Below are 72,089 nucleotides of genomic sequence, written 5' to 3' on the forward strand. Positions count from 1 at the left end.
ACAAGTCTCAGATGTCGCATTTGCGACACCTGGTTCGCAAATGTGATGGTCACAAATGCGACAAACTCATCGCAAATGTCAACCTGGGCTCCCACTGCCAAGGTCGCAAATGCGACCAAGGGGTCGCAAATACGAACAATGTCAATGTCGCAAAATGCGACCAAAGTGTCGCAAATGCGAACACTGCCCAGCTCAGGCTTCTTCGCAATTGCGAAGCCTTCCATGCAAATGTGAGGTTCGCAGATGCGAAGAAATTCTCGCATTTGCGAGACCTACAACAGCTGCCAAGAAACACCAGAAAAAATAAAGTTTTTCTCATCCTCCCGAACGTCCGAAACTCACCCGAGCCCTCGGGGCTCCACACCAAACACCCACAGAAGTCTAACAACATCATACAAACTCGCTCGAGCGATCAAAACACTGAAATAACATTAAAAACCATGAATCAGATGCCAAAACGCATGGATTAACTCATAAAATCAAAAACTTCTAAAAATACTTCCGCGCGTATCAAATCAACTAGGAATAATGTCATATTTTGCGTGCAAGTCTTACATGACATTACGAACCTATTCCAACTTTCGAAATCCGAACCCAATATCAAAAAGTCCACTTTCGGACGCGCCCCTAAGTTCAGAATCACCATACGGAGCTATTCCTAGGCTCGGAATCCCAAATGGACATCTATAATGTAAATATCCACTTCAACCCAAACTTATGAAATTCACCCAAAATGCCAACTTTCACTGTTAGGCGCCGAAATGCTCCAGGATCATCCAAAACCCGATATGAACATACGCTCAAGTTTGAAATCATCATACGAACCTATTGGAACCGTCAAATCCCGATTCCGAGGTTGTTTACTCAAAAATGTTGACCGAAGTTAAACTTAGCCTTTTAAGCCAACCTTAAGGAACCAAATGTTCCGATTTCAATCTAAACCCTGCCAAATCCCAAACTAATCATCCCCGCAAGTCGTAAAATAGTAAAAGCACGCACGAGAAGTCTTATTTAGGGGAACGGGGTTCTAAAAAGCAAAATAACTTTTCGGTTCGTTACATTCTCCACCTCTTAAACAGACATTCATCCTCGAACGGGTTTAGAATCATACCTGGAGTGCTGAATAAGTGTGGATATCTGATCCGCATGTTTTCCTCGGACTCCCAAGTTGCTTCCCCGACTGGTTGGCCCCTCCACTGGACTTTTACCGCAGAAATCTTCTTGGACCTCAACTGGCAAACCTGTCTATCAACAATGGCAATTGGTTCCTCTTCATAACCCAAGCTCTTATCTAGCTGAACTGTGTTGAAGTCTAACACATGTGACAAGTCGACATGATACCTTCGGAGCATAGACACGTGGAAAATCGGATGAACTCCCGATAGACTGGGAGGCAAGGCAAGCTCGTAAGAAACCTCCCCAACTCATCTCAACACCTTAAATGGGCCTATAAACCTTGAGCTCAACTTGCCCTTCTTCCCGAATCTCATGATTCCATTCATCAGCGAAACCTTCAAGAGAACTTTCTCACCCACCATAAATGAAAAATCACGCGCTTTCTGATCCTCGTAACTCTTCTATCTGGACTGTACGAAGTTGCTCCTGAATCAACTTTACCTTTTCTAAGGCATCCTTCACCAAATCAGTACCATATAACTTAGCCTCGTCGGGCTCAAACCATCCGATGGGCGAACGACATCACTGACCATACAAAGCCTCAAATGGAGCCATCTCGATGCTGGATTGGTAACTATTGTTATAAGCAAACTCGGCCAAAGGCAAGAAACGATCCCACTGACCTTCGAAGTCAATCGCACATGCCCTTAGCATATCCTCCAAAATCTGAACTGTCCACTCCGACTGCCCGTCGGTCTGTGGATGAAAGGCTGTGCTGAGCTCTACACGGGTCCTCAATTCACTCTGTACTGCTCTCCAGAAATGTGAAGTAAACTGAGGGCCTCTATCTGATATGATGGAAATTGGCACACCGTGCAACTGAACTATCTTCTGAATGTAAATCTGGGCCAACCTCTATGAAGTATACGTAGTCACAACCGGAATGAAGTGTGTCGACTTGGTCAATCTATCAACAATGACCCAAACTGCATCGAACTTATGCAAGGTCCGTGGAAACCCGACTACGAAGTCCATAGTAATTCGTTCCTATTTCCACTCTGGTATAGTCATCTGCTGGAGTAGCCGCCTGGCCTTTGGTGCTCATACTTAACCTGCTGGCAATTTAGGCATCTAGCTACATACTCAACTATGTCTTTCTTCATCCGCTGCCACCAATAATGCTACCTCAGGTCGCGATACATCTTCGTAGCACCTGGATGAATGGAATACCGAGAACTGTGTGCCTCCTCAAGAATCCTTTCCCTCAAGCCATCGATATTGGGAACACATAGACGATCCTTGAGTCGCAGAAGACCATCCTCGTCGATAGAAACCTCCTTGGCACCACCCTGTAGTACCGTCTCTCTGAGAGCCATCAAATGTGGATCATTAAACTGTCAAGCTTTAATTTGCTCCAATAGTGAAGACTTTGGCAACGACACATGCAAGAACTCGGCTGGGCTCTAACATATCCAACCTCACAAGTGTGTTAGCCAAAGATTGAATGTCCAAAGCCAATGGTCTCTCCTCTACTAAAATGAATACCAAGCTACCCATACTCTCTGCCTTTTTGCTCAAGGCATCCGCGACTACATTCGCCTTGCCCGGATGATAAAGAATGGTGATGTCATAATCCTTCAGTAACTCAAGCCATCTGCGTTGTCTCAAATTGAGATTCCTTTGTTTGAACAAATGCCGCAAGCTACGATGATCAGTGTAAACCTCACAGGACACCCCATAAAGATAATGCCTCCAAATCTTAAGAGCATGAACAATCGTGGCCAACTCCAAATCGTGCACAGGATAATTCTTCCCATGGGGCTTCAGCTGACGTGAAGCATATGCAATAACTCACCCCTCCTGCATTAATACACAAACCAAACCAACGAGTGAAGCATCGCAATACACAGTATACACCCCCAAATCGGAAAGCAACACTAGAACTGGTGCTGTAGTCAAAGCTGTCTTGAGCTTTTGATTGCTCGCCTCGCAATCGTCGGACCAATGAAACGGAGCACCCTTTTGGGTCAATCTAGTCAAAGGTGCTGCGATAGATGAGAATCCCTCCACAAACCAGCGATAATAACCTGCTAACCCCAAGAAGCTCCTGATCTCAGTCGCCGAAGTGGGATGAGGCCAACTCTAAACTGCCTCAATCTTCTGTGGATCCACCTTAATACCCTCGCCTGATACAACATGCCCCAATAATGCTATAGAATCTAGCCAAAACTCATACTTGGAGAACATAGCATATATCTTCTGTTCCCGCAAGGTCTGAAGCACCACTCTCAAATACTGCCTGTGCTCCTCCATGATACGCGAGTAGATCAAAATGTCATCAATGAAGACAATGACAAACAAATCAATATATGTCCTAACACCATGTTCATCAAATCTATAAACACCATTGGGGAGTTAATCAAGCCGAAGGACATCACTAGAAACTCATAATGGCCATATCTAGTACGGAAAGCAGTCTTCGAAACATTCGAGTCCCGAATCTTCAACTGATGGTACCCTAATATCAAGTCAATCTTAGAGAACACCCTAGCACCCTGCAACTGGTCAAACAAATCATCAATACGTGGCAACATGTACTTGTTCTTGATGGTGACCTTGTTCAACTGGCGGTAATCAATGCACATCCGCATAGTCCCATCTTTCTTCTTCACAAATAAAACTGGTGTACCCCAAGGAGATAAACTTGGTCTGATGAACCCCTTTGCTAGCAACTCCTTAAGATGTTCCTTCCACTTCTTCAACTCTTTCGGAGCCATACGGTACGGTGGGATAGATATAGGCTGGGTACTTGGAGCCAAGTCAATACAGAAATCGATATCACGATCTGGTGGCATGCACGGAAAATCAGAAGGAAACACATCGGAGAACTCCCGAACTACTGGCACCGAATCAATCGCTGGAGTCTCTGCGGTAGTATCCCGAACATAAGCTAGATAAGCCAAACAACCCTTCTCGGCCATATGTCGAGCCTTCAGAAAAGAGATAACCCGACTAAATGCACTGACAGACAAACCCTTCCACTCCAATTTCGGTAACTCTGGCATCGCCAAGGTAATAGTCTTGGCATGGCAATCAAGGTTGGCGTGATATGGGGATAGCCAGTCCATGCCCAGGATGACCTCAAAGTCGGTCATATCAAGGAACATAAGATCCGCTCTAGTTTCGTATCCATAGAATGTGACCACACAAGACCAATAGATCTGATCCACAACAACAAAATCGCCCACAAGAGTGGACACATAAACAGGAGTGCCCAGGAACTGACGAGGAATATCTAGGAAATGAGCAAACAGAGATAAAACATATGAATAGGTAGACCCTAGATCAAATAATACTGAAGCATCCGTACCGCAGACAGAAATAATACATGTGATCACGACATTTGAGGCCACTGCATCTGGTTTGGAAGGATAAGCATAGAACCTAGTTGGGGCGCCGACTGGCTGGCCCACACCTTTCTGGGCTACAGCTGGTTATTCTCCACCTGCCTGGCCTCCACCTTTAGGACGGCCCCTACCTGCCTGTCCTCTGCCTCTGGGCGACCGGACAGCTGGTGCTGTAATCATGGGCTGCTGGCCATGCTGCACTGCCTTTCCCCGAAGCCTGGGGCAAAATCTCCGCACATGACTAAAATTCCCGCACTCAAAACAGCCTCTTGGTATGGTGATCTACTGCCCTAAAGTCTGACCTTGATGGCCTAAATACCCACTAGAAGAACCCTGAATGGCCGGTGGGCAGTATGAACTCTCCGGCATGGGGCTAAAGTAGGCACGGGAAGAACCCTGATGGCTTGAGTACCCACTGGAAGAACCCTGAATAGCTGGTGGGAGGTAAGAACACTCTGGCATGGAACTCAAATAGGGTCTAGCCAGAGCACCCCGAGGAGGTGGTGGTGCTGGATATGTGGGCCTGCTAGGCTGACCCCTCCCAAACTGGCCTCGGCCCCCTACCGGGGTAATTATAAACTCCCAGAATAACGGACCCTCTTGTCCCTCTACATCTTCTCTCTACCTCTCCGACGGTAACCCTCAATCCTCAGAGCTATCTCCACTACTAGCTGATAAGAAGTCCCCATCTCAACCTCTCGGGCCATAGTAGCCTGAATACTTGAGTGCAACCCCACAATAAACCTCCGCACTCGCTCCACCTCAGAAGGAAGTATCATAAGTGCATGGCGAGACAACTCAGAGGATCTCGCCTCATAATCGGTCACTAGCATCTAACACTGCTAGAGCTACTCAAACTGAAACCGCAACTCTTCCCTCTGAGAGGGTGGAATATACTTGTCCAAGAATAGGCGTGTAAACTGGTCCTAAGTCATGGGAGAAGAACCTGCAAGCCTGCCAAGAATATAAGACTGCCACCACCTACAGGCCCTGCCCTCCAGCTGGAAAGTAGTGAAATCCACCCTGTGGGACTCCAATATCTTCATGTTGTGCAGTCTGTCCTTGCACTGATCAATGAAGTCCTGGGGATCCTCATGTCGCTCACCTCCGAAGACAGGGGGGTGTAGCCTAGACCATCTATCCAATAGCTTCTACGGCTCGCCGACCACAACTAGTCTAGGCTCAGGTGCAGCTGCTGCAACTGGCTGGGCTCCACCGATGGGTAATGCACCCGGGGTCTGATATATGACAGTTGTATGTCCCGGAGCTTGGGCAGTAGGGGTCTGTCCTCCCCCTTCCGCCTGAGATGTGGCTGGGTTTGCTGGATATAATCCAGCCTGGGTCATAATATCATGAACCGTAGCATACGACCCATAACCTCCTAAAAGCCCGGCGCTGACATGAAATCGACCGGGGCTGGCTCTACTGCGGGCACCTTGCACTGCTCCTCAATAATGGGATCCTTCACTAGATCCGCTGGTGGTGCAACTGGGGGCAACTCTGGGACGTCCTCGTCCCCTACCTCGGGCAGGTGCCCTCCCCCGACCTCTTCCTTGGCCTCTAGCAATAGGGGGAGCAGCCCCTCCCAGGTTTGGAACGTCCGCCGTGCGCGTGCTCACCATCTGTGAGAAAATAAGAGAAGAAACTTAGTACACCGTCAACTGCACGATATGAGATGAATGAAGAGTAGTTTCCTAACACCCTATAGCCTCTCGAAGATAAGTACAGACGTCTCCGAACCGATCCGCAAGACTTTATTAGGCTTGCCATAACTTGTGAGACCTACGTGAACCTAGTGCTCTGATAGCATGTTGTCACGACCCAATTTCATAATAGGCCGTGATGGTGCCTAACACCGCCGCTAGGCAAGCCAACTGTGAACTAGTCACGTGATTTCCTTTTTTTAACAAATTCTTTTCCAAGTAATTAAACTTTCCTTAAATTAAAAAGAATTTGAGAAATAACAGATCTAAAATAAATAACACGAAAGCAACTGTGTGCAATCATAATCATAGAATAAAATCAAAACCTCAAGTCTACTAGTGTGTGCCAAGACCTGATGTCATAAGTGTACGGGCATCTAGTAGAATATACAAAATCATAATAGTCTACTGTCTGAAGTGAAATAGACAGAAAACACAATCAAAAGAAAGACTCTGACTACTGCTTAATGGGCTCATATGGCAGCTCACCGTGAAGCCTCGAAGTGGTAATCAAGTGTGCGCGCCAGACGGATATCTAGATGCACCTGCCTCAGATCCTGCACATTTAAGTGCAGAAGCATAGCGTGAGTACATAAACAACATGTACCCAGTATGTATCCAGTCTAACCTCGAAGAAGTAGTGACGAGGGGTCGACTTTGATACTTAATATGGGCTAACAATAATATGTCAAAATTTTAAATAAGCAAGGATTACATGAAGAATACTGAAAACCCAATAACAGGATACAACAAATAATCCCTTCACCAATATTAAGTCCCAAATTTATTTTTCATCATTTAACAATTTATATCTCAAGCCATAGAAGCAATATCAATAATAATTGGTTCCAAAGATTTATCATGCGCAAATTATGTCGAGGTCGTACGGCCCGATCCAATATAATATTTAAACTGTGCACTGCCGAGGGTCGAACGCCACGAACCATAGATGCATCCATCTGCTACCAAGGCGTTCGGCCCTCCTTCCAAGAGCTTCAAAATCGCCCAAGAGATGAAAGAAAATGTGCTAAATGGCCTAAGTCCCACATTTAATAGAGCTGTGCACAAGTCTCAGATGTCGCATTTGCGACACCTGGTTCGCAAATGCAACAAACTCATCGCAAATGCGAACCTGGGCTCCCAATGCCAATGTCGCAAATGTGACCAAGGGGTCGCAAATACGAACACTGCCAAGATCGCAAATGCGACCAAAGTGTCACAAATGCGAACACTGCCCAGCTCAGGCTTCTTCACAATTGTGAAGCCTTCCTTGCAAATGCGAGGTTCGCAAATGCGAACAAATTCTTGCATTTGCGAGACCTGCAACAGATGCCAAGAAATACCAGAAAAACTGAAGTTTTTCTCATCCTCCCGAATGTCCGAAACTCACTCGAGCCCTCAGGGCTCCACACCAAACACCCACACAAGTCTAACAACATCATACAAACTTGCTCGAATGATTGAAACACTGAAACAACATAAAAAACTATGAATCAGACGCCAAAACGCATGGATTAACTCATGAACTCAAAAACTTCTAAAAATACTTCCGCGCGTCCGATTCTCATCACATCAACTTGGAATGACGCCAAATTTTGCGTGCAAGTCTTAAATGATATTACAGACCTACTCCAACTTCCGGAACCAGAATATGAACCCGATATCAAAATGTCCACCCTTGGTCAAACTTTCCAAAAACATCAAATTTCCATTTTTTGCCAAATGACCCTGAAACGACCTACGGACCTCCAAATCCACTTCTAGACGGGCCCATAAGTCCAGAATTACCATATGAAGCTATTCTTAGGCTTGGAATCCCAAATGAACGTCTATAATGTAAAGCTCCACTTCAACCCAAACTGATAAAATTCACCCAAAATGCCAACTTTCACTATTAGGCGCTGAAACGCTCTCGGGTCATCAAAAACTCGATCCGAACATACGCCAAAGTCCGAAATTATCATACGAACCTATTGGAACCGTCAAATCCCGATTCCGAGGTCTTTTACTCAAAAATATTGATCGAAGTCAAACTTAGCCTTTTAAGCCAACCTTAAGGAACCAAGTGTTCTGATTTCAATCCGAACCCTTCCAAATCTCGAACTAACCATCCCCGCAAGTCATAAAATAGTAAAAGAACGTACGTGAAGTCTTATTTAAGGTAACGGGGTTCGAAAAAGTAAAATGACATGTTAGGTCGTTACATATTGACTCTGTAAATTCTATTTCATACTGTTCAATTAAGGAAAATTATGACTTCAAAAATACTAAAATGAGTAATTAAATTGGTAAATCACTGATGGCTTGCCTGGCAGCAAGATTAGGCTTCATCACGACCTATAGTAGATTTTAGGTCCTGACATTTTATTTTCTTTCATTCTCAAGTGTGTAAATAAATTTTTGAGTTTTTGTAGTTAGTATCGAAGTTATTATTCCGAACAAATTGTTCTAATTAATGTTTTTACTATGCTTAATATTTTATTATTCTAACATTATATATGCTTAAATGATATTTTATTTTTTTAATTATAAATAAAATTTATGTATTATATATGTATGTCCATAATATAAATTAAAAAAAGAGAATAATTATAATATTAAAAAAATAAAAAAAGATAAAAGTTGATATTTGGCAATCAAAATTTTGAGAAATCTAGTTGAGTGATAGGCACATTTAAGTGACTTTGATGTTACAAACTAAAGAAAGATGACTATAGTAGGTAATTTCGGATAGTTGATTGACCATTTGAGTAATGGATTCCTAAATTTAGGAAGACAAGATCCCCAAATCAAGCTCTTCTTTAATATAAATAAAGACCCCTCTTGATAGTTGCATAACAATTGAGTATAAATGCAAAGATTCTTTATAACGGCCGCTCCTTGAATATTGCCTTCTTCAGCTAATACCTCACTTTCAAAATTTAGCCTCCGATTCCAATGACTTCCGATTCAATAAAGCTTAAATATTTTTAATGATTTGCTAAGTCTGGTAGAAAATGACCAGATAGTGTGTCTATAGGATTACACGTTTAGAAATCACCTATGTGAGTGTGAAGTGTAAGCCACTTCAAGGGGAATGAAAGTAAAGGCCCATTCTCTAAGCACTCATGAAACTAGACGGTGTTCATGGCTAAAACGATCACAACCATGAGAACCATAGATGGTTAAGGGTTGATTGTGTGACTTATGCTGTCTAGATATACAACAAAGCTCGACGGTTCAAAGATATCAAATCTACCGATTGATCGAGTATATCCGATATAAGTTTACTACAGAAAGTTCAAAGGGAAACCTACTTATCCAGATGCAATTAATCCTTGCATGTAAATCACACACTTATCCGTGAATTCCTTTATCTTATAGTCATTCCTCATTTATGTGGGGGATTGTTGGGATTAAAAGATTGGTGAATGAGAAATGGAGGGATGAAAGTGAAGGGAAAGTGAGCTCCCTTTTGCTTTGGAAAGAGCAAGTGTCCCTCATTGGTGGTGAAAAGAAATGTGAATGTGCTTATATTGAGAAAACACTTCCCTTGGTGTTAAATGGGTTGGAAAAAAAGTAAGCCTCGTGGCGTCATCGGCGTCGCTCGCTCGACTCGGATTCGGCTTCGGCTTCGAATTTGGATTTGGTCAAAGATTGATTGATTAATCTTTTTGGACAAAATTTCTTTTAATTATTTAATTTATTAATTTAATTAATTAACAAAAAGTCAAACAGAAAGGTGTTAATGCTCAACAACGTTCTTCATGTTCCTACTATTAGGAAAAAATTAGTTTCAACTTCTTTACTTGTTAAGAATGGATTCAAATGTGTATTTGTATCTGATAAAGTTGTTGTAAGCAAGAATGATATGTATGTTGGAAAGGGCTACCTCACAGAGGGATTTTTCAAACTCAATGTAATGGTTGTTGACAGTATTAATAAATTCCAACTTCTTCTTATTTATTAGAGTCTAATGATTTATGGCATATTCGTTTAGGACATGTCAATTACAAAACCTTGCGGAAGTTAATTAATTTCAAAGTATTGCCTAAATTCGAGTGTAATAAATCAAAATGTCAAATATGTGTTGAATCTAAGTTTGCAAAACATCCTTATAAGTCTGTTGAAAGGAATTCAAATCCTTTAGACTTAATTCATACTGGCATTTGTGATATAAAGTTAACACCATCTCGTGGTGGAAAAAAATATTTTATAACTTTTATTGACGATTGTACTCGATATTGTTATGTTGATTTGCTTAATAGTAAGGATGAATCAATTGAAGCATTTAAGAAATAAAAGAATAAAGTGAAGAATCAATTGAATAAAAAGATTAAAATGATTAGAAGTGATAGGGGTGGATAATACGAATCTTTGTTCGCAGAAATATATTCGGAATATGGAATTATCCATCAAACTACTGCCCCCTACACACTTCAATCCAATGGAATTACGGAAAGGAAAATCGGACATTAAAGGAAATGACGAATGCCTTATTAATAAGTTTTGGCTTAGCGCAGAATTTGTGGGGGAAAGTTATCCTTACAGCTAACCGAATACTCAACAGAGTACCCCAGAGCAAAACACAATTTATTCCATATGAAAAATAGAAAGGAAGAAAACCCAACTTGAAATATTTCAAAGTGTGGGGGTGTTTAGCAAAGGTAGAAGTACCTTTACCCAAAAAGGTAAAGATTGGACCAAAAACTGTGGATTGTGTTTTTATTGGATATGCTACAAACAGTAAAGCATATTGGTTTTTGGTTCATAAATCTAATAATCCCGAAATTTATGTTAATACAGTAATTGAATCAGATAATGCTGCATTTTTTGAAAGCATCTATCAGTATAAAATTGAATGCGAGTCGTTAAGTGAAAGAGCTAATCGACCCCAGAAAGAACCAAAGTAAAATACTCCAAGTGAAGAGGATCCAAGGCGTAACAAACGTCTAATAACATCTACTTTGTTTGAACCAGATTTTGTGACATTCTTGCTTGAAAGTGAGCCTAAAACTTTCAAAACAGCTATGTCATCTTCTGATTCAGCTTTTTGGAAAGAGGCAGTCAATAGTGAGGTTCAATCAATTTTGGATAACCATAATTGGTTGATCTTCCTCCAGGAAATAAGCCTTTAGGTTCGAAATGGATCTATAAACGGAAAATGAAAGCTGATGGCACTATTAACAAATATAAGGCAAGACTTGTTGTCAAAGTTTATAGACAAAAGGAAGGCTTTCATTACTTTGACACTTACTCGACAGTAATGAGGATAACATCTATTAGGGTGTTAGTGGCACTGCAGACGTGTATGGTCTAGAAATCTATCAAATGGATGTTAAAACAACTTTCTTAAATGGAGAATTTAAGGAAGAGATTTACATGAAATAACCTAAGGTTTTGTGGTTTCGGGTAAATAAAAGAAAGTGTGCAAACTAGTTAAGTCGCTTTATGGACTTAAACAAGCCCCCAAACAATGGCATGCCAAATTTGACCAAACAATATTGGCAATTGGGTTTAAAATCAACGAGTGTGACAAATGTGTTTACATTAAAAACACTCCAGGTCATGAAGTCATTATTTGTTTATCTGTTGATGACATGTTGATAATGAGCAAAGATATGATAGATATAAATGCTACTAAGCGCATGCTGGCTAGCAAATTCGACATGAAAGACTTACGCGTTGCTGATGTGATCTTAGGAATCAGAATTCACAAGACTCAACAAGGTATAGCATTATCACAGTCTCACTACATTGAAAAAGTACTAGACAAGTTCAAGTATTTGGATTTCAAGATTGCCAAGACTCCAATTGACGTGAGTTATGCACTTCAAAAGAATGAAGGTGAAAGTAACTCACAACTGGACTATGCAAGAGTATTGGAAAGTTTGATGTATATCATGAATTGTACGCGACCAGATATAGCATGTTCTATCAGTAAACTGAGTCGGTTTTACAAGTAATCCCAATTAAATACATTAGATGGCAATGAAACAAGTTTTGGGGTATCTGAAACATAACCAAGACTATGCTGTAAATTATAACAAATATCCCTCCGTGATTGAGGAATATAGTGATGCAAATTAGATCACCAGATCATCTAAAGTTAAATCCACGAGTAGATATGTTTTTACAATTAGGGGTGGAGCAGTGTCTTGGAAATCATCCAAATAAACGTACATCGCCCATTATACAATGGAATCTGAATTCATAGCTTTAGACAAGGCCGCTGAAGAAGTTTAATGGCTCCAGAATTTCTTGAAAGATATTCCATTTTGGCCCAAACCTTTGGCACCTATATGTATACATTGATAGTCAAGCGGCAATAGGCAGGGCAGGGAGCGTTATGTAGAACAGAAATATCGTCACATACGGCGGAGACACAATACCGTTAGACAACTACTCTCTAGTAGTATTATCACGATTGACTATGGTAAGTTAAGAGATAACGTGTCAGATCCACTTACAAAAGGCCTATCTAGAAAGGCAGTTGAAAGATCATCGAAGGGAATGGGATTAAGGCCTAGGACAAGTCATCATGGCGGTAACTCTACCTAGCAGACTAGATATCCTGAGAGCTAGACTCAAAGAGATCAAACAAAGTTATGAATGATGGTTCAACATTGTCAAATAACTTAACTCATTCTCGTGATGAAGACAATGTTCAGAAATCAAGGTAAAGCATTAAAGCTTTTTTGATAAGTCAATAAAGCTTAAAGCTTTTTAATGATTTGCTATGTGTGGCAGAAAATGACTAGATATTGTGTCTATAGGATTACACGTTTAGAAATCACCTATGTGAGTGTGAAATGTAAGCCGCTTCAAGGGGAATGAAAGTAAAGGCCCATTTTCTAAGCACTCATGAAACCAGGCGGTGTTCATGACTGAAACGAAGACAACCGTGAGAACCATAGATGGTTAAGGGTTGATTGTGTGACTTTTTGTCTAGGTATATAACAAATCTCGACGGTTTAAAGATATCAAATCTACCTATTGACTGAGTATATCCGATATAAATTTACTACGAAAAGTTCACAGAGAAACCTACTTATCCAGATGCAATTAACCTTTGCATGTAAATCACACACTCGTCTGTGTATTTCTTTGTCTTATAGACATTCCCCATTCATCTGGGGGATTGTTGGGATTAAAATATTGGTGAATGGGAAATACAGGGATGAAAGTGAAGGGAAAGTGAACTCCCTTTTTCTTTGAAAAGAGCAAGTCCCTCATTGGTGGTGGAAAAAAAAGTAAATATGCTTATATTGAGAAAATATCTCCCTTGGTGTTAAATGGGTTGGAAAGAAAGTAAGCCTCGCGCCGTCGTCGTCGCTCGCTCACTCGGTTTCAGATTCAGATTTGGTCAAAGATCGATTGATTGATTAATCTTTTTGGACAAAATTTCTTTTAGTTATTTAATTAATTAATGAAAAGTGAACCCGAAATAACCCAGGACCCACGACGCGACCTGTTCCGTTTCTTTCCCGGAATATTTTAAATGAGAATCGTTCCCACCTATTCCAACAGCTATGACTGTTTCTGAAAGGTTGTAAACTTTTCAGAAACAGTGCCAGAAAATGACTATTAATATGCCTTGATCCCAGACTCTTTCCTTACGAAATTTTCTGAAAGTCTTCTCCTTCTTCTGCACAATTAAATTCCAGCGTGGTTTTCAGCCTTCGAGTGGTCCGCTGTTTAACCGGCGTTTTTGGTACCAATACTCTGGTGAATTAAATCGTTATATCCTTGGAGGATAATATTCCAACACCTCGGGTACTTGGGGAAAATAATTTCTTTAAGGACACATTGTGCATTCAATGGGCTCGATTTTATTCCGAAATATATTTACTGATTCTGGTTTCTGATAATCCTCCAGTTTCTGCCTATTTCTGTCTTATTTCTGTTTTATGTTGCAGAAATTTACTGTTTCATAATATTATATTATACTATTACCGATTATTAACAGTATCTTCAATCTTTATCACTTTGCACTAGATTAAGCTCTAGCATTATGAATTTTAAAAATGTAACAACCGTTGGTTTCACTACAAGAAAAGTGCTAATTACATGGGGATTTTACCTGGAAATTTTATTTGCAGATAATACCTACTAATTTTCATGGGAACAATTAAAATTCCTATATTTAGAATATTTTACTTGCGAAAAATATTTTCCCAAGAATTTACGTAGGTAACTTTGGCGCCATAAAGCGCCAAAATATTTTCTAAGAAATTACTTGGGGAAACTAATCCGCAAGTACATTTTCGCATGAAGATTCGCAGGTAATTAAACAAAAAAAATGGAAAAAGATTCCTATGATAATCCGTAGGAAAATCCCCAGGTAGTGATACATGCGAATTTACTTGGGAATATACCTGGGGATTTTCTTATCTGGGAAATTACCTGGGGATATTGTTATTGCGGATTGAGCTAGAGATTTTTTTGGGGGGATTTACCTAGGGATTGTCTTAGCTGGGAAATTACATAGGGATGTTGTTGATGCAGATGTAGCTGAAAAATTTTCTTGGGGATTTACTTGGGAATTGTCTTACTTGAAAAATTACCTAGAGATGCTGTTGCTGTATATTTAGTTTTAAAAACAATTCTTGGGGATTTGCTTATTTGGAGAATTACATGGAAATTTTATTATTATAAAGTTTGCTAGAAACTTGTTCTTGGTGATATAGCTCAGAGTTTTCTTACCTAAAATTTATATGAAATTTTGATTGAGGATTTGTTCTTAATATTTAGATAGAAATGTTATTGTTGCTTCTTTAGTTGAATATATAATACTTGAAATTTTACCTGAGGATTTTATAGTAAGATATTTAAATTTGAATTTCTATAAATACTTAAAAAATATTATTTAAAATTGTAAGAAAATATTATCATTTTTAATTTTAAAAAAAATTCTTCTAAAAACTACAAAAACTTGATATGGAAAACACATCCTTAAGTGTTAATTTTATCTATTATATATTTTCTCGATTGTATAAGTAAAAATAGTTAAAATTGTGATGACTCAAAATGTCATCTTATGTTTTAGAACTCGAATTCACGCTTTTAAGCCTTAAAAATCTTATGTTTATCCTTCTCGATTTGTGTGCGCAGTCCGGGCATATTTTCGGAAAGCTTTTATATTGAAAACTAATGAAAATAAGAATTTATGCCTTAAAAATTAATTTGAGTTGATTTCGGTCAATATTATTGGCAAACAGGCCTGAATCTGTGTTTTAACGGTCCCGGTAGGTCCGTATCGAATTATGGAACCTGGACGTATGCCCAGAATTGAATTCGGAGGTCCCTAGCTCAAGTTATGAATTTTTGATGAAAATTAAAAGTGTGAAAATTAATTGTTTTTAAGAATTGATTGATTTTGGCATTGTTAGTGCCGGGTCCGTATTCTGGTTCCGGAGCCCGGTACAGATTTATTATGATATTTAAGACTTTTTTGTGAAATTTGGTGAGAAATGGAGTTGATTTGACGTGATTCGGACGTCCCGTTGAGAAAATAGTAACTTTAAAGTGTTCTTGAGAATTTCATTTGATTTGGTGCTAAATTTAGAGTTCTAGGTGTTATTTTGGAGATTTGATCGCGCGAACAAATTCGTATGATATTTTTAGACTTGTGTGCATGTTTGGTTTGGAGCCCCGAGGGCTCGGGTGAGTTTCGGATAGGCCACGGGATGTTTTGGACTTTGAAAATCTGATTTTTTTTTCTACAGAGTTTGGGTTTTGGCATGTCCTTCTTCGCATTCGCGAAGGTCCTCTCGCGAACGCGAAGAGTAAATTGATGAGGCAGGGATTTCTTCTTCGCGAACGCGAAGGGTTGGTCGCAAACGCGAAGCGATGGGGGTGTTACCCTTCGCGAACGTGACAAGCCCATCGCGAACGCGTAGTGTTAGGCATTGGGGAGGGGGAGTCAGCCGTTCCTTCATCGCGAACGCGAGCAATGCCTCGCGAATGTGAAGGCCAGGGGGAGTAACCATCGCGAACGCGAGCTGGGTCTCGCGAACGCGAAGTCTTGGTAGACAGTACCCTTCGCGAACGCGATAGTGCTCTCGCGAACGCGATGAACACTGTCGCCCAGAACTTAACAGAATCCAAAAAATGGGATTTTAGCCAAAAATTCATTTTTCTCAAAAATCAAATGGTGTGAGGTAATTTTTCAAGATTCATTTCTTCATCAAAGTGTTCGTAAGTGATTCTGAACCATTTTCTTTCAATTACCCATTACATTTCTTGAATTTTCAACCTAAAATCTAGAGTTTTCATGGTAGAATTAGAGGTTAGGGTAGAAACTAGAGATTTCGGGAATTTAGGGATTTAGACCTCAATTTGGGGTCGGATTCTAAAATTAATTATATATTTGGGCTCGGGGATGATTGGGTAAATGGATTTTGGTCCGAACCTCGGGTTTTGACCAAGCGGGCCCGGGGTCGATGTTTTGACTTTTTGCAGGAAAATTTGGAAAATTTAACTTATGCAATATAATTGATTCCTTTAGCAATATTTGATATTATTGAGTCATTTTTGAATAGATACGAGTGGTTTGGAGGTGAATTCCAAAGGAAAAGCTGTGATTGGGAATTAAGTGGCCTTCGGAGCGAGGTAAGTGTCGTGTCTAATTTTGGCTTAAGGGAATAGGTATTATGTGTTCATTTGCTACGTGTTTGGTTGTTAAATACGATGTATAGGTGAGGTGACGAGCATCTATGCGTCGTTGTCGAGTCATAGCATGCGAGTGAAATTTTATTCTTGTCTATTTTATAGCCTTAAATTCTACTATCCATACTTATCGGGTTATTTGAAATGATGGGTGACTCATATCTGGTTTCACTGAGATTCGGTAACTTTAGAATATTGATTCAAGGTTGAGATTACATTGTGCTATTGATTATGGGCAAAATACTGGTTTCTTTGTGATACTCTTATCTATCCGTTGTTATTGATTTTGTGATTGGTGAGGAAGAGTGTAAAGCACGAAGGGTGATGCCATGCATGCATTATTTATATTGTAAGGAGGAGTGTAAAGCACGAAGGGTGATTCCGTGCATGCATTATTTATATTGTGAGGAAGAGTGTAAATCACGAAGGGTGATGCCGTGTATGCATTATTTATATTGTGAGGAAGAGTATAAAGCACGAAGGGTGATGCCGTGCATGTATTATTTATATTGTGAGGAAGAGTGTAAAGCACGAAGGGTGATGCCGTGTATATTATGAGAGGTTTAATACACGAAGGGTGATGTCGTGCCGTTATATTTCTTTATTTGGTGAAGTTGAGAGTAAAAGCACGAAGGGTGATGTCGTGCAGTTTTCCTTGCTGTTTTAATTGCTTAATTCGTTTAAGGATTTTCGGTTTAATTCTGTCTTTTCATTATTCTCACTCTTATGTCGTATTCCCCCACTGTATATTTTCTTCCCATAATTTTTGCGTTATTTCTTTATTTAATGTTGTTGCCACTAGCATGATTATACTGTTCAGGTTATATGTGGGTGTTTTGTCCTAACCTCGTCATTACTTTCCCGAGGTTAGGCTCGACACTTATCAGTACATGGGGTCGGTTGTACTGATGCTGCACTCTGCACTTTCTGTGCAGACTTTGATACCGGCTCAGGTTGATCGAGATTTTGCTATTTGTCCGCTGTCCGGAGACTCAAAGTAGATCTGTCGGCGTTCACAGACCTTGAAGTCCCCGTCTACCTTTTATGTCACTGTTATTTTCTTTCATTCAGACAGTTGTATTTCTTTCAGACTATTACTTGTAGTAAATTCTAGAATGCTCGTGAATCGTGACTCCAGATCCGAGTGGTAGTAATTAATACAGTTTTATAAAATCCCGCACCTCTTATATTTCATCTTAGTTAATCATTGTTATTTACTGAATGGAAATATTGAATTGGTTTAACGATTTTCTAACGTTGGCTTTCCTAGCAAGTGAAATGTTAGGCGCCATCACTGTTCCGTCGGTAAAAAATTTCGGATCGTGACAAAAATACTGACTCTATATAAAAGTTAATGATATATACATGTTCGGATTGAATATTACAAGCCATTAATCATAATATAGTCGGTCATCACTTTTCTAACAACTTCAATAACAATATTATTAGCATAAATCCAATTATTTCAAGAAATAAAATTTTAATATGGTTGATATAAAAGGATATAACAAGACTAAGATACGGCCATGTCTCGCATATTTTAGTTAATATCATCATAAAATATACTAAATTATGCATAAGTGCATAATTTAAGTATAATTTTTAAACAGAGAAAAATTATATTGTACTTATAAAAAATGTAACTAACTTTTTATCTTATATATGTTATTTTTTCACATGTATTTAAAATGATAAAATTTAATCGTAGTATGTTAAAATGATATTAGTTTGTAAATGTTAGTATTGAAACTTAATTTCTAGTGACCATATGATTTTATTTTTTAACATCATCTCTTGATTAACTTCTAGCATATTAAAATAACTTGATCTTGTATAAATTGTTAGGATTAACAAAATAATTCTTACCAATTACGATGTACAAGAATTATTGTTAATTAATATAACATTTATATAAAAAGAAATTAGTGGTATTCAAGGAATATAAATGAAACTTTTGAAAAATAACTAAGAATATTATTAAACTAAAAGTATATAGTTATAATTTAATTCACTTGCTTTTACATCTAAAAAGAATTTTTTGCTTGATTTATCAAATCCTTAATTAATGCATCTGTTTTTCAAAATTAGAAAAAAAGAAATAATAAGAGGGAAACATTAAAATACTACTCCTACATTGTGAGAGAAATTGCAGTGGGGACATCTTGTCCCACATCCTGCCAAACGATGTGAATTTCTCCGGTTTATAACGTCTGCATGTTGGAAGGAGTGTAATTGCTACTAAGCCTCTTGGTGTATTAATGTAATAAACTTATTAATAACTATTATAAGAAAGACAATGTTGTGGTGATGTATATATGTGGGAAGCGTATATCCAAGTACAAAAATAATATATGTAGAGAATAATCTTTATAAATATAACTTTAATAATAGTATTAAAATATAATTTTAATAATAAAAATACTATGACAGTAATTTTCGGGGATTTACTTACAGAACTCCTAACTTTCGTACCAAAAAATTCATGTGAATTTTTAGAATTTTCTATGAAAATATTCGTAAGTAATTTACATACGAATTTAAAACCTCAGGTAATTTACATACGAATTCAAAAATTCCCTTAGTTTTCTGCGAATTTTTCTTCAAAAATTCTTGGAGTGTTTTTTCATAGATATTTTAGTTAACTTTATATCAGTTTTGTGTTTTTCAATTTTCATAATTACTTACATAATTAAAGTTAACCAAAGAGAGGTTGAGATGATATACGTCAGCAATATCAAAATGGAGCCACATATGGAGGGCGACAAAGAACGACACAATTTTCCTTCTTCGGAACTTAAAAGTTAATTACTCCGGATCACTTTAATTGATTTTTTGTCTTTTTTTTGTGGTTCATAATATTTGATTTTTTCAGATATCAAGAAGAAATTAATCACTTTATTTCAAAGTTGCCCTTGAAATAAAGAGTCTAGGAGTATTTGTTATATTCAATGAAAAAATTAAGATTAATATGATCAATTTTATTATTAATTAATGCTAAAAGGTAGATTCTGGACGGAAACAGCAAAAAAAAATAAATTAAAGGAAGTACATTGCTTAAATCTGCCGGGAGAAGTACATACTTTATTATTCAAGAGAACATAGTCCAAGCACAAATAATACATTTGAGAGCTAGGCTCTAAGAAACCTTTAAGAAAGACACAACATCTATGACAACAGTGACAACCACAAAGACAAAGAAAGATGATACGAGGAGTTGGCCCAGAACATCTCCGAACTTCATAGTAATAATCACTTGATTAACTCCAACTAAGAAGCCAACGAGATTCAACACCGAAAATGTTATCAATGGCACGGCCAGAATCCCTATACCTTGGAAATCAAATTTTCCCTTCTCATATTTCTTTAGTTTTTTCTCATCAATTGCTTTGTCTGACAAATATAATTTCTCTCCTTGAGTTCCAATAATCTTTTCAATTATAGCTTTGCATCCTCCTAACCATATTGCACTAACTCCCATCATCATTAATGCCCTGTATTCCATCCACCATGTTTTTACTGATCCGCCTTCTGGGATTGACTCCGACATATTTTCCAAAATAGTTGATATGAACGCGATTACGTATACTGCAAACCAAGGATCATAGACCTAAAACAATACGGAGAAAAGTTGTCAAGCTTTCCAAAAATAGATCATAGCAGAGTTGGCAACTAAAATGTACGATCATCTCATTTAAAAGTTTAAGTTGTTTGATGACATGGACACATATTTCAACATGATATCAGAGTAGATTAGAAATCCTTGGTTCAAATCTCATTGGTATACGAAAAGCAAAAACATATTTACATGTGTTTGCCCATGAAAAAATAGGTGCACACACGAGGGGGCATATTTAGATATAAATTATACTCCTTCCGTTTCAAATTAGATGAGTTACTTTCCTTTTTAGTATGTTCCAAAATAAATGACACATTTCTAAATTTGAAAATAATTCAACTTTAAACTCTTTATTTTACCCTTAATGAGAAACTTTTATAACCACACAAATGTCACGGCCACACAAAGCTAAAGTTTTAAGACCACAAGTTTCAAAAGTCTTTCTTTTTTTTCTTAAACTTTCTGCGTAGTCAAAGTACATCATCTAAATTGAAATACAAAGAGTAACAACTATGCCTCGGTCTCAAATAAATTAGGTCCATTGTACAAATCCTCATGTTTACTTTTAAACTCAACTCATGTTATCATAATACACCATAAATGGCGTACCGAGACATAATATAATTAATAATCAAGATTTGCTCTCTCTAAGGGGTCATTATATTCAAAACCATATTATCCTCCCACCAATATTTTAACCAGGATAGATAATCTCCCACCTTATAAATAATTCCATGATTTTCGTTAAAATTTATCCTGGTTTTAGCTGATACTCACAACCAAATACCGGACAAACTTAATTCAAAATTTTATACTGGGATAACACTCTAATCCTTGAAACCAAATGGCCATCAACGGTATAAATTTTTAAATGAGATAACCAAACATTTTCGCAAAGATAGAGAGAAAAAATAGTTTGATTTTACCTCGGGGTAAACTTGAATGCCAAGCAAAAGGCCTGTAGAAGGGACACTGGCATGCAAAACCATACCCCAAGAATATAGAGAGAAATACATTAAATAGGCATAGCACAAACATTGAACAGTTCTCATTCTGCTTTTCATGCCGTAAGTGAGAGGATTGAGATGTGATAAACCAGCTTGTGTGAGTGCAGCAACCCATTTTATAAGTTGTGAGGAGAAACCTTGCATATCAACTGGGGCACAGCCCAAGAAAGATGGTCTTTCTGGGTACAAATATGTCGAAGTCCAACCTTTGCAGTGCAAAAGATAACCAGTGAAAGTGCTCTCCAAATGACAATTGTAAGAATAGCCGATCTGCGGATTGTGTTCCAAGAAAAAGAAAATATCAATCGACGATAAATAATTTTTGCACTATCAGTGTCATTTAATCTATTATAGTAGACCTCTAATTGTTTTGCTGGTTTGGATGACACAAAACACACGATTCTTGAAATGACAAGGATTTAACATATGTCAAACCACAAGGAGGTAATTTGCTAATTGAAAAACTTATGGGGTAATATGCATTGTTTCTTTTACTTCCTACGACTAAATTCTTTTTTTTTTAGCAAGGTGCCAATAATGAGCTCAGAAATAATTATGAAGACAAAATTGGTTTGGCAATTATTAATGTTACTAGAAGACAAGAATTCAGGTTGGATCTATATATATATATATATATATATATATATTTATTTATTTTTTTTTGTTTTGTTTTTAAGATTTGGATTCTGTCAGCTATGAGACCATCCCATGCCTGCGGAAACAGAGCTGATTTAATGCACGTTGGACCATGACATAAATAGTTATGAACTAGGATTCTGGAACGGTAAAAAAGAACCCGGAATAATATATTCTTTCTTTTTTATTTTCTGGGGCACAAAGGTGCTGACATAAATAATATAGTCGTCAAAGGTGACCTTTTTTTCATATAGGTAATCTTTCAACTTTAAACATAAAATATTTTACCTTACTTTTATATCCGTAAAGATATCTTTAACATTAGCATTTTTAAAGATAATTATGAATTTATGATATGTGTCCATTTTTTTTCTTTTTAAATACTGTCTAGTCAAACATCTCAATATAAAATGAAAAGAGAACCATATAACTTGCCTCTTCACCCCATTGTGTGCCATCCTCATATGCGCAAGTAGCCAGTGTCCTAGCCTCCTCTATGGTTGCTTCTGAAATGACTTCTTCTTGTTTAGTATAACCATTATTCTCCTCTAATGAAGCTATAAACTTTCTACTCAATCCGAAATGCTTCTCCGGCGAACGAAGAAATTCATCTGCGAAGTTAAATTGGATTAGAGCATTCTTTTCTTTTAACAAATAATGAACGAAATTTATTACGATAATAACAAATCCAGTATATTCCCATAAGTGGGGCATGAGGAGGATTAGTTAGTACGCAGCCTTACCCCTACATTATGCAGGTAGAGACACTGTTTCCGATATAGACCCTCACCTCAAGACAAATATGCATAATCACAATAGTGTATAGAAAGAAATACAGTAGTGTAAAAGTAAGAGAAACATTAACAACAACGAGATAGTAGAATTAAGTTTGACAAAATGACGAACCCTTTAGACCTGGACTTGTGTATAATGCTTTCCTCTTCAAAAAATAACCAGTCCCTGACAATACTGGACCTTGAATACCATCCATTCCGTGCCATATTGTCTACAAGTATATTACCATATATATGATCAATTTTTCTTTTATTTTCTACAAAAATGTAACTATTAAGGAAAAAGGAAAGAGCAAAAAAAAAAAACCTTGTAAGCCTGTCTAATTTTGACATCATAAATATCTGACTTGCTAACATTGTAGAACACTTGAGGGAACTGGACATAAGCTAAGGAAGGTGATAGATTTGGATCAAGATGGAAACACATTGCTTTCCGAGCTGATGTTGGATCATGACAGAAAAAATCACAATCTAAAACTAGTAAATATGGGGCATTACTGATTATCCCTGAAACTCGAAGCTGCAAAGAAAATTAATTAAATGTTAGCTAAATAGTAGTAAATGAGAAGAATTACTCTCTCTATCCCAATTTATGTGATGTACTTTAGATGCGATTTTTTCATACGCATTTTCAAATTATTTGATTTGTTAATTATTGTAACTTATTTTTTATGTTGTTTCCAAATATGTAAATTTTATTTACAAAAATAAAGATTCTATCTCCGAACTCGTGGTAAAAGATTAAGAAGTTTGTCTCTCGAAATCCGAACTACATCATATAAATTGCGACAGAGGGAACAAAAAATAGAGATGATTATTCGGACATAGAATCTTTAAGTTTTTTTAAATAAAATGTACTATTTGAAAACTATAAAAAAGTTTTATAAGTTACAATAATTAACAATTTAAAGAAATTAAATAAAAAATACTATAAGTCATAATAATTAATAATTTTAAATATTTAAAAGCATACGAAAAATCGCGATCAACGAAAAACTTGTTTGATTGTGAAAATTCAAACCTTATCACATAAATTGGTCGGAGTAGTATAAGACAAGAATAAATTAAAGAGTAGAGAGGGTTATTCATATATACAAGGGCATTTGCAGATCCACCCTTGAAGTGATGACGAAGATGGGGTCTTCTTTCACGGGATACGTATACAAGCAAAGGCATCTTGGTTAAAGCGTCGGCACTCTTCTCTTTTTCCATTTTGCTGTCATTTATTACCTAAAACGAACGGCAAAAAAATTCATTAGCACAAGGATAATATAGGAAGTAGAATATTTTGTGCTAAGTATTATTTTCTCCATTTGGCATATGCCTTAAACGCGGATGTAGTACTTTTGACGTGTGGTATATATAAATTTATTCATTAAAATTACAACAAATAGTATATATATATATGAGCCCATAACTCTAAATATATAATAACTTTAATTTTAAGAATCTTAAAAGTTAACCCATTAAACTTAAGTCCTTCTCAGAACATAATATGTTAAAATGGTTGCATGTTTATTTATGTTGAAATACCTTGACTAAAGGGGCTCTATCAGGCTCTACCTCCCCTTTGATTCTACCGGATTCACCAGCACTGTTCACATTTTGCTGAAATTCCTCATATTTTAACTGCAAAAAGATAAGAAAAAAGCTCATCTAGTTATTCATCTGCAAAGAATAAAGCTAAAGCAGCTTTACTAAACAGTAGTACAGTATCCGCAAACAGTGGCGGAGCTAGAAGGAAAGAAAGAGGATACAATTGAATCCCCTTGGAAACATTTTTGGTAATAAATTCCTAGATCCTCTACTACCACAAAATGCATGAAAATCTACGCTTTAGAGTTACCGTACTTTAATTTCTTTCTGTTCAGCTGCAAAGTCATCATTCTTAAGAACACGATCATCTTCCCCTAATGGCGAAAAAAATGCTTTAGGGCACCTCGTTTTGATCCCATATTTCCTACAGAAAGGGAGCCACAACTTGGCGAAAGAACAAGCTTCCTCTATAGCGTACAAAGTTAAGGAGCATCCGCCATCATCTGCGAGATACACCGCCAATTTGTCCGTCGGATAATCCAGAGCCATTGCGGATATCACAGTGTTCATGACATCCGCAATTGGCTCTTTCTTCGGGTTGGCAGTGAAGACCATCACGTCAATCGCTGGCAACTGAGAATCTTTGCAAGTGATGTGTTCAGGGAACACATCACGCACAACCGGATGCCAACGCGTCCCTTGTCCGAAGAACCACTTGACAATGAAACTAGCTTCACCTAAGGTAATAAGCATCCATGCAAGTGCATGTAAACTGAGGACAGTTTCAAAGTAAAATAAATGAGAAAGACGATAGTATACTAATGCCAGCATAATTAGAGAATGGAAAAACATGTGGAGTCGGTATATGGTGGTGGTGGGTTGCTGTACAGTACATTTGTTCAGTTCCATGGCTTGTTTTTCTTTCTTTCGAGTAGTTCTCTCCTCTCTGAGCGCTCTCTCTCTCTCTGATACTGTTTCAAGAGTTGTGGGTCTGATTCGCTTCACTGCCTATGAATTTATTTGTGTTGGGTATTCTTGTTAACTTCCGTGATTCTGGGCTTAACTGGTAAAGTTATTGCCATGTGATTAGGAGATCACGGTTCGAATCGTGAAAATAGTCTCTTGCAGAAATATAAGGTAAGACTGCGTATAATAAATTCTTTTGATCCGACCATTTCCTGAACCCGCGCATAGCGGGAGCTTAGTGCACATGATTGCCCTTGTTTAACTTAACCCCTCCCCCAAATGTCAAACCATATATCTAAATAATTGAAGAGTTTAAGTTATTAATACCGTTTAGTGTAAGGAAATTTTTATGCCATCATTACTTTTTTTTTATTTGTCGGAGCAGGTGATATGTTTTATTTTCAAGAATACAATCCTAAGTTTTAATAAGGTTTATCGGTAAACAGAGGCGGAACCAGGATTTCTAGCTTGTGGGTTCGAGATCCTAATCATTTTAAGTTATTGGGTTCTAAATTAATAATTTGTACATATTTAATAAATTTTTTAAAATAAATTCATGATTAGAACCAAAGTTATTGGGTTCGGTCGAACCCATTCCGTGGCTCCGCCTCTGCCCGTAAATATTCTTTGTAGTGTGATTAGATGGTGTACAACTTCTTCAAACTGACTATTTATATAACGTAAAATAAATATTGTTCGGAAACTGATAACGATATATTACTATTAATTCTATTCTTCTAAAGTAAAAACATATTCAGGAAACCTTAGAGAAAAATGGTTTTGGAAAAACTGTTCGTCTCGAAGTAATAGTAGTATGATATAAAATGTGATAAATGAAATATTTCAATTTTGAAGATTTCAGTGCAAGTCTTTTGATCTCTTCTTTTCATTTGTATCTAATAGAATAATAACTATTACCTCTATTTTAATTTGTATGTCATAGTTTGACTCGACAAAAATTTCTAGAAAGAAAGAATTTTTATGGGGCTATTAAAATTTTCCATTAAGAATAAATTGAGAAATTTAAAATTAACTGTTTTTAAATATAAAAAGTTGTTACCCTTTATATACATTTTGTATGTCACGTACAAAAGTTATACAAATTTTATATATTTTTTGGCCACCGAATATAAATAGTTTTTGACACTGACACTGACTAAACTTAATAATACCCGTTTCAAATACAAGCAAGCGGATATTCAATTTTTCCTCCGCATAGTGATTTGTAATAATGGTCATACACATTATAATAGAATTCAGTGACATAATAATGTTACTAATCTAAGGATGGATGGGCACTGCAGTCTATCAAACTTAATTAGACCTCTAGAGCATATTGTGGAGGTCCCCGAAATGTCTAATGGACAGTTAACTCATTCCAATAAATTCAAGGGCGTTCGAGGAACTTAGTTACAAGATGTTTCAAGAGCTATTTTGATGATTCATGCAAAAAAATACCACGTTTAACCTTGCTCGGATCCGAGCAACATCCATTAAAATGACAGTCTGGTGTACTAAGCTCCCGCTATGCGCGGAGTTCAGGGAAGGACCGAACCACAAAGGTCTCTCGTACGCAGCCTTACCCTGCATTTCTGCAAAATGTTGTTTCTACGGCTCGAACCCGTGACCTCCTGATCACATGGCAACAACTTTACCAGTTGCGACAAGGCTCCTCTTCAAAGAGCAACGTCGGTTATCCCCTACATTTATTGTAAAAAAATAATAATTATGAATCAATAAGATAAAATTTTCATTTGAAACTACTTTTTCAATCAAAATTAGCTTCTTATCAAATTAAATTGATTTGAACAAATTTAAACATTAACATGCGATTCAACAGCTCGGCGGGCCTATGTTGTCGCTGCATTATAAGTTAAGATATTACTATGTTTTATGCAATGTTTTTTTTTCTCTTTTTTTTTAAAAATAATTTAATTTGGCATTTTAAACTAAAACTTGATATTGAAACGATGAGAGCATTTTGTAATACCAGTAGCTCGTATATCGGGTAAAGAGCTAAAAATGCCCCTAGATTATGCAAAAAGGAACAAATTTTTCTTCTCTTAAAAAGTGTCACGCAAGAAGAGAATCTCGGAACAACGGTAAAGATGTCTTCGTGTAATCTATATATTACCGGTTTAAGTCATGAAGCAACCACTAATGATTGTATTAGGATTGATTGCCTACATCACATTCTTTGGTGCGGTCCTTCCCGTACCTTACGTGAATACAAAATATTTTGTACACCGTATTGTCCTATTAAAAAGGTGTCATGTCGTTATGACATTATCGAAGTAGCTCGATTTTGCCCTTAAAGGCTAACGGGCGCAACTATAGGGCAAATTTAGACCATTTGAAAAATTCAAGTGCAAATTTAGCTAAAGAACGTGTAAACTCTAAAAGGGGTTGGGTGATAAAAGAAAAAATGGTTGAAATTTGCAAATGCTTTAAATTTTCCCGCTGTCAGTAGCCCTTAAGGACAAGATCGAGCCACTTTGTTAGCGGCAAGGGTAGGAATAAGACACTTTTTAACGGTGGACAAAAATTGTTCCATAATGTGTTGTGAAAAGGCATTTTTACCCTTTATCCATATTAAAAAGTGTTGCTCCAAAAACGCACACGTATTTATACGCGGTCAATCAACTAATAAAGAGTGAGTAGAATATCATTCTCACGAGAACCTGTGATCAATTGTCAACTAAATTTAACAGTTTCTAATTTATCGAGTCAAGAACAAGTTTAAGGTGATTTTTGTTTAATTGATTCTACTAACTAAAGTTGCGATTAAAAGAAGACACTACTAGAAATTCGCTAAACACCGACCCAAAAAATCGACCAAAGTTGGTCGGTTATGGCCAATTACCAACCAAAACGCGACCATTTATGTGTGGACGGTATTTTGACGGTCGGAAAGGCATACTGACCAACGTTGGTCGGTCAATTAAATTCAAAAAAAAATATTGCAATAAAAAACCGACCAACGTTGTCAGTTTTTTAATTATGTAATCAAAAGATTCACCATCTGGGAATCGAACCGGGGTCTGTACTGTGACAGGATACTATTCTACCACTAGACCATTGGTGCATTTTGTTTTAAGACTGTCTTTTATTTGATTTATACTCTTTAATTGTATTTTCGCACGAAAATAACCGATCAAAGTTGGTCGGTTTTATTAAAAAATAAAATTACCGACCAAATTTGGTCGATTTTTTTAAAATGACCGGCCGAATTAACCGACCAATTTTGGTCGTTTTTTTAATATTAATATTTATTTATTTTAATTGAAAAACCGACCAAAGTTGGTCGGTTTCTTGAAAAATAAATTTTGCGGGACTCAAAAATAGTTTCCCGTATTTTTGCGCCAAAGAAAACCGACCAAAGTTGTCGGTTTCGTAAAAAAATTTAAAAATAAAATATTTTAAAAAATCGACCAATTTTGATCGGTTTTTTGGCGGGTTTATTAACCGACCAAAGTTGGTCGGTCGACCTTGGTCGGTTTTTGCCGAATTTCTAGTAGTGAGAACCAATTAACTAGCCCACTTAGTACGGAGATTTTAATTCAATGAGAAATAATATTTCAGGGTCATGGTTAAGTAACAATCCTATTGAAACCTTCAATCAACTCGACTTATTAATTTATCTGGGTTATTAACCTGGAAGGACAATAATACTCGTAGAAATTTGATAACTTCTACTTGCCTATTCAATTTATTCTAAACCCTATATTCCTATGAGATTAGAGATAAAAAGAATGCATTAACAAATTCTTGCATAATTGGCTAAGCATGGCAAATAGGTATAATATTTCTATCCGTATTCACACATCAATCCCCCAATGACTGGGTTCAAAATCGCACTCTATTCAATCCTATTGCGATCAAGAATTATCTCTTTTAAGTTCAACTCAAGATTCATACATAGTATTTCACTGCTAGCTAGGTAGTAAAATAATTAGGCTCAGGATATGAATAAACACACTACCAGAAAATACCTTTTTTCAGACTACAAAATGTGAGTCGTAAATTTCTGACTATTGTTCATGTAAAACCAATCTCCGAATATCAACATTCATATAAAATCATAACCCCAAATTAATGAGTTTCTTAGCCACTCATATTCATGACAATAATCAAAATCTTGTTTTTAAACATAAAAGTTATGAATACTAGATGAAAGAAGGAAGAATGATGAATTCCGTGCTCCGTTCGTGTTTCTTTACCTTTTCTTGCCTCCAAAATTGACCATCCCCTCCCCTTCCCCCCCCCTTCCCCCCCCCTCCATTAATCATGTTTAGAGGGTATTTATTTGTTAGGGTCGGAGTCCCCAAGCCTAAATCCATGTAGAAAATATTTAATGAACGGACTAGGAAAGGACCAGACCTCAACGCTCGCGAGATCCGGTGTGCCGCGCGCTGCAGAGTGGGTGTCGCCCAGTGTAACGCCTGGTGGACCTCGTGGTGGAGCAGGTGTCGCCCATTCTGGCGCCTTGTCCAATTTTTTTACCTGTTGGTGCTCTTTTTGTGTATCTTTGACGTCCTTACGTGCAACCTTTACGATCCTCCAACACTCTAAAACGATACAATTAGGCTCAAACGTCGCACATTTAATCACGAAAATATTAAAATGTAAAGCAAACAATGCACTAAAAATATACATTTATAGTCAAACATTTGGATTTTTTTCCTTTTCATAGCATGGTTATCTACTGGCATTAAATCCATATTATATTCTATTTTGACATGGGAGTTTAATACTTATTGGATTTATTTAATAACAAGCCTCTAAAATCTACTTTTGGTCAAGCCCTCGAAGAATTAAAATTCGGGGTCTGCATTCCATAAATTGAACAGATGAGTTTAAAAAGTAGAGTTTAGTACTCCTATAACTTGTTAATTGTGCAATAACTGTGTAGACAATCGAAACACAACTCCATGGAATCCTTATAACATTAATTGGCAACAGGACAACACCAGAATTCCTTCGTTTTGGCAATTGCATGGCACCAATTCTGACTTCTTTTATTTGTCTAATCTATATTTTATATATATATATATATATAAAGCTAATGGTTGCGGGTCTACAATAAAGTGCTAAACCGATCGAACACAAGGAACTTGTTCTTTGTCTTGACAAAGGACAATGCGCTCTGAGAGGGGACTTGATAAAAACATAAAGCAACTCTTTGCAGTAGACTAAGCCATAAAATCTATAACAGGTCATTTTCAATAGCAATGAGAGGACTCGCATGAAAGAACGACCACAAGTTGCATAACTTGGGAACCCGAATCTACACATAATAGGACGCAATTTGTGTGATTGACAGTCTTTACAACTTTCAAGATATATAGCATTATCTATAAATATATTCTTAATTTTGTTATAAGAATTTTTAATTATACTAATATTAATGCTACATGATGGTTTAAATATTTATTTATATAAAAAAATAATAAAATTTAGTTAATGAGAGAAATTTTATATATAATAATACAACTGTCACGACCCGAAATTTTTACTCTCGGGACCGTGATGACACCTAAAATTTCACTTGCTAGGCAAGCAAACGGTAGATGTAATTATTAATCATTTTTAACAAGTTTCAATTACGATGTCAATAAGGAAAAAACTGAATAGTCCGAACAAGGTAAATAAACTAATAAGTGCAAAAATTTAAATACAAACCCCGGATCTGGTGTCATGAATACATGAGCGTCTAAGATACTACAAACAACGTTTTGAAATAAACATAACTGTCTGAATCAAATAAACAACTAAAGAAAATAAAAAAGGACTTCAAAGCTACGGACGCTGTGCAGCTATACCTCAAGTCTCCTCTGGGTAGATGGATCCGAGCAAGTTTACGGTACGCCGCTGGGACCAACTCTGGTATCTGCACAAGAAGTGCAGAGTGTAGTATGAGTACAACCGATCCCATATACTCTGTAAGTGTCGAGCCTAACCTCGACGAAGTAGTGACGAGGCTAAGGCGGGTCACTTACATTAACCTATACGTAGTAGAAATAATAATACCAGAAAAGATAGGAATAAAAGTAAAGCAGGTAATTCATGTCAACGAACTCAACCTCAACTAATAGAGAGTCCCAATTGACAAGCCACATAACTCATCTCAACAACCGAGTCCAAACCAACAATCAAAACAAATAAAACTTTCATCATGTTGCGGCGTGCAACCCGATCCCACAATATAAACTTTAAACAAATTCGTTGCAGCGCGCAACCCGACCCCTCCATATAATAATCTATCAATGTCATAGTCCATCCTTATTCTACCTTTTCAATTCATTTCTTTTCAATTTCGGTTACGGCGTGCAACCCGCTCCCCAAACAATGTCAATTAACATGCCTCCACACCACCAAATCTAGCAATTTATTAACTAAACTATTCAAAATAAGCCTTAGAAACTACCCACGAATGAAAGAGGTTTAATTTAGATCGTTATTGAAAAAGTCAACAAAAGTCAACCTCGGGCCCGCTTGGTCAAAACCCGAGGCTCGGACCAAAACCCGATCACCCATTCACCTCCGAGCCCGGTTATGCAATTCAATTCGAAATCCGACCTCAATTTGAGGTCTAAATCCCAATTTTAGAAAATCCCTAATTTTACCCAAATCTCTAATTTCTACCCTAAAAATTCTAGATTTGATGTTGAAATCTTATGAAATGTAATTGATAATGGAAAAGAAGTAGATTAAAGTCATTTACCAATGTATTTTGGAAGAAAATCTCTTGGAAAAATCGCCTCTAGAGTGTTGAGGGTTGAGAGTTTGAAAGAATTGAGCTAAATCCTGTTTCCCCCTCTTTTACCCAGCTGCAGTTATCGCAATTGCGACACATAGTTCGTAATTACGATGATCGCAAAAGCGATCAACCATCCGCAAATACGAAAAAGTCACTGAGCCCGATGTCGTCATCAATGCGAACCAAGGCTGGTGCAAATGTGATCAATTGACTCGCAAATGCGAGTCTGCCTCAGTCTTCTTCTAGTCACAAATGCGATTCAAACGTTCGCAAATGCGAACCTACCCCCTTCACATCTGCGGACTTCACTTCGCAAAAGCAAAGCTAACCCAACCCCCACCATCTTCGCATATGACAGCCTGACCTCATATTTGCTAGTCTCGCACTTGCTATCAGGTTCTCACAAATGCGAGATCTACAGACCTGATGCACCGACACTCTTCTAAGTTCAAATATCACTTCGTAGCCTATCCGAAACTCACCGAGCCTCTCGGGCTCCAAACCAAACATGCACATAAGTGTAATAGCATCATAAAAATTTGCTCGCGCAATTAAAACATCAAAATAACACATAGAACCACAAATCAGACACCAAAACAACTGAAAATTTCAAAGAAACTTAAGAACTTTTAATTTTTCAACCGGACGTCTGAATCACGTCAAATCAACTCAGTTTTGCACCAAATTTTGCAAACAAGTCATAAATACTGAAACTAACCTATAGAAAGTTCCGAAACTAAAATCCGAACACGGTAGCAATAAAGTCAACTTACGGTCAAACATAAGAATTCTTTAAACCTTCGAACTACTAGTTTTCAACAAATTACGTTAAATCTAGTTAGGGACTTTCGAATTCAATTCCGGGCATACGACCAAGTTCCAAATTACGATATAGACCCACCGGGACCGTTAAAACACTAATACTGGTACGTTTTCTCAAAACGTTGACCAAAGTCAACTACCTTCCGAAAAAAGGACACGGACTGCGCACGCAAATTGAGAAAGGAAAAATAGAGCTAATCAAGGTTTCGAAATATAGAAATGAGGGATAAAACTGAAAATGACCTATTGGGTTATCACATTCTCCACTTCTATAACATACGTTCGTCCTCGAACGGACATAGAAAGGTACTTGGACTAGTAAAAGGTGTGGATATTAACTCTGCATGTCCGACTCGGACTCCCACATGGCTGCCTTGATTTCTTGACCTCTCCACTACACTCGAGTTGAAGGATAACTCTTAGACCTCAACTGCCGGACCTGCCAGGCTAGAATAGCCACCGGCTCCTCCTCATAAGTCAAATCCTTGTCCAATTGGACTAAGATGAAATCTAACACATGGGACAGATCACCGTGATACTTCTGGAGCGTGGACATATGGAACACTAAATGGACTGCTGATAAACTAGGTGGCAATGCGATCTTGTTAGCCACCTCACCCACTCTCTCAAGAGTCTCAAAGGGTCCGATGTACAGAGGGCTCAACTTGCCCTTCTTTACGAACCTCATCATAGCCTTCATGGGTGAAACCCGAAGCAATATCCTTTCTCCAACCATGAATGCATCATTAAGAACTCTATGATCGACATAATTATTTTGTCTGGACTGAGCTATGCGAAGTTGATCCTGAATAATCTTAACCTTATCCAAGGAATCCTGAACCAAATCGGTACCCAATAACCGAGCCTCTCCCAGCTCAAACCAACCAACTGGCTAACGGCCCCGCCTCCTATACAAGGCCTCATAGGGAGCCATCTGAATGCTGTACTGGTAGCTGTTGTTGTAGGAAAACTCCATAAGCGAAAATAACTGATCCCGAGAACCCCCGAAATCCATAACACAAGCGCGAAACATATTCGCCAATATCTGAATAGTGTGCTCAGACTGCCCGTCCGTCTGGGGATGAAATGTTGTACTCAACTCCACCCGCTTGCCTAACTCAAGATATACGACCCTCTAGAAGCTCGAGGTGAAATGCGTACGTCGATCAAAAATGATATACACGGGCACACCGTGAAGAATAATGATCTCGCAGATGTAGATCTCAACTAACCGCTCTGAAGAATAGGTAACTACCGCTGGAATGAAATGTGCCGACTTAGTCAGCTTATCCATAATGACCCACACCACATCGAACTTCTTCTGAGTCTATGGGAGTCCAACAACAAAATCCATAGTGATACGCTCCCACTTCCACTCAGGAATCTTTAACCTCTGAAGCAAACCACTAGGCCTCTGATGCTAGTACTTTACTTGTTGATAATTTAGACGCCGAGCTACATATGCAACTACATCCTTCTTCATCCTCCTTCACGAATAATGCTTCCGCAAGTACTGATACATCTTGGCGATACCCGGATGACTAGAATACCACGAATTGTGGGCCTCCTTAAGAATCAACTCACGAAGCCCATCCACATTGGGCACACAAATATGACCCTGCATCCTCAAAACTCCATCATCTCCAACAGTAACCTGCTTGGCACCACCGTGCCGCACTGTGTCCTTAAGGAAAAGCAAATGGGGATAATTATACTAACGCTCTCTGATGAGCTCATATAAGGAAGACTGAGCGACTGTACAAGCTAAAACAAGATTGGGCTCTGAAACATCTAACCTTACGAAGTGATTGACCAAAGCCTGAATATCTACTGTAAGTGGTCTCTCACCAACTGAGATAAATGCAAGGCTACCCATACTCACTTCCTTTCTACTCAAGGCATTGGCCACCACATTGGCCTTCCCGCGAAGATACAAAATGGTAATATCATAGTCTTTCAACAGCTCCAACCACCTCATCTGCCTTAAGTTGAGATCCTTCTGCTTGAACAAATATTGTAAACTCCGATGATACCTGAATACCTCACACGACACACTGTAAAAATAGTGCCTCCAAAGCTTCAGCACATGCACAATGGCTTCCAGCTCTAAGTCATGAACAAGGTAATTCTTCTCATAAGCCTTCAACGGCCGCGATGCGTATGCAATCACCCTGCCATCCTGCATCAATACTGCACCGAGCCCGATACGAGGTGCATCATAATACACCGTGTAAGATCCTGAACCTATGGGCAACACCAACATTGCCGCAATAGTCAAAGCAGTCTTGAGCTTCTGAAAGCTCAACTCACACTCATCCGACCTTCTGAACGGGGCACCCTTGTGGTTCAATCTAGTCAATGAGGCTGCTATGGATGAAAACCCCTCCACGAACCGACGATAATAACTCGCCAAACCCAGGAAACTCCGAATCGCTATAGCTGAAGTAGGTCTAGGCCAGTTCTAAACTTCCTCAATCTTCTTAGAACCACCTTTATGCCCTATGCGGATACCATATGCCCCAAAAAGGCGACTAACCAAAAATCACACTTTGAAAGCTTGGCATATAACTAGCTATCTCTCAGAGTCTGAAGTACAATCCGAAGATGCTGCTCATGCTTCTCTCGACTGCAAGAGTAGATCAAGATATCATCAATGAATACAATCACAAAAGAATCCAAATAGGGCTTGAACACTCGGTTCATCAAATCCATAAATGTTGCTGTGGCATTTGTCAACCCAAATGACATCACTAGGAACTCATAATGCCCGCACCAAGTTTGAAAAGTCATCTTAGGGATATCAAATGCCCTAATCCTCAACTGATGGTAGCCAGGCCTCAAATAAATCTTCAAAAACATCTTGGCACCCTGAAGCTGATCAAATAAGTCATCAATCCTCGGCAATGAATACTTGTTCTTGATGGTCACTTTGTTCAACTGCTGATAGTCTATGCACATCCTCATCGAACTATCCTTCTTCTTCACGAACAATACGGGTGCATCCCAAGGCGAGACACAAGGTCTAACGAACCCTTTATCATGAAAATCCTGCAACTGCTCCATCAATTCATTCAACTCCGGCGGGGCCATACGGTATGGTGGAATAGAAAAGGGCTGAGTTCCTGGAGACAAATCAATGTAGAAGTCAATATCTCTGTCGGGTGGCATCCTAGACAGATCTGTGATGACGTCCAAATCCACTACTAAAAAGTAAATGGACACGGTCGTATGCAATATAATTTACCCAACTATGAGTCGGGGTCGAATCCCACAAAGAATAATATGTAGGCGATTAGGAATGTAAGAGAATTATCACTTATTATGCAATGCCAAACACTTAGAATGGTTGTTGAGAAAATATTATAGCTAAATGCGAAAATGTAAACTAACCTAGAAAGCAAGTAAAATGATCAATGGCTACAAGCATGGGTGCATCGGGATTTACATTCAAGTAACGATCCAATATATTTCATATTTTTATAAATATGAACGAGTTTATTATTTATTAGCCTCGGATAATAATTCTATATTAGCTTCTCTCGAAGACTAACAAGACTTCCTAATTGAATTATCCCTAAAACAATTAAGAGATTAAGCACACCCGAATATGGCTACAAGTAGTTCATTCCTATCCTTAGGTAGAATCTATAAAGTGAGGGTTAACGCCTCAAGTTCTTGTTAATTAATCTTTTCCAACCCCGAATTATTTTTTCCAAAATTAATCCGAAGTGAATGGGCGAGTCCTAGGGTTAGTTAATCCCTTTTGGAACATTTAAGAACAAGAATAATTAAAGAAATAACAACTCGCTTCATAATAAATAAAAATCGTTCAATACATAAGCACAATAAGGTATTTAATCCACACTTTAAATATGAATATTTCTATAAACAAGATTCAAGTGTTGGAAATAAATACTACACACTTAGATATACAATACAAAGCAAGGAAATAAAGAAATGATCATAAAGGAGTAAGAAATTCTCAACCAAAAGTTTCAAATCTTCAAGACCCAAGTGTGTGTGCAAGAACCCTAGCTTCCAAAACTTGTTCTCTCTAGTATATGGACTGAAAATAAGCCAAAGATCCCCCCAAAAATGTGCTAGGTCGTGTATTAAATGGTTTGGGGGTCAAAATAATGAAATTCCAGAACTGCCCAGGCTTTTCCGCCCATTTCTTTATCGCGTTCGCGACTACAGCTTCGCGTTCGCAAAGATATGCTTCTTTAAGCTTCGTGTTCGCAATTATCCCCACGCGTTCGTGATGGTTTGAGTTCTGCTGCTTCGCATTCATGATGTATGCTTAGTGTTCGCGAAGGTCTGACTTTCTGATGCTTCGTGTTCGCGATGGACCTCCGCGTTCGCGAAGGGTAATTCACTGGGCAGACTTTCATTGTCCATTTTAGCTCCCTTTTGACTCGTTTTCACATGATTTCTTCACCATCACCTCTTAATCACTTGACACCTGAAATATGCCAATAAACCTCAATAAATGCTTTAGTTTCTCAACAAAATTATACAAAAGCCTAAGTATCAAGATGAAATAAGTTGGTAAAATACCATCTTATCAATCTGTAGGAAATCTCCATAGGTGTGGACACATTTACAGGAGCACTCAAAGAATCATGAGGTATAGTCAAATATGAAGCAAAATAGGATGACACATAGGAATAAGTAGAGCCTGGATCAAATAGAACTGAAGCATATCTATGGAAAACTTGAACAATACCTGTGATAATGACGTCAGATGACTCGGTCTCAAGCCTCGCTGGGAAAGCATAGCATCGGGGCTGGGCCCCACCACTCTGAACTACGTCCCTGGGACGGCCTCTAGCTGGATGGCCACCACCTCTAAGGTCCTGATCTCCACCTCTAACGGCCTAACCTCTCCCTTTCTACCTGGCCCCTACCTCTAGCTGGTTGCGCGGGCGGTGGGGCAACCGGTGCTGGTATGATGGCACGAGAACCCTATTGAGATCTTCTGCTCAATAATCTAGGGCAATGGCACGAGAACCCTATTGAGATCTGCTGCTCGATAATATAGGGCAATATCTCCTAATATGACCTATGTTACCACACTCAAAGCACCCATTCGGCTATTGAGGCTGATGAAACGAGGATTGACCCAGACAGACCGAATAGCCGCTGTAGTAACTCTGGAGTAGTGGTGCACTGATAAGATCTGAATATGCACTTAATACTGGCTTCTCAGAATGAGACCCGTAAGAACCACGACCGACCGAAGCAGTGTGAGCTACCAGAAGAGTTGATTGAAACGGCCTAGGAGGATGACCTCTACCAAAAGAACCCCTGCCTACTGATGAGGCACCACTGCACCCACCGAAATGATGAGGCCTATTATCTGACACCGTCCCCTTCTCCTGAGCACCAACCAACTTGATCCGTCTAGCAATATCTACGACCGTCTGGAAGGGAATATTACTCCCGGTCTTCTTGGCCATCTGAAGCCTGATAGTGTAAGTGAGTCCATCAATAAATATCCCCACTCTCTCTCTTTTAGTAGGAAGCAAGATAGTGGCGTGGCGAGCTAGGTCCACAAATCGAGTCTCATATTGGGTGACGGTCATACTACCCTGCTGAACTTGTCCCAGGTAAGTGTAGGCAAACCAGCTGGTCTAGTCAACCTATAATCTCTCCACCATCTCTGAGCGTAATGAGTCATCTAAAGTGCTTCAAAATCGACCCCATTGGTCTCAACTATACCCATGTTGCGCAAACACCTCGTGGCAGTAATCCAAAAAATCCCGTGGGTCCTCAGAAGATGCAATACTAAAATTAATAGGAAAGAGCTTGGTAAACTTATCCAACCTCAACATAGCCTCAGAAGACAAAGCGGCCCTATCACCGGCATGTGCCACATCAACCAGATGAACTACCCCAACTGGCAGGGCTGCTGGAGTTTTAAAATTAGGAAGCCACTTGCTCCGGGTGTGAGTAGAGGGAGTCTGTGCTCCTCATGCAGCCCGAGAGATGGCTGGTTCCACTGGGAATGTACCGGTCTGGGCCACACTCTCCATAAGGCCGACCAAACGGACTAGAGCATCCTGAAGCACTGGAGTGGCTATGAATGTCTATGGGACCTGAGCTGGTCCGACGGGTATAGTCTGAGCTGGAACCTCCTCATCAAAATCTACCTAAGGCTCTACTGCGAGTCTTGCTGCTCGAGCTCTAGGCTAAGCTCTGTCTTGGCCTCTGGTGTGACCTCGGCCTCGACCTCTGGTGCGACCTCGGACTCGACCTCTGCCCCTGGTCGTAGCTGCCACTGGGGACTCTGGCTCCCATCCTATTGTTGATGCTGTGCGTGTTTTTGCCATCTGTGAGAAAACAAGAATAGAATGGTTCATCAATATGTTGCGACGTGCAACCCTATCCCATAATATAAACTTTAAACAAATCCGTTGCGGCACGCAACCCGACCCCTCCATATAATCATCTATCAAAATCATAGTCCATCCTTATTCTGCCTTTTCAATTCATTTCATTTTAATTTCCGTTGCGGTGTGTAGCTCGCTCCCCAAACAATGTTAATTAACAGTAGTAACTCAATAACTAAGATTCACAAGAAATCATACATCAAGAGAAAAAATGTACGGGCAATGAAGAATAATGTGATATTCAAAGAGGCTCGAACTACTCGAATGTCTCAACTTTACCAACTCAATGTTATCGACTTTTAACAATACGTACAAGTGAAACTACTTCAATTAAGGTAACAATTATTATGAAACTATAAGGAAACAAGGCATAAGATAATTTAGGTATATGAGGGAAACAAATCGAGACAAGTAGTAAATAAATATGGAATCAGGGAGGGGACGAACAAATTAATTCAGGAAATGGTAAATGGAAAGTAACAATTATGGTATGGAAGTCAAATAAGTATGTAGCAATTAAGGCATGAAAACAAAACATAATATTAAGAAATGAAGATAGGGAAAATAAGTAATGTAACGGTTAAGTCAAGGAATAAAGTAATTAATGAAATACGGAAAAACATGGAAACAAGTAATTTGACGCCGTATATACACTCGTCACCTCGCATATACACTGCTACACATGTAATTCACATAGCACATAGCTCAAGGGTTCCTAATTCCCTCAAATCAAGGCTAGACCCAACACTTACCTCACTCTGCAATCAACTCAAAGTTCAACCACAACCTTACCTTTCAAACAAGCCTCCACAACAACCAAATCTAGTAATTTATTAACCAAACGATTCAAAATAAGCCTTAGAAACTACCCACGAATAAAAGAGGTTCAATTTAGATCATTATTGAAAATGTAAACTCAGGGCCCACTCGGTCAAAACCCGAGGTTCAGACCAATATTCGATCACCCATTCACCCCCGATCTCGGTTATGCAATTCAATTCAAAATACGACCTCAATTCGAGGTCTAAATCCCAATTTTACAAAATCCCTAATTCTACCCAAATCCCTAGTTTCTACCATGAATATCCTAGATTTGATATTGAAATCGTATTAAATGTAATGGGTAATTGAAAAGAAGTAGATTAAAGTCACTTAGCAATGTATTTTGGAAGAAAGTTGGAAAAATCACCTTTAGGGTGTTTAGGGTTGAGAGTTTGAAAGAAATGAGCTAAAATCTTGTTTTCCCCCTCTTTTTCCCAGTTGCAGTTACCGCAAAAGCGATCAACCATCCGCAAATACGAAAAAGTCACTGAGCCTGATGTCGTCGTAAATGTGACAATTTTATCACAAATGCAAACTAAGCTTCCGCAAATACGAATAATCGACTCGCAAATGCGAGTCTGCCTCAGTCTTCCTCTAGTCGCAAGTGCGACTTAAAAGTTTGCAAATGCAAACCTGCCCCCTTCACATCTGCGGACTTCACTTAGCAAAAACGAAGCTGACCAGCCCAGTCCATCTTCGCATATGAGATCTTGACCTCGCATTTGCGATCAGGTCCTCACAAATGCGAGATCTGCAGACCTGATGCACCAGCACTCTTCTAAGTTCAAAAATTACTCCGTGGCCTATCCGAAACTCACCCAAGCCCCTCGGGCTCCAAATCAAACATGCACATAAGTGTAATAACATCAAACGAACTTACTCGCACGATCAAAGTATCAAAATAACACCTAGAACCACAAATCAGATACTAAAACAAATAAAATTTGCAAAGAAATTTAAGAACTTTCAATTTTTCAACTGGACGTCTGAATCATGTCAAATCAACTCCATTTTGTACCAATTTTGCAGACAAGTCATAAATACTGAAACTAACCTATGCCAAGTTCCGAAACCATAATTCGAGCCTGGTAGCAACAAAGTCAACTTACGGTCAAACATAGGAATTCTTTAAACCTTTGAACTACTAGTTTTCAACAAATTACGTTAAATAAATTTACGGAATTTCGAATTCGTTTTCGGGCATATGCTCAAGTCCAAAATCATGATACGGACCCACAGGGACTGTCAAAATACTAATCCAGATCCATTTATTCAAAATGTTGACCAAAGTCAACTCAAATGCGTTATAAGGCAATATTTCACATTTTTCATCAATTTTCTCGTAAAAACCTTCCGAAAAAGGACACGAATTGCACAAGTAAATTGAGGAAGGCTAAATGGAGCTAATCGAGGTTTCAAAACATAGAAATGAGGGCTAAAACTGAAAATGACATATCGGGTCATCATTACAAAACATAAACATACTGAAAATTATTTTTACACAAATTTAAAAGAATATTCTTTTATTTCGGAAGATGAAAGTTGAATTCGGGGATAAATACATACTTAGAAGTACATTGACCAGTATCATAAGTTTTGCATGTATGACGTTATTGTCAAAACTTCTATATACCATATGTGTACTATTACATAAGCTATTCAACAGATCTAAGTTTTCAGCAGCATGACAAACATATTTTTCTTCAAAATTAACCTATATGCAATGGAAGATCAATTTTAACTTAGTCTATTATATAGACGGTGACACTAACATACATAAGAAATAATGAACTTGACAACAAACATGTACGATAGAAGATCATTTGGTATTAAAGTATTTAAGTATTTTTCTTGTTTATAATTGTTGGTATCATCTTCTGCTGAGTCAAAACTGAAAAATATTTTATTTTTACCATAAAACTTAGTAATCAACCTTTTATTTAGTTGATTAACATATTCATTTCTATTAACTAAGATATCTCTTTAGTTTCTATCATGTAATTTACACAAATTGCGTTTTAATTTAATGATAGAAATATTTTCCTTATTAAATGCACTACTATTTTCATTGGGGTTGATAATCAAGTGTTATAGAAGAACCAAATTGTCTTTTATTGGATGGTCTTTTTTGTTTCCAACACGAAGCAAGAAGTCATTGAATATTGGGTCTGTTCTTACTTTTATATTTCTTGTCATTTGCATATTTTTCAATTGGGGCCATAAGTATAATTTTGGCAAGTTAGCCTTTACAGTTTCTGCTTATGTCAATTTTGGAACTACTGATCGCACTTGACAAAAATCACCTCCCAGACTATTAGTTGTTCACCAAATGATTCATTGATATCCAATATATCTCTAAAAGTTTGGGCAATTATTTCTATCGTTTGACGCTTAGACAAAAGCGCTCCATCCCATATTATCACTTTTGCTTTCCTTATAAATTTAGCACTATTGCTATGATATATTTGTGATGGTTATTTCAATTATTTGAAGATGTATATCAAACCTAAAGTGAGTTGTATGACCTCATAATAAAATCGTTGTTGGTACATCACTTGTTCTTATTGCTAACAATATCTTGCCTCTTGATCTAACAATTTGCAAGTAATGGATGACATAAGAATATTATTTCGATTCCGCTGGAGGCATCTATAAAGGATAATCTCGCTATACCAGAATCAACTTTTTATGATATAGTCTTGAAGGGTTATTCTTGTTCAGAATTTAGCTTTGATTGTGTTTTCTCAAACACCTGTATGACCTTCTTAATATTATAGTAATCTTTTTTACTTTATGATATAATATTTTTAATCTCTAAAACTTTTTTTATGGAATAAAGTTGTGTACCATAAGATTTTTTTTAACTTGAAAAATAATATTACTCATATGATGAATTTTAAAAATAATTTAATTGGATTATTTTGCTAAATAATTAATTGAAAGATTTGATTCTTTTGTTTTAACATAAAAATTAATTTATTTTCTGTTTATTCAGATTCTTAATATTAGTTCATCTCATGTTTGAATATTTAACCATAATTATAATTTTATCCATCATACATTTTATTTTTAAAGAGTAAATATTTTTGTCGTGGTTTAAAAAAATAATTTTTTAAAATTATTTGTCATTTTAGAAATTTATGAGTAAATTAATTAATTATTTTCCTATTCTACCTTTATTATGAATTGCTCTTGAAGAGTATAAATGTCTTAATTTTGAGTAAGTTTTAAATGAAGATAGATTATATCTTCAGACATAAATAAGGGTAAAATAGTAAAAAAAACCTTTCCTATTTACTAATACTTTCTTAAGGGGCGTGTAAAAAAATAAACATGATAGATAATTTGTACAATCAGAGGCAGAGCCAGGATTTCAAGCTTACTGGTTCGGAATTTTACTCATTGTAAGTTAATGGGGTTCTAAATATGTAACGATCCTGTAACGACCCGATCGGTCATTTTGAGCTCTAGCGCGTCGTTCGCCGATTTAAGGCCTTGAGTAGCTTCACTTCAAGTATTATGACTTGTACGTGTGGTCGGAATTGAATTTCGGGAAGTTCGGGATTGATTTGAAAAGAAAATTCTAATTTCGGAAGCTTTTAGTAGGAAGAATTGACTAAGATGTGACTTTTGAGTAAACCGACCTCGTAATCAGTATTTGAAGGTTCTAATAGATTCGTATAATTATTTCGAACTTGGGCGTATATTCACGTTGAGTATCGGATCGCCTGGGAGCGTTTGAGCGCTCATTATGGAAGGTTGATATTTTAAAAGATTAATAACTTCCTAAGTTTTGTTTGAAGTGGATTTTAATGTATCGATGTCCGTTTGGGGTTCCGAGCCTTGGAATAGCTTCGTTATATCATTTATGACTTGTGTGCAAAATTTGGAGTCAAACAAACTTGATTTGATAGGCTTTGGCATCGTATGTAGAAGTTTGAAGTTCTAAAGTTCATTAAGCTTGAATTGGGGTGCAATTCTTGGTTTTAGCATTGTTTGATGTGATTTGAAGGCTCAACTAAGTTCGCAACTAAGTTCGTATCATATATTGGGAAGTGTTGGTGTATTTGGTTAAGGTCCCGAGGGCCTCGGGTGGATTCCGGATGGTTAACGGATTGAATTTGGCCTAATGAAAATGCTGGTGGCAGCGTATCTGGTGTAACCGCACCTACGAGGTTTTGGCCGCAGGTGCGGAGCCACAGAAGCATCTAGGCGTGATTAGAGCTAGGGTTGCAGAAGCGAATAGGTGGACCGTAGAAGCGGGGTCGCACCTGCGGCGGATCGATAGAAAGCGTGAGAGAGGGCTACTTCGCACAAGTGGCAATGTTGCCGCAGAAGCGAGTACGCAAAAGCGGACCTTTTCTCCGTAGAATCAAGGGAAGCCGCAGAAGAAAGGAGGAGCATCGCATCTGCGGAGCCGTAAAAGTGGCTAATGGACCGCAGATGCGAGAGGTCGCTCGACAATGAAGTTTTATAAAAAACGGGACTTGGCCTATTTTCTTCCATTTTCACTTGCTTGGGGCGATTTTGGAGAGCTTCAAGGGGAGATTTTCATCAAGCAGCACTAGGTAAGTGACTCTCACCTATTACAAAGTAAATATATGGTTTATATAAGGATTTAAACATGCAAATTAGTAAATTTGGGATTTTGGTAGAAAACCTAAACTTTGGTATTTTTGGATTTTAACCACGAAATTGGACATAGAATTTGGAATAAGTTATATAATGTAGTTCGTGGTGTTTTGGTTAAAGATCTTCAAATATTTTTGGAATCCGGGTACGTGGGCCCAGAGGTTGATTTTATTAACTTTTCGAGTGGAATTGGGAATTGTTTAAAATGATTAATTATGGGTATTAGAATAAATTTTGATTGGTTTGCACATTTGTTAGATTAGTTTTGGATCGACATGCATTGGTTTGAGGTGTTAGAGAGGTTTTGGAGCCGGTTATGGAACTTCGTAGCGAGGTAAGTCTCCTGTCTAACCTTCTGAAGGGGAAACTACCCCCTAGGTGATATTTATTGTCATGTGCTACTAGTTATGGGTGTTACGTACGCACGAGGTGATGAGAGTCTTACATAGCTAAAGCATGTTTATGTCCGGGTAGACCTAGCATCTCATCATGAAATGTTTGAATTACTTGAACTCATTATGCTGGCTTAATTAATTGAAGTTAGAATTGAAATTGATTTAGAAGTTGTCACGACCCAATTTCTCCCTCCGTGAACCGTCGTGACAATACCTAGTCTCTACGACTAGGTAAGCCTAACACTTTTGCGGAAGTGAAACTAAAGCATGAACATTAACTACTAATAGTAACAAATATCTAATAAGCAACTACATATAACTCGACATATACAATTATCACCTCTGAAAATGTACAAAACAATTCCCAAAACCCAGAATACCGTAAGTCACAAGCTACTAAGAAGTTTTAACCATTATATACATCATTTCTACAGAAAGAAGGGAAAATGAACATAGGGAGATAGAAGGGGACTTCGAGGATCTGCGGGCATGAGAAAATGTACCTTGAAGTCTCCAATAAGCAGCAACGACTGCAACTAGTGATGAGGCTGGTAAGATAAACCTGGATCTGCATACAAATAATATATGCAGGAAAGAGCGTGAGTACACCACAATGGTACCCAGTAAGTGCCAAGCCTAACCTCGGTCGAGTAGTGACAAGATCAGGTCAGGGCCCTACTGTATAAATATAATGAAATAAGACAGAATGAAATATCGCAGTAAAATAAATATGGAAATCTAACAGGAATAGAATCAATGAAGGACAACAGCTCAGAGCACAGTGATAACATCAAGGGATCTGCCGAGATACTGTCTCGTAGTCCTAAACGTAAATGTGCAGGGGGATCTCCCAGAATACCGTTCCGTAGTCCCAAAATAAATATGCAATACAGGGGGATCTCCTGAAATACCGTTCCGTAGTCCCAAAATAAATATGCAAAATGAGGGGATCTCCCGGAATACCGTTCCGTAGTCCCAAAGTAAATATGCAGTGCAACCAACCGAAATAACAATTACAACAAGAAATCCTACATTTTAGACTAAGTTCAAGTCAAGGAAAGCAGGTAATTTCACTAAACATGCTGCACAGAATTCGAATAGGCAGTTAAACAAGTAGGCATGCTATTCTAGTCTAAATAGGATAGTTACACATGCTAGTGTGTTTCATATAAGGAGAAAACAAGTTATGACTTAGTGGAAATGGAGTTTTACAACAAATAGCTAGTGTACGTACTCGTCACCTCATGTACACGGCGCTCACCTATCAAACCGTACCAAATCCTAAGGGGAGTTCCCCCCCCACAAGGTTAGGTAAGCCACTTACCTCGAGCCAAGCTCAAATCAATCTGTCACAATGCTCTTTCCACGAATATCCGCTCCGAATGGCTCAAATCTAGCCAAAACCAATTACATAACATAAATATAGCTACAAGAAACACATCTAGCTAACGAAATCAAAGCTAAGGCAAGAAATTAGAAAATCGCCCAAAAAGTCTCCCTGGCCCCACATCTCGGAATCGGGTAAAAGTTACCAAATATGAACATCCATACACTCATGAGATCACTCGTACCAAAATTATCCAAATCCGATGTCTAAATCCCACTCAAAACTCAGAAATTCGGTTGGGGAACTTTTCCCCCATTCTCCCAACTTTCTCACTCAAATTCCTTAATTAAATGAAGAAAACAACAATAGATTAATGAAATATGATCAAAATCAAGTTAGGAATTGTTATCCCAAAGCTCTCTCTGAATATCCAGAATCGCCAATTTCCGAGCTCCCAAGCCCAAAAATGGAGAAATGAATCAAACCCTCGAATTTCTTTTCCTTTTCTGCCCAGCAAATTCGCTCCTGCGACCTATTCATCGCACCTGTGGCACCGCACCTGCGGAAATTCCATCGCAGGTGCGGAAATGACTTAAGGGACCTGGGACCACTTCTGCGATAAAGCGGCCGTACCTGCGGAAACTGGTTCGCTTCTGCGGTCTCTCTTCGCACATGCGCTCTAGGGTCGCATCTACGGACATCGTAGATACGAAATATTACCTCGCACCTGCGATCCTTGAGCTCCTCCTTCCAAACCGCTTTTTATCTTGATCTTCTGCACGTGCGAGTCCACACCTGCGGTTCCCCAACCGCATATGCGAAAACACCAGCAACCAGAAATCTTCAGCAATTGCATAAGTCTAAATTTCAACCCGTTGAGAATTCGAAACACACCCGAGGGCCCCGGTCCCTCAACCAAACATACCGACCAATCTTAAAACACCATACGAACTTTGTCGAGCCCTCAAATCACATCCAACAACGCTAAAATCACGAATCACCCTCCAATTCAAACTTAAAGAAACTTGAAACTTCCAAATTCGACAATCGATGCCGAAACCAACCAAACCACGTCCGATTGACCTTAAATTTTGTACACAAGTCATATTCAATACTACGGACCTACTCCAATTTTCGGAATCGGAATCCGACCCCGATATCAAAAATTCCACTACCGGCCCAAAACTCCAAAAATTCGACTTTAGCCATTTCAAGCCTAAATGAGCTAAGGACCTCCAAAACACAGTCCGGACACGCTCCTAAGCCCAAAATCACACAACGAAGCTAACGGAATTGATGGAATTCCATTCCGGAGTAGTCTTCACACAGTTCTGACTATGATGCCAATCCTAAGGCTTAAACCTCCATTTAGGGACTAGGTTTCCCAAAACACTCCAAAAGAAAACCAAAACAAAACCCCCCAACAAGTCACAATAGCAGAAATAGATATGGGAGAAACAGTTAATAGGGGATCGAGGCTATAACTCTCAAGACGACCGGCCGGGCCGGGTCATCACATCCTTGCCCTTTTTAAACAATCGTTCATCCTCGAACGAGTATAGAGACATACCTGAAGCGGTGAAAAGATGAGGATAATGGCTGCGCATATCCTGCTCGGTCTCTCAAGTCGACTCCTCGACCGGCTAGCCCTGCCACTGATCCTTTACTGATGCAATGTTCTTTGACTTCAGCTTCCGAACCTGCATGTCCAAAATAGCCACTGGCTCCTCAACGTAGGATAGATCCTTCTCCCACTAGACTGAGCTTAAATCCAACGCATGAGACGGATCACCGTGATACCTCTGGAGCATCGAAACATGAAATACCGGATGAACTCCTGCTAGAATGGGAGGTAAGGCAAGCTCATAAGCAATCTCCCCAACTCGCCGCAACGCCTCAAAGGGGCCAATAAACCTTGGGCTCAGCTTGCCCCTCTTTCTGAACCTCATAACGCCTTTCATAGGCGAAACCCGAAGCAGGACCCATTCTCCAACCATGAATGCAACATCGCGAACCTTCCGGTCCGCATAGCTCTTCTGTCTGGATTGGGCTGTGTGAAGTTTGTCCTGAATCACCTCACCTTCTCCAAGGCATCTTGAACCAAGTCTGTACCCAATAATCTGGCCTTGCCCGGCTCGAACCAACCCACTGGGGACCGGCACCGCCTACCATACATAGCCTCATATGGTTCTATTTGAATGCTGGATTGATAAGTGTTATTCTAGGCAAACTCCGCAAGTGGAAATAACTGATCCCAAGAACCTCAAAACTCCATCACACACGCACGGAGCATATCCTCAAAAATCTGAATAGTGTGATCAAACTGCCTGTCCATCTGAGGGTGAAAAGCTATGCTCAACTTCACCCGAGTACCCAACTCATGCTGTATGGCTCTCCAGAACCGCGATGTAAACTGCTGCCCCGGTCAGAGATGATAGATACCGGTACGCCATGAAGTATGACAATATCATGAATGTAAATTCGAGCCAGTTGCTCGGAAGAATAGGTAATCATCACAGGAACGAAATGAGCTGACTTGGTCAGCCTGTCCACAATCACTCAAACTGCATCAAACTTTCACTGAGTTTGTGGGAGTCCAACAACAAAGTCCATAGTGATCCGTTCCCATTTCCACTCCTGACTCTCTATCTTCTGAAGCAACCCACCCGGTCGCTGATGCTCATACTTCACCTGCTGGCAATTTAGACATCTAGCCACATACTTTACTATGTCCTTCTTTATCCTTCTGCACCAATAATGCTGCCTCAGGTCCTGATACATATTCGTGGCACCCGGATGAATGGAGTACCGCGAGCTGTGAGCCTCCTGGAGAATCAACTCACGCAACCCGCCCACATTGGGCACACATAACCTGTCTTGCATCCTCAATGAACCATCCTCCCCAATAGTGACCTCCTTAGCATCACCGTGCTGGACCGTGTCCTTAAGGACAAGCATATGGGGGTCATCATACTGATGCTTCCTAATACGATCATAAAGAGAAGACCGAGAGACCACACAAGCCAATACTCGACTCGGCTCAAAAATATCCAATCTCAGAAACTGGCTGGCTAAGGCCTGAACATCTAATGCCATAGGCCTCTCTGCTACTGGTAGATATTCTAAACTCCCCAAACTCTCTGTCCGACGACTAAAAGCATTGGCCACAACATTGGCCTTCTCGGGATGGTACAAAATGGTAATGTCATAATCCTTAAGCAGCTTTAACCACCTCCCCTGATGCAAATTAAGATCCTTCTACTTGAACAGATGCTGAAAACTCCGGTGATTGGTGCTAATCTCACAAGGAACACCGTACAAATAATGCCTCCAAATCTTCAAGGCATGAACAATAGCTGCTAGCTCAAGGTCGTGGACATGATAGTTCTTTTCATGCACCCCTTCAGCTGTCTGGACGTGTAGGCAATCACCCTACGGTCCTACATCAACACCGCGTCGAGGCCAACTCGTGATGCATCACAATAAACTGTATAAGACCCCAAACCTGAAGGCAATACCAATACTGGGGCTATAGTCAAAGTTGTCTTGAGCTTCTGAAAGCTCTCCTCACACTCCTCTGTCCACCTGAACGGAGCACCCTTCTAGGTCAGCCTGGTCATAGGTGCTGCGATAGAAGAAACTCCCTCAACAAACCGACGGTAATACCCTGCCAACCCAAGAACACTACAGATCTCTATAGCTGAGGATAGTTTGGGCCAACTCTGCACTGCTTCCACCTTCTTAGGATCTACCTTGATCCCCTCACTCGACATAATATGATCAAAGAATGCCACGGAATCTAAACCAGAACTCACATTTTGAGAACTTTGCATACAATTTCTTTTCTCTCAAAGTCAGAAGCACTGTCCTCAGGTTCTGCTCATGATCCTCCCAAGTCCGGGAATGCACTAGAATGTCATCAATGAATACGATGACGAAAGAATCAATATAGGGCTGGAACACACTGTGCATCAAGTGCATAAAGGCTGCTGGGGCATTGGTCAGCCCAAATGACATCACAAGGAACTCGTAATGGCCATACCGATACCGAGTCCTGAAAGCAGCCTTTGGGATATCTGGCTCCCGAATCTTCAACTGATGCTAACCAGAACATAAGTCAATCTTAGAAAATACTTTGGTACCCTTTAGCCAATCAAATAGGTCATCAATACGAGTTAAGGGATACATGTTCTTTACTGTGACTCTGTTCAACTGGCGATAATCAATAGACATACGCATAGAACCATCCTTTTTTCTTCACAAACAAGACATGAGCATCCCAAGGTGACACATTGGGCCGAATGAAGCCCTTATCAAGCAACTCTTGCAACTGCTCCTTCAACTCCTTCAACTTAGGAGGAGCCATACGGTATGGAGGAATAGAGATGGGCTGGGTGCCCAGCAACAAATCAATGCCAAAATAAATATCTCTGTCGGGCGGTATGCCCGAAAGATCAGCTGGGAACACATCTGGATAGTCCCTCACTACTGGAACTGACTCAACTGTAGGGGTATCAATACTGACATCGCTCACATAAGCTAGATACGCGTCATACCCCTTCTCAACCATTCGTTGAGTTTAAGAAATGAAATAACTCGGATGGGAGTATACTCTAAGGTAACTCTCCACTCTAATCGCGGTAAACTTGTCATAGCCAGCGTCACTGTCTTAGCATGAAAATCAAGAATATCATAATGGGGTGACAACCAGTCCATGCCTAAGATAACATCAAAATCTAAAATGCTGAGTAATAATAAGTCGGCTCTGGACTCAAAACTACTAAGAGCAATCAAGCACGACCGATACACGTGGTCCACAACAAGAGAATCTCCCACATGAGTAGACACATAAATAGGGGAACTCAAAGAATCCCGAGATACGCCCAAATGTGGGGCAAAATAAGAGGACACATATGAATACGTAGAGCCTGTGTCAAATAATACCGACGCATCTCTATGACAGACTGGAACAATACCTGTAATGACAGAGTTGGAAGCAACTTCCTCGGTATGAGACGGAAGAGCATAATACCCGGCCTAGCCTCGCCCTCTAGGGCGACCTCGACCTCCCCGACCTCCACCTTGAGCTGGCTGAGCAGGTAGGGTGGTAGCTGGTGCTGGAATCATGGCCTGAGGACCTAGTGGAACACGTGGTGGCTGAGAAGTCTGTAGAGGTGCAACCCTCCTAAGTCTGAGGCAAACCCTTACCATATAGCGGGTGTCTCCACACCCAAAACAACCCCTCAGAGGGCGTGGCTGCTGTGACTGACTCGGGCAAGGTCTGCTGGACTGGCCGCTAAAAGTACCTCGAGCAGGAGGCACACTAGATACTGGTGGTGCATAATAAGGCTCCTGGGGCCGAGAAGGGGCTGGAACACCACTGGCGGCTTGAAGAGCTGAATGAACGGGGCGACCTACATAACCCCTACCATGGTGAGCTGCTGGGGCACGAGCTCCAGAATAAAAACCAGTCTCTCAAGACCTCTTGGCCTCTCTCTCCTCTTGGTCCCGGGCAAGCATGCCCTCCAATCTCCTAGTAATACTCACAACCTACTGGTAAGGAATATCCATATCCAACTCCCTGACCATACTAATCCTGATACTGGGGTAAAATCCCTTAATAAATTATCGAACCCTCTCTCAAACGGTGGCAACCAAGGCGGGTGCATGTCGGGCCAAATCACTGAAGCAGAATACATACTCTGACACAATCATAACACCCTAGCGCAGCTGCTCAAACTCTGCGCGCCATGAGTCCCTGAGGCTCTGAGGGACATACTCTCTCAAAAACATGTCCGAGAACTGAGTCCATGTTAGTGAAGCTACCTCATCTGGACTACTCAACTCATAAGCACGCCACCTCTGATAGGCTGCTCCTATAAGCTGGAAAGTGGTAAAAGGAACCCCGCTCGTTTCCGCTACGCCCATAGTACGGAGAATACAAAGACACTCCTCCAGAAAACCCTAAGCATCATCTGTAGCCAATCCGCTGAAGGTAGGTGGGTGGTACTTCTGGTACCTCTCACGTCTGAGCTGCTTAGCCTCAAAAGCGGTTGTCCTAGTCTCATGCTAAATCGGGGCTACCTGCGGCATATGAATGAACTCTGGGGCCTGATCAACCTGGACCCTTTGCTCAGGAGTGTGGGCTGCGGGAGTATGTGCCCCTCCCCCGGCCTGAGAAGTGGCGGAAGCTAACAGAATCAATCCAGCCTGAGCTAAGGTGATAAACATGATCATGAACCGGGCTAGAGTCTCCTGGAGGGCATGTGCAGCAATAGGAACCTCCGATGCCAGCCCTCCAGCGGGAACTGCTGGGGGCTCTTCTGTAGCAGCTCGCGCGGGTGCTTTGGCTACACCGCATGGCCGTACTCTACCCAGGCCCCGACCTCTACGGCTCTAGCAAGGGGCGCGGGCTCCTGGTCGCCAGATCCTCCGATACGGGTCCTCACCATCTATGAGAAAGAATAGAATAGAGAATTTTTAGAATTTGATGCCAATAACTCGTACGACAAGGAATCAAAGAAGTATGTTTGTTCCTAACAGTTTTATAACCCCCCGAAGATAAGTAAAGACGTCTCTGTACCGATCTGCAAGGCTCTAATAAACCGATTTGTGACTCACGACTTCTATGAACCTAGAGCTCTGATACCAACTTGTCACGACCTAATTTCTCCCACCGTGAACCGTCGTGACGGCACCTAGTCTCTATGACTAGGTAAGCCTAACACTTTTGCGGAAGTGAAACTAAATCATGAACATTAACAACTAACAGTAACAAATATCTAATAAGTAACTGAATGCCACTCGACACATACAATTATCACCTCTGAAAATGTACAAAGCAATTCCCAAAACCCGAAATACCGTAAGTCACAAGCTACAAAGAAGTCTTAACCATTCTATACATTATTTCTACAGAAAGAAGGAAAAATGAACATAATGGGATAGATGGGGACTCCAAGGATCTGCGGGCGCGAGCAGATATACCTTGAAGTCTCTAATAAGTAGCAGCGACTGCAACTAATGATGAGGCTGGTAAGATGAACCCGAATCTGCACACAAAAAACATGTACAGGAAAGGGCGTGAGTACACCACAACGGTACCTATTAAGTGCCAAGCCTAACCTCGATCGAGTAGTGACGAGATCAGGTCAGGGCCCTACTGGTATAAATATAATGAAATAAGACAGAATGAAATATCGCAGTAAAATAAATACGGAAATCTAAACAGGAATAGAATCCATGAAAGACAACAACTTAGAACACATTGATAACATCAGGGGATCTCCCGAGATACCGTCTCATAGTCCTAAACGTAAATGTGCAAGGGGATCTCCCACCATTTCGTAGTCCCAAAATAAATATGCAGTACAGGGAGATATCCTGGAATACCGTTCTGTAGTCCCAAACGTAAATGTGCAAGGGGATCTCCCAGAATACCGTTCTGTAGTTCCAAAATAAATATGCAAAATGGGGGGATCTCCCGGAATACCGTTCCGTAGTCCTAAAGTAAATATGTAGTGCAACCAACTGAAATAATAATTACAGCAAGAAATCCTACAGCTTAGACTAAGTTCAAGTCAAGGAAAGCAGGTAATTTCACTAAACATGATGCACAGAATTCAAATAGGCAGTTAAATAAGTAGGCATGCTATTCTAGTCTAAACAGGATAGTTACACATGCTAGTGTGTTTCAAATAAGGAGAAAACAAGTTATGACTTAGTGAAAAACGGAGTTTTACAAAGAATAGCCCGTGTACGTACTCGTCACCTCACGTACACGACACTCACATATCAAACAATACCAAATACTAAGGGGAGTACCCCCCCCCCCCACAAGGTTAGGCAAGCCACTTACCTCGAGCCAAGCTCAAATCAATTCGTCACAATGCTCTTTCCACGAATATCCGACTCCGAATGGCTCAAATCTAGCCAAAACCAATTACATAACATAAATATAGCTATAAGAAATAAATCTAGGTAACGAAATCAAAGCTAAGCCAAGAAATTAGAAAATCGTCCAAAATATCTCCCCGGGCCCACGTCTCGAAATCGGGTAAAATTAACCAAATATGAACACCCATACACTCACGAGATCACTCATACCAAAATTATCCAAATCCAATGTCTAAATCCCACTCAAAACTCAGAAATTCGATTGGGGAACCTTTCCCCCATTCTCCCACATTCTCACTCAAATTCCTTAATTAAATGAAGAAAACAACAATAGATTAATGAAATATGATCCAAATCACGTTAGGAATCGTTACCCCAAAGCTCTCTCTGAAAATACCTCAAAGAATCGCCAATTTCCGAGCTCCCAAATCCAAAAATGGAGAAATGAATCAAACCCTCGAATTTTATCCCCTTTTCTGCCCAGCAAATTCGCTCCGGTGACCTATTCATCGCACCTGTAGCACTGCACCTGCAGAAATCCATCGCAGGTGCGGAAATGACTTAAGGGACCTAGGACCACTTTTGCGAGAAAGTGGCAGCACCTGTGCATGCGCACCTTCGGAAACCGGTCCGCTTCTACGATCTCTCTTCTCACACGTGCTCCAGGGTCGCATCTGCGGACATCGCAGATGCAGAATATTACCTCGTACCTGCGATCCCTGAGCTCCTCCTTCCAAACGGCTTCTGCTCCTGATCTTCCACACGTGCGAGTCCGCACCTGCAGTTCCCCAACCACAGATGCAAAAATAGCAGTAACCAGAAATCTTCAGCAATTGCACAAGTCCAAATTTCAACCTGTTAAGCATCCGAAACACACCGAGGCCCCCGGGCCCTCAAACAAACATACCAACCAATCCTAAAACACTATACGAACTTAGTCGAGCCCTCAAATCACATCAAACAATGCTAAAATCATGAATCACCCTCCAATTCAAACTTAAAGAAACTTGAAACTTCCAAATTCGACAACCGATGCCGAAATAAACCAAACCACGTCCAATTGACCTCAAAATTTACACACAAGTCATATTCAACACTACAGACCTACTCCAACTTCCAGAATCGTAATCCGACTCTGATATCAAAAATTCCACTACTGGCCCAAAACTCCAAAAATTTGACTTTCGCCATTTCAAGCCTAGATGAGCTACAGACCTCCAAAACACAATCCGGACATGCCCCTAAGCCTAAAAGCACACAACGAAGCTAACGAAATAAATGAAATTCCATTCTGGAGTCTTCTTCACATAGTTCCAACTACGGTGCCAATCCTAAGGCTTAAACCTCCATTTAGGGACTTGGTGTCCCTAAACACTCCAAAAAAAAAAACCAAAACGAAACCTCCCGGCAAGTCACAATAGAAGAAATAGATATGTGAGAAGTAGTTAATAGGGGATCAGGGCTATAACTCTCAAGACGACCGGCTGGGGCGTCACAGAAGTAAATATATATACACTAGGCTAAGATTTAACACTTTGAGTTGTGGGCGAGTTATTTGAGAAATGGTGAAAATTATATTTAATTGATGCTCATGTGATGTATTATAAATGCGTGTCTTGTAATTTGGGAACTTTCTTTCTTTTTCTTGTGGAGCGGGCCGAACGCCTCGGCAGTATATAGATGCTTCTATGGATCGTGCCGCACGTCCCACGTTATTCTGGATGGGGCTGAATGACCTCGACTGTATCGTGCATTATATATCTAGTAGCCTGAACATTTATGAGCTAATCTTTCCATGGATGCCCAGTATTTTATGGTATTTCCTATCTATATGATAATGACACTTTACATTTTTCTGAGCTATTAAGGTAGAATACAAGGTTTAGAAATTTATTCTTTGAAAGGGTAATTGGAAGGTTATGTATCTTACAGATTTACCCCATCCTTGCCGTATGCTTCATATTTGCTCTTTTTTATTATATTGCTATATTGGACCTTTAGTAAGTGTCGATGTCGACCCCTCGTCACTACTTCTCCGGGGTAAGGTTAGATACTTACTGGGTACGCGTTGATTTACGTACTCATGCTATACTTTTGCACTAAATGTACAGGATCTGACAGGTTCATTGATAATTACCTTGGCGCGTGTGCGCACCTGTTGAGGAGACTTTATGTGAGTTGTATTTCCGGTTACGCATCACAGTCTACCGAGTCTCCATTGTACTATTTATTTTATTTTGTCTTATTACATTTGGTACAGATGTTGTAATATTAGTATATTCCTTAGAAAATGCTCTTGCACTTGTGACACCGGGTTTTGAGATTTTTCTATGATTATTTCGTTGTTGTAATTGTGTAAATACTTTCATTTGCTCGATAAATTCTATTTGATGTTGTTCAATTAATGAAAATCATGATTTCAAAATACTAAAATGAGTAATTAAATTGATAAATCACTGTTGGCTTGCGTGACGGCGGTGTTAGGTGCCATCACGACCTTTAGCGGATTTTGGGTCGTGATAGCTTGGTATCAGAGCGTTAGGTTCACTTAGGTCTCATGAGTCATGAGCAAGTCTAGTAGAGTCTTGCAGATCGGTACATAGACGTCTGTACTTATCTTCGAGAGGCTACATGGCTGTTAGAAGATCTTCCCTTCTTAATTTCCTCATCGTGCGGTTTAATTCCATTGAGTCTTGTGCCTTTATTTCCTTCCTACTCAATCTTATGCGATGTGAGGTGTTTGTTGTCAATTGGACGTCGAGTAGTGGTATTGATACTAAAAACATGGTGCATGATGTTTTCCCTGCGTGATTGGGCCGGCTATTATCGTCGCCTTGCGGAAGGGTGTTCTATCGTTTCAGTTCAGTATCTATACTTCCTATGGTTTTGAGGCTATGCACAGATTGCTAGGTTTTTCATGAGTTGTTATCGCACTGTGCGGGTGTAATGGTTGAGTGCTTATGTATGGATTGCGGTAGTGAATTGCTCGGGAGGAGGATTTCTCAGTACATGATTCAGAGGTTCAACATTTAATTCCAGCAAAGGAAAAGCAATCAGACGATGGATGTTTAGGTTTTGGTTGATGGAGTAACGAGACTAGGTATCTTCAATCGTGGTGGAATTTTTGTGATGCGGTGTCGTCGTCCTTGTTTGAACACATTACGGTTCACCGGAGTTATGGTCTTCTTTGATTTGGCCTTCCGGGCAGGGCGTGGTGAAATGGTACCTGAGAAGCAGTTATCAGAGATAACGGTGTGTAGTGGTTTCGAAATCGAAGGAGTGTTTCAAATGTTGATGGCTCAAGAGAGATGATCTTCGAAGAGGCCTACAGTCGGTAACAATTTATTAGTTCAGGTGCTACAGAGATGGATTTTTGATTTGATGCAACATTTGGCAACAAAGTATGAAGGAGGACATGGCGGAGAGTGTTTCGCGAAGGTTGAAGTACTAGCAGGTCAAGTATGAAGAGCAAAGATTGAGAAGTTGCTTAAAGGAGATGGTTTAACCAAAGTAAGAGTGGCAGATTAGCATATGGATTCTGTGGTAAGATAGTCGTGTGCCTTGTGAAAATGTAGAACGATTTGGGAATTGTGATGGAAGGTGATTTGTCATGCAGATTTTATTTGGAATGGTGGTCACGGTACGAAGAAAGATTGAGTATGGCCGAAAGGAGTTGCTTGAAATGAAGATGGGTGTAAAGATTTGATTATCGTTTCAGATGCAGTATGACTTGAGTTCGGAAGGTGTTGTTGAACTTTTAGTTGAAGTCAATGGGGGAAGGAACACACTTATTCAGCTGGTGGGTGAGCATGGGTTCAGGAAGATTTACTTATTTTATGGTAGTAGTACCCAATGCAGCATCGTTGGAAGATGTCGGTAAGGAATTCCACAGGCGGGTTATCTCCTATGAGCAGGTTAGCGATTGCGTGATATTGATGAACCTTCTGTGAAGAATACTACTAGATACCTGGTATGAGGTCGAGTGTGTGACTGTGACTGATGATTAAGAATGATTCATGAAAAGCTTATCAAACGACTTCTAGAAATTTGGCGGGTTAACAGTACGTAATCATGTTAACTGAGAAGAAGGAATCATTGTGGGCTCTACATTATGTGATGGTAGTTTAAAGCTAAGTGGGGGAACCCCACCATCTACGACTGGATCATAGTTGTCAACTTGGGCAACTTCTGGTTATCGGTGCATGGGTGGACTATCTGTGACTAAGAAAAGGACATATCAGGGGTAATTTGGGCAAGGAAATCGATAAATGAGTGTTATCGTTCGCATTATCGGTTCAGGTACAGGTTTTGGAAAGACTCAAAGTTATGCTTTACAAGTGAAAACATTCAGCTGGTTGCTTCTCCGAGGGTGTATTCAGTGCTCGCAGAGCGTTAAAGTTGGTTAGATTCGGTATCAGGTCAGAGTGGGTGACTCTCAATAACGGTTCTAGTGGGTTCAAGAATTTAAGTAAAGTGCCTAAGGATTTTGGGTCTGTTGTGTGGTTAAGGATTGAGTTTTCACAGAAGATTACGACAGGACATGGAATTTTCTATGTTATCATCGGGTATACGGTGCAGTATTGGAGTAAAGAAAGAAATAGTTTCGGATGCGTGGAAGGTCTTGCAGAATGGGTGTACCAGTTGAAGATGCTATTGTGCGCATAAAAAGGGTATGAGATGGTTCATGAGTATTGAGACAATGTGGTCTCGTGATGCGGGTCATTTGGGATGAGTGCGGATTGAGTTCGTTATAATGTGAATTGAGCTATTATTAGTTCTAAGATAGGTCAGAAAGGAGTTGGGTCGGTTAGTAATGGTTGAATCGGCATGATTGTGGTAATGATTAGTTCCTTCGGCGTGTGAAGTCATACATGTGGTTTGTGGTTGTGCGTGCGGGCTTAACAATCACCATGACCTGATTGATTTGAGAAGTATTTGATTTCGATGGCTTTGTTGTGTAAATGGATTCCGGAAGAGTGATGATGGTTTAGATCATGACTTGAGGTTATATTTTCTATTTGAGAATTCAGTTGCGTGTTGCAGTGGTTCTTCTGAAATGAGCTAAGTTAAAGGTTTCTAGACAATGAAGTGTTTAATCTACTAGCAGTTCAAGGGTTACAGTGAATGCGTGTATTATTGCGTAGCGGCATGATGGGTGCAGTGAGCGGCATGGGAATTGAAAGTTGAGGATCGAGGTTGCGGTTCGGTGTTGATATGAATGTCATGAGCTCGGATGAGTAGGGAAGAATTCATATGTTTAGAGTGAGCTGGCGTTATCTTAGTGTCGTCTGAGAATGGTGTTATGTGGAAGAGGCATGGTGTATCGATTGGCGGATTGTGATTTGCCTTGCAGAATTAGTACGGTTGGTGGTATGGATGTGAAGACTTTGCTACCTGAGCGGGAGGTCGTGGGAGCGTACCCCACGGGGAGATTTGTATAAGTGTAGCATGTTTGTCACTTGATTGTTAAATATTAAGACCGAGTATGGAGGTTCTGGTAATATCGCAATTGTGAGAGTTTATGCTTGAGAGGCATCCTATTCCTTGGGTTGTGGCCCGTGTGAGTTTGTTTCGGTTTTGACGGATGTCCTTATGTGTCATGAATAGGGCCATTACGGATCTTTGGGAAGTTATTGGCCCAATATGGTATGATTGGAATCGGTGTGAGGTCCGTTGGTGAGACTAATGTGAGTGTGTGCTCTGCGTCAAGTCAAATGTGTTCGTTTGTAATAGCATTTCTTACGGAGGAGTTATAGGGCATTGGATGTTATTCCTGTCGCTAGCTACTTCATGTAAATCTCTATTGCCATATGGATTGTGAGGCGGCTAAATTATTCGCACACATGTTGAGGTCCTGTGTAACTTGTGGTGTTATCTAAGCAGGATAGCTCTCGAGATGCAGGTCATTTATTGCACCTTATTTGTTCTTGGGGTTCGTAACGTATGGCGCTATCCGTCTCCCCAAGATTTGGTATTGTGCACTTGGCGTGCTTGTGGTCGATATTCGGGCATTTCGTAAGTATGAGCATTACAGCTTGGTATGTATGTTTTCTTCGTGATTGTTATGTGCGGATTAGGTGGCACGCCACCACGGGCATGTTATGTGGATTTTTGGCAGTGTCTGAGACGGTTTATTGCCTGAGCAGCTTATACTAGGTGAGGCGAGATTTTCGGACCTAAAATTAGCGCAATCAGATTTATATAATGTACATTAAAGAGAAAATATTGTATTCAGTTCAGAATGGGGTAATGGTTGTTGTCCGGAGTAGAGACTCCATGAATTATTGATTCGGTAGGTGGTTATGAGTTTCTACGCGTACTTTTCGTCGGGTCAGTATTGCGAGATTTTGAACAGGATTTATATGCGTCATGAGAGGTATTGCGGGCATCGAATATGTGAAATTCCAGCTATTATAGTCGGAGGATGTTATTATGGGCAACCGACTTATGCAGTGCATGGTGTGATTTCAGCATAGATGCATGATCATGTTTTGGTACAGTGTGTGTTGATTGGTACGATGTTCGTGTGTTAGAATCAGGCCTTGTAAAGAAATTCAGAAGTTGGAACTTGCTTCTGAAGCTTATTAGCTAAGGTTATAGGGAGGATTTTCAATTTGGCTCGAGCTAGTGTCTTCAACCGGAATGTGGTTGCATGGGTAGGTGCGCGAGGTGTTAAATAGTGATTTTGGACAACTCCGGAACAACTCTTAGCATGTTTGAGGACGAACGTATGTTTAAGTGGGGGAGAATGTAAGTACCCGACTAGTCGTTATGAGCTCTAGCACGTCGTTCGGCAGTTTGAGGCCTTGAGTAGCTTCACTTCAGGTATTGTGACTTGTACGTGTTTTCAGAATTGAATTTCGATAAGTTCGGAATTGATTTGGAAAGAAAATTCTAATTTCGGAAGTTTTAAGTAAGAAAAATTGACTAAGGTGTGACTTTTGAGTAAAACAACCTCGGAATCAGGATTTGAAGGTTCCAATAGGTTCGTATGATGATTTCGGACTTGGGAGTATGTTTGGGTTGAGCATCGTATCGCCCGGGAACGTTTCAGCGCTCATTATGGAAGGTTGATATTTTAAAAGATTAAGAACTTACTAAGCTTAGTTTGAAGTGGATTTTGATGTATCGAAGTCCGTTTGGGGTTCCAAGCTTGGAATAGCTTCGTGATGTCATTTATGACTTGTGTGCAAAATTTGGGGTTAATTGGACTTGATTTGATAGGCTTCGGCGTCGTATATGGAAGTTTGAAGTTCTAAAGTTCATTAAGCTTGAATTGGGGTGCAATTTGTGGTTTTAACATTTACTGATGTGATTTTAAGGCTCGACTCAGTTCGTATCTTATTTTGGGATGTGTTGGTATATTCGGTTAAGGTCCCGAGGACCTTGGGTGGATTCCAGATGGTTAACTAATTGAATTTAGCCTTATGAAAATGTTGGTGGCAGCATATCTGGTGTAACCGCACCTGCGAGGTTTTGGCCGCAGGTGCAGAGCCGCAGAAGCGGCCAGGCGTGACTGGGGCTGGGGTCGGAGAAACGAGCAGGTGGACCGTAGAAGCGGAGTCGCACCTGTGGCGGATCGATCGCAGAAGAGGAAACCGTGAGAGAGGGCAGCTTCGCAGAAGCGGCAATATTGCCGCAGAAGCGAGTCCGCAAAAGCGAGTCCGCAAAAGCGGACCTTTTCTCTGCAGAAGCCAGGGAAGCAGCAGAAGCGAGGAGGAGCATCGCATCTACAGAGCCGCGAAAGCGGCTAATGGACCACAGATGCGAGAGGTCGCTGGGCAGTGAAGTTTTATAAAAACGGGACTTGGCCTATTATCTTCCATTTTCACTTGGTTGGGGCAATGTTGGAGAGCTTCAAGGGGAGATTTTCATCAAGCAACACAAGGTAAGTGACTCCCACCTATTACAAGTTAAATACATGATTTGTATAAGGATTTAAAAATGGGAATTACTAGAAATTTGGGATTTTGGTAGAAAACCTATACTTTAATATTTTTGGATTTTAAACATGAAATTGGACATGGAATTTGGAATAAGTTATATATTTTAGTTTGTGGTGTTATGGGTAAAGTTTATTTGAAAAAGTTTTGGAATCCGAGCACGTGGGCCCGATGGTTGATTTTATCGACTTTTCAAGCGGAGTTGGGAATTGTTTAAAATGATTAATTATGGGTATTAGAATATATTTTGATTGGTTTGCACATTTGTTTGAATAGTTTTGGATCGACGGGCATTGGTTTGAGGTGTTAGAGAGGCTTTGGAGCCAGCTATGGAACTTCGGAGCGAGGTAAGTTTCCTGTCTAACCTTGTGAGGGGGAAACTACCTCCTAGGTGATATTTATTGTCATGTAATACTAGTTATGGGTGCTACGTACGTACGAGGTGACGAGAGTCAGTATGTAGCTAAAGCATGTTTATGTCCGGGTAGACCTAGGATCTCATCATGAAATGTTTGAATTACTTGAACTCATTATGCTCACTTAATTAATTGAAGTTATAATTGACATTGATTTAGAAGTAAATATATGTACACTAGGCTAAGCTTTAACACTTTCTATTGGGGACGAGTTATTTGAGAAATGGAAAAAATTATATTTAATTGATGCTCATGTGATGTATTGTAAATGTGTGTCTCATAATTCGGGAACTTCCTTCCTTTTTCTTGTGGAGCGGGGCGAACGCCTCTGTAGTATATACATGCATCTATGGATCGTGCCGCATGTCCCTCGGCAGTGTACACGTTATTTTAGATTGGGTCGAACGACCTCGACAGTATCGTGCTTTATATCGCTCGTAGCCCAAACATTTACGAGCTAATCTTTCCACGGATGCTCGGCAGTTTATGGTATTTCCTATTTATACGATAATGACACTTGACATTTTTCTGAGTTGTTAAGGTAGAATACAAGGTTTAGAAATTTATATTTTGAAAGGGTAATTGGAAGGTTATGTATCTTACAGATTTACCCCATCCTTGTCGTATGCTTCATATTTGCTCATGTTTTATTATATTGTTATATTGGACCTTTAGTAAGTGTCGATATCGACCCCTCGTCACTACTTCTCCGGGGTTAGGATAGATACTTACTGGGTATGCGTTAATTTATGTACTTATGCTGCACTTTTTCACTAAATGTGCAGGATCTTATAGGTTCATTGATGATCACCTTGGCACGTGGGCGCACCTCGCAGAAGCGGGCTCTCACCGCAGAAATGCAAAGGAGCACAAAACCAAGGGTCGATTCTCATACCTGCGATGTCGCAGGTGCGGCACCTTGCCCGCAGGTGCGAAGGGGGCAGCCTCCAGTGCTTTCCGCAGAAGCAGACTTGTTTCCGCAGAAGCCACCATTTGCTTCGCAGGTGCGAAGATTGCCTGGGCAGAATTATATATGTTAGCGAAATCGGATTTTGGCTCATTTCACCTAATTTCTCTCATTGGAGCCGGCCTTGGGGGCGATTTTGGAGTTCCATTTTTATCGTCCTTCATGTGGTAACTGGACCATTTTTTTGTTATGATAGGGTTGCATCAGGGGTCGGCACTCAGCCCTTCTTTGTTTCCTCTGGTGATGGACGTACTGACGTGCCACATACAAGGGGAGGTGCCGTGGTGCATGCTATTTTCAAATGATATTGTATTGATTGACGAGACGAGAGACGGTGTGAACGCGCAATTAGAGGTATGGAGGCATACCTTGGAATCTAAAGGTTTCAAGTTGAGTAGGACCAAGACATAATACTTGAAGTGTAAGTTCAGTGGCGAGACTCAAGGAAGGAAAGGAGAGGTGAGGCTGGACTCGCAGGTCATCCCTACGAGAGGGAGTTTTAAGTACCTTGGGTCTATTATTCAGGGGGATGGGGAGATTGATGAAGATGTCACACATCGTATTGGTGCGGGATGGATGAAATGGAGACTCGCTTCCGGTGTTTAGTGTTACAAGAAGGTGCCACTAAAACATAAGGTACGTTCTACAGAGTGGTGGTCAGACCAATGATGTTGTATGGGGTTGAGTGTTGGGCAGTCAAGATCGCTCATGTCCAGAAGATAAAGGTAGCAGAGATGAGGATGTTGAGATGGATGTGCGGGCACACCAGGTTAGATAGGATCAGGAATGAGGTTATTCACGACAAGATGGGTGTGGCCCCTATTGAGGACAAGATGCGGGAAGCACGGCTTAGGTGGTTTGGTCATGTAAGGATAAGGAGCACAGATGCCCCGGTGAAGAGGTGTGAGAGGTAGATATTGGAGGGCCTGCGGAGAGGTAGAGGTAGGCCAAAGAAGAGGTGGGGAGAGGTGATTAGGCAAGACATGGCGCAACTTCAGTTGACAGAGGACATGACCCTTGATAGGAAGGTATGGAGGTCAAGGATTAGGGTAGTAGAGTAGGTAGTCCAAAGTGTTCAACTGTTCATAACAGTAGTATTGGCACGCATTCTCTCTTTCTGTTGGTAGTAGGTTTCTGTTATTTTCTTTTATTGTTGAACACCTTACTATCTTGTTGTTTTATCCTGCTTTTATATGGCTTTTTGTTACTGTCCATTCTTGTCTATATTTTCATTAATATGGTGCTTATACTTTACTGAGCCGAGGGTCTATTGGAAACAATCTCTCTATCCTCATAAGGTAAGGGTAAGGTCTGCGTACACACTACCCTCCCCAGACCCCACGGTATAGGATAATACTGGGTATGTTGTTGTTATTGTTCATGTGGTAAGTTATTCCTCCCATTGTGAGTTAAATACGTGATTTATATATGGATTTTAACATGAACAATTGTGGAAATTGTGGGGTTTTGAGAGAAATCCTAGAAATTGGAAATTTTGGATTTTGACCACGATTTTGGAAATGGAATTAGGGGTAAATTATATATTTGAGTTCGTAATGTGGTGGGTAATGTTTATCTTTGAAACAGTTTTAGAATTCGGGCACGTGGGCCCGAGGGTTGACTTTGTTGACTTTTCGAGCGGAGTTGAGAATCATTATAAATTGTTAAATTATACGCATTGGAGTACATTTTGATTGATTTGCACATTTGTTTGACTAGTTTCGGATCGATGGGCATTGGTTTGAGGTTTTAGAGAGGTGTGGGAGCCGGCTATGGAACTTTGGAGCAAGGTAAGTCTCATGTCTAACCTTGTGAGGGGGAAACTACCCCTAGGTGATGTAATTGTTATGTGCTACTAGTTGTGGGTACTACGTACGCATGAGGTGACGAGAGTCCGTACGTGGCCAAAACATGTTTATGTCCGGGTAGACTTAGGACTTTATCATGTAATATTTGATTTAATTGAACTCATTCTGCTGGCTTAATTAATTGAATTTATAATTGAAATTAATTTAGAAATACATATATATTAAGCCGAGCCTTACCACCTTGAGACGTTGGTAAGTTAATTGAGAAACGATAAAGGTTATATTCACTTCATGCTCATGTACAATATTGTAATCACGAGTCTCGTAATTCGATAAGTTTCGTCCTTTCTTGTGGAGCGGGCCAAACGCCTCGGTAGTATTGGTTCATGCCGCTCGACCCTCAGCAGTGTACACATTACTCTGGATCAGGCCGTACGAGCTCGGCATAATCGTGCATTATATCGTAAGCAGTCCGAATATTCACGAGATTATCCTTCCACTGACGCCTGACATTTTATATGATATTCCTTATCCATTGATACTTGCACCTGCTATATCTGGGTTGTTGAGATAGAATACGAGATTGAGAAATTTATATCTTTAAAATAAATTTTGAAAGATTATATAAATTATAGTTTTACCCCATCATTACTGTTGTGCTTCATATCTATTTATGATTTTATCATTCTACTTTATTGGACCTCTAGTAAGTGTTGATGTCGACCCCTCATAACTATTTCTCCGGGGTTAGGCTAGATACTTACTGGGTATGCATTGATTTACGTACTCATGCTGCACTTCTGCACTAAATGTGCAGGATCTGACAAGTTCATTTGGTGGTCATCTTGGCGCGTAGGCGCAGTTGCTGAGAAGACTTTATGTCAGCTGCATTAAAGGCTATGTATCGTAGCCCACAGAGTCCCCATCATACTATTTACTCTATCCTATCTTATTTACGTTTCGAAAAGATGTTGTATCATTATTGTACCCCTTACTAAATACTCATGCACTTGTGACACCGGATTTTTCGGATACTCTAGTTATTGTTATGATTCGCCTTAATATTGTCATCTTTTATTTTATATCTTGCTAATAATTTAAGCATTCATGATTTTAAATGCATTGAATCCTTTACTTAATAAGACTTATGATTTTAAAAATAATAAAATGAATAATTAAGCTAATAGTTCACCATTGGCTTGCCTAACGGCGACGTTGAGCGCCATCACAGCCTATAATGGGTTTTGAGTCATGACAAAATTAATAATTTATGCATATTTAATGAATTTTTTAAGACAAATATATGGTTCGAACCAAAGTTACTGGGTTGGGCCGAACTCGCTCCCGGCACTCTTGCTCCGCCCCTATGTACAATAATATCGGAAGTCGGAACCAAATTACTCAATAAAAGAAAAAAGAAAAAAAAGTTTTAAAAACTATTACTACACTATTTATGGAATACCAAAAAACTGTCACAAGCCTTTTTGTACTCCTACTTGAAAAGTTATCGAAAACTGTCACGACCCAAAATTCGCTAATGGTCGTGATGGCGCCTAACACCGTTGTCAGGGCAAGCCAACGGTAATTTAACAACTTACTTACTATTTTAGTAATTGAAATCAAAATTTTCCTTTAATTGAATCGTATGAAATAGTTTTTTGCAGAGTAAGTGATAATATTTACGAAATTACAACAATGAACAACCCGTAGGAACCCCCAAAACCCGGAATATAATAATAATACAACATATGTCCTGAATGTAATAAGACAAAATAAAATAAATTGTACAATGGAGACTCGGTGGACTGCGATGCGTAGCCTGGAATGCAACTCACAAAAAGTCTACTCAACAGGTGCGCCTATGCACCAAGGTGATCATCAAAGAACCTCTCAGATCCTGCACATTTAGTGCAGAAGTGTAGCATGAGTGCGTAAATCAATGGGTACCCAGTAAGTATCTAGCCTAGCCCTCGAGAAGTAGTGACGAGGGGTCGACATCGACACTTACTAGAGGTCCAAATAAATAATATGATAATTCATAACAAATATGAAGTGTACAACTATAGTGAAGTAAATCTGTAATCTCATAATTTTCCAATTTATTCTCTTTAAAGCATAAATTTCTCAATCTTGTATTCCTCCTTACTATCTCAGAACATACCAAGTGTCAATGCCAAATAAATAAGAAATACCATAAAATGCCGGGCATCAGTGGAAAGACTAGCTCGTGAATATTCGGGCTACTAGCGATATAACGTACGATACTGCCGAGGTCGTTCGGCCTGATCCGGAATAATGTGCATACTGCCGAGGGTCGTGTGGCACGAACCATAGATGCATCTATATACTGCCGAGGCATTCTGTCCGCTCCATAAGAAAAAGGAAGGTAGTTACCGAATTACGAGACACGTGTTTACAATATAGTACATGGGCACATAACAAATATAATCTTTACGCTTCTCAAATAACTCGCCCACAACTCAAAGAGTTAGGACTCGGCCTATTATAAATACATTTATTTCTAAATCAAATTCAGTTATAACTTTAATTAATTAAGCTAGCAGAATGAGTTCAAATAATTTAAATATTACAGGATAAGATCCTGAGTCTACTCGGACATAAACATGCTTTAGCTATGTATGGACTCTCGTCACCTCGTGCGTACGTAGCACCCACAACTAGTTGCACATAATAACAATTATCACCGAGGGGGTAGTTTCCCCCTCACAAGGTTAGACATGAGACTTACCTTGCTATGAAGTTTCATAACCGTCTCCAAAGCCTCTCTAACACCTCAAATTGATGCACGTCGATTCAAAACTAGTCAATAAGGTGCAAACCAATCAAAATATACTCTAATACCCATAATTAATCAATTTAAACAATTCCCAACTCCGCTCGAAAAGTCGATAAAGTTAACCCTCGGGCCCATGTGCCCGGATTCCAAAACTTTTCGAAGACAAACATTACCCACAATATTACTAACTCAAATATATAATTTATTCTCAATTCCACGTCCACTTTCGTGATCAAAGTCCAAAAATAACAAATTCTAGGTTTTCTACCAAAAACCCTATAATTGCTACTAATTTCCATATTTACATCCTTATACAAACCATGTATTTAACTTGTAATAGGTGGTAATCACTTACCTTGTGTTACTTGATGAAAATCTCCCCTTGAAGCTCTCTAAAAATCGCCCAACCAAGTGAAAATGAAAGAAAATGGGCCAAATCCCGTTCTTAAAAGAACACACTGCCTATCAACCTCTCGCACCTGCGGCCACTTGACCGTTTTTGCAGTTCCGCAGGTGCAGCCAAAATACCGCTTCTGCGGTCACCCTTCAGTCCCCCTGCCTTCGCATCTGTGGACAAGACTCCATTTCTGCGGAGTCACACCTATGACCAAGAATCCGCTTTTGTTGTCCCGCAGGTGTGGCTCAAACCTCGCACCAGCGCCTCCAGCCTGCCTCACTCCCTACCGTTTCTGAGACAACTAGGCCACTTCTGCAGTCACACATATGCGGGAATGTCTTCTCACATGCGGCCACTGCCAGTCCCTTCCCATTTCTCTTCTGCGAGCTCGACCTCGCTTCTGCGATGTCGCTTCTGCGACCAAGACATCGCTGAAGTGATCACACCAGCTGCTGCCCAGCTTCAGCATTTCTTAAGTCTAAAAATCACTCTGTTAACCATCCGGAATCCACCCGAGGCCCTCGGGACCTTAACCAAATATACCAACACGTCCCAAAATTCAATACGAACTTAGTCGAAGCCTTAAAGCACGTCAAACAACATCAAAAATCATGAATCGCGCCTCGAATCAAACTTATAAATTTTCAAATTTCCAAATTCTATATCTTGTGCCGAAACGTATCAAATTAATCCGGAATGACTTTAAATTTCGTACACGAGTCACAAATGACATTACAAAGCTATTCCAAGGATCGGAACCCCAAACGGACATCGATAACATTAAACTCCACTTCAAGTCAAACTTAAGAAATACTTAAACTTTCGAAATGCCGACTTTCCATAATAGGCGCCAAAATACTCCCGGACCACTCGATACTCAATTCGAACATACGCCCAAGTCCGAAATCATAATGCGAACCTATTGGAACCTTCGAATCCCGATTCCAAGGTCGTTTATTCAAAAGGCAAATCTTAGCCAATTCTTCAAACTTAAGTCATAATAGCTGAAGTGAAGCTGCTCAAGGCCTCAAACTGCCAAACGCCACACTAGAGCTCAAAACGATCGGTCGGGTCGTTACATTCTCCCCCATTTAAATATACGTTCGTCCTCGAACGTGCTAAGAACTGCTCCGGATTTGTCCAAAATTACTATGCAACACCTTGTGCACCTACCCGTGCCACCACTACCTAGTTGGGCACATTAGTTCGAGCCGGACTGAAGGTCCTCCCTTTTATTTAGTAAACAAGCCTTAGAATCAAATTTTAACCTCCAAATTTCTCTATAAGACCTGATTCTAACATACGAACACCGTACCAATCATCACACACCATACCAAAACACGATCGTACACCTTTTTTCTGAATTCACACCTTGCCCTGCATAGTTCACATGCCCATAATAACATCCTCCGGCCACAATAGCTGAAATTTCACAAATCTGATGCCTGCAATACATCTCATGACGTATATAAATCCTGTTCCAACTCTTGAAATACTGTCATGACAAAAGAGACGTGTATAAACTCATAACCGCCTGCCTAATCAAAAATTCATGGAGTCTCTCTTCCTGACAAGAACCATTACCCCATTCTGAATTGAATAACGATATTTCCCTTTAATGCACCTTGTATAAATTTGATTGCACAAATTTCAGGTCCAATAATCTCGTCTCACCCAGTACAAGTTGCTCAGGCAATAAACCGTCGTAGACTCTGCCAAAACTCTTATATGACGCCCACAAGGTGCCAACAAGCTACAACTCGAATGTGATACATAAGGAAGAATGATCTCTTTAGAAGGACTACCCAGCCCGCATAACGAATAAAACGGCCGAAGAGATGCTATGAATCTTTCTCATATAATGAGAAACAAATACACAAAATAAGTATGGGAGATTGTACTCAACATCTCATTGTTGAAACGTGTAATCCGATTCACACATGATACCATTGCGGCATGCAACCCGATCCAAACAACGTACCCGTGGCGGCGTGCCACCCGATCCATACATAACAATAAAGTGGAAACACACACATCAAGCTGTAACACTTATACTTACGAATTGCCCGAATATCGACCATAAGCAGGCCATGTGCATAATACAAATCCTGAGGAGACGGATAGCGCCATACTCTATGAAACCCAAGCATAACTAAGGTGCAATAAATGACATGCATCTCGAGAGACATCCTGCTCACATAACACCACAAGCTACACGGGACCTCAACACGTGTGCGAATAATCAAGCCGTCTCACAACCCACATGGAACAATAGAGATTTATATAGAATAGATGACGACGGGAATAACATCCCATGCCCGACGACTCCTCCGTATTCAATGCTATGACAAACGAACACATCCGACCTAACGTAGATCACACACTCACATTAGACCCACCAATGGACCTCATACCGATTCAGATCATACCATACTAGGCCCATAACCTTCCAAAGATCCACAATGGCCCTATTCATGACACATAAGAACAACCATCAAATCCGAATCAAACTCACACGGTCTGCAACCCAAGGGACAAGACGCCTCTCAGGCATAAACTCTTGCATTTGCGATATTACCATAACCTCCATCCTTGGTTTTAATATTTAACAATCAAGTGACTAACATGCCACACTTATACAAATCTCCACATGGGGTACGCTCCCACGGCCTTCGACTCAGGTAGCAAAGTCCGCACATCCATACCACCAACCGTACAAATTCTGTAAGGCAAATCACAATTCGCAAATCAATACACAATTCCTCTTCCACAAAATACCATTCTCAGATGACACTAAGATAATGCCAGCTTACTCTAAATATCTGAATTCTTTCCTGCTCATCCGAGCTCGTGACATTCTTATCAATACTGAACCGCAACCTTGATCCTCAACTTCCAATTCCCTTGCCGCTCACTGCACCTATCATGTTTCTATGCGAGAATACACGAATACATCATTACCCCTGAACTACCAGTAGAATAAACACTTCATTGGCTAGAAACATTTCACTTAGCTCATCTCAGAAGAGCTAATGCAACACGCAACTTAATTCCCAAACCACAGAAAATACAAACATCAAGTCGTGATCTAAACCACCATGAATCTTCCGGAATCCATTTACACAACAAGACCATTCGAATCCAATACTTCCCAAATCGATCAAGTTATGGTGGCTGCCAAGCCCGTACGCACAACTACAAACCACATGTATGACTTCGCACGCCGAAGGAACTGATCGTTGCCACAATCATGCTGATTCAACCATTACTAATTGACCCAACTT

General features: G+C 39.8%; 1 protein-coding gene across 2 annotated transcripts; it reads right to left on the minus strand.

Moving 5' to 3' along the window:
• Nucleotides 1-19,937: 19,937 nt before the first annotated feature.
• On the minus strand, nt 19,938-25,459 carry LOC104089143 (cellulose synthase-like protein G1). 2 transcript variants are annotated; one of them, XM_070179822.1, is made up of 9 exons: nt 25,359-25,459; nt 24,781-24,889; nt 24,463-24,558; nt 24,025-24,159; nt 23,237-23,449; nt 23,042-23,141; nt 22,571-22,746; nt 21,419-21,769; nt 19,938-20,483 (listed from the first exon to the last, which is right to left on the minus strand). In XM_070179822.1, coding segments are annotated over exons 1-9 (1,653 nt in total). In that variant the 5' UTR covers nt 25,361-25,459; the 3' UTR covers nt 19,938-20,012. The 2 variants fall into 2 exon arrangements, with proteins under 2 accessions (XP_070035923.1, XP_009592275.1); XM_009593980.4 differs by having other exon boundaries at nt 24,781-25,456.
• Between the last annotated feature and the right edge of the window lie 46,630 nt (nt 25,460-72,089).

Source organism: Nicotiana tomentosiformis, chromosome 7 (genome assembly GCF_000390325.3).
Source record: "Nicotiana tomentosiformis chromosome 7, ASM39032v3, whole genome shotgun sequence".
NCBI classification, from domain to species: domain Eukaryota; kingdom Viridiplantae; phylum Streptophyta; class Magnoliopsida; order Solanales; family Solanaceae; genus Nicotiana; species Nicotiana tomentosiformis.

Excerpts from the sequence above, each read along its gene's own strand:
- LOC104089143 (XM_009593980.4), bottom strand. The coding sequence starts at position 25,374 with ATGGAACTGAACAAATGTACTGTACAGCAACCCACCACCACCATATAC. Across the intron at positions 24,559-24,780 it reads CTGAACAGAAAGAAATTAAA|TTAAAATATGAGGAATTTCA; the intron begins GTACGGTAACTC and ends ATCTTTTTGCAG. Across the intron at positions 21,770-22,570 it reads GCACACAATGGGGTGAAGAG|ATCGGCTATTCTTACAATTG; the intron begins GCAAGTTATATG and ends CACAATCCGCAG.